Source organism: Equus asinus, chromosome 10 (genome assembly GCF_041296235.1).
Source record: "Equus asinus isolate D_3611 breed Donkey chromosome 10, EquAss-T2T_v2, whole genome shotgun sequence".
Lineage (NCBI taxonomy): Eukaryota > Metazoa > Chordata > Mammalia > Perissodactyla > Equidae > Equus > Equus asinus.
Genome location: NC_091799.1, coordinates 105,977,850 through 106,049,030, shown reverse-complemented (window position 1 = coordinate 106,049,030; position 71,181 = coordinate 105,977,850). Strand labels below are relative to the sequence as shown.

The 71,181-nt window shown below is 51.0% G+C and overlaps 1 protein-coding gene across 1 annotated transcript; it reads left to right on the top strand.

The window, feature by feature from the left end:
• Window positions 1-43,692: 43,692 nt before the first annotated feature.
• Window positions 43,693-49,103, top strand: IRX1 (iroquois homeobox 1). The gene is made up of 4 exons (XM_044779504.2): window positions 43,693-44,107; window positions 46,911-47,949; window positions 48,310-48,382; window positions 48,660-49,103. Exons 1-4 carry the CDS (start codon window positions 43,829-43,831, stop codon window positions 48,715-48,717), a joined length of 1,449 nt encoding a protein of 482 aa, XP_044635439.1. The 5' UTR covers window positions 43,693-43,828; the 3' UTR covers window positions 48,718-49,103.
• Window positions 49,104-71,181: the final 22,078 nt, after the last annotated feature.

Here is a 71,181-nt window from a genome sequence, read left to right as displayed (position 1 = left end):
GAGTGGTCACTAATTAACTTCGGAGCCAAACTGTGTCAAGATTTTAGAAGCTGGATGGATCTTAGATCTTCTCCTCCAACTTCCTCGTTTTACCAATGAGGAGAGGAAGCCCCAGGGGGATTTACTCTTGTTTTGGGATCACAAATGTGGTAATCACTACACTAAGGAGTGCCCACACACTCAAAGGCCCACTCTGCTTCCTCCCTCAGCTTTTCATTGCTTTTGTGTGTATGTGTGAGGAAGACTGGCCCTGAGCTAACGTCTGTGCCCATCTTCCTCTACTTTATATATGGGACGCCTGCCACAGCATGGCTTGATAAGTGGGACGTAGGTCCATGCCTGGGATCCAAACTGGTGAACCCCAGGCCGCCAAAGCAGAATGCTGGAACTCAACCACTACACCACTGGACCAGCCCCATTCATTATTATTTTTAACAGGAACAGATATAACACTCCTTCCAAATTAGGTCTTTTGAGTTGGGACTAGAATTGTATCCGATCTACAGCAAATTTGCATTTCATTTGAAAATATTTGTCTCATGTCTGCTGCAATATGGATGTCTTAGAGAGACTTATATCTGTTTCCATGATCAGTAAGACAAAATTCTGACCAGTTTCCCCCAAACGAAACCAAAAATACTTCACAAAACTAGTGAGAGGTGGTGGGTTGGATGAACCCTCATCTAATTATCTCACTAGGCTGTATGTAAGATTCTCCACGAAGATTACTTCATGTGTTTGCTCTCGATCCCGCTCACCAACGGTTTTCAGCGAGGCTGGGCACTCCAGAGCTTGAAATCAATAACAGCTCGCCTTCCGCCTGGCAAATCTGCGTTATCTCCAGCCAGATCAAAGTATTATAACACAGTGTGGCCCAGCTCAGTTCCAAAGAAAACTGAACTGAGTTAGTTATAGACTGCCGGAGTCAAATTCTGCATGTGACAAAAATTAACCAAAAGAAGTTCTGTCTAAAAGAAAACAGTGGTAAAGTTTTTCAAAACACAGGTTTCCTAGCACCAGAGAGGTTAAGTGAAATTGAGCCCTCGTGCAGAAGCCTTATCTTCTGTGTGATGGTGTGACGACTGAGTTTGGGTCCTGGTGGGAACTTGGTATCTACAGCCCATTGTGTTCGTCAGGAGACCAGATCTGCTCCGTGAAGACACGTGGCATGCTTCCATGAACATGATGAATTTCTGTCTCATCCGACCATTCCCCCTCCTAGTAGCTTCCTGGATGTACTCAAGAACATTCCTGGGCTGAGAAGGAATCTGGACGAGACAACATGCAGGCACTGTCTTCTTCCTTTTTTAATAGGATACTGAGAGAACAGACACTTCCTGGTCTGGGCACCCAGTGTCCCCATCCCTATCCGCACAGATCTAACCAGGAAGGATGGGCAAACTAACTCTACCCCAGAAGTGACAGAGCAGAAAATGCTGTTACAGTATCTCTGGGTTGGATCTTTCTACAAAAATCTTGTTCAGATGGGGAGTGCATTTTGCCACACACTTTATCCACAATACTAAGGTAGAGAATATAATGAGATTTTTTTAAAAATGTGCAGTAAACAAATGTACACATATTCCTCTTTTAGTCCAGGAGCAGAGATCTCACTGAGTCTGAGCTCATAGTGAAAGCTTCTGTCCAGCTCACACAGGCATCTCCGTGTGGGACTGGAGCAGGATGAGGGTAACAGAGAGGCGTGTGTACCCCATGAGAAGCCAAAATCCGGAGCATTCCTTTCCTAACCCAGCCTTGTACTTCTCAGGCTTCCTCCTGCTGACCTGCTTTTCAGTGTGGGCTTGAGAGAGAAATATTTCAAAGTTCTTTAAGAAGCAAGTGTTCTGCAGACTGACTGGTGTGCAGGGGCCTCTGTTCATACGTTCAACTTGCCTCATTGAGTTCCTATTACAGGCCCATTACATTAATAAGTCCACCGCTTTCTACTAAATACATGTTGCTAATGCGAAAGATGGCATGAGGAGGGGCAAGCCCGTGGTGCAGGGGTTAAGTGCCAACGTTCCGCTTCAACAGCTTGGCGTTCGCTGGTTCGGATCTCGGGTGCAGACATGGCACTGCTTGGCAATCCATGCTGTGGTAGGCAGGCCACATAGAAAGTGGAGGAAGATGGGCATGGATGTTAGCTCAGGGCCAGTCTTCCTCAGCAAAAAGAGGAGGATTGGCAGCAGATGCTAGGCCAGTGCTAATCTTCCTCAAAAAAAAAAAGAAAAAGAAAAAGAAAAAGATGGCACGAGAAGTTTGGAAAAGTGGATTCTGGAGTCTGGTGCTGCCCATCTCTGCAGCTGGCTGCCCAGAAAGCAGATACTGTCAAGCACGAGAGGGTAGATTTGAGGCAAGCTGAAACACAGACCCAGACTCCCCTCCTGTGGTCCACAGCCAGCAAGCAAGCAGCACGGGAGCGCCAACATCAGAGTATTTCAGGGTTGGGTGGAGGGGGCCTCCCTGCAGAAGGCAGCAGGTGCAGGCGTCCCTCTGAGAACTCGCGTGGCATCAACCGCTGCCAGCACCAGCGGCTTCAGCCCTCCAGTCCCACGGCCGCCCACCCTGCGAGAGCTCCACTCGCTATCCCGCAGTCGGCTGTCGCCAGCATCATCACTGAGGACACCCCAAATTCTCCTCCGCTTCAGGAGCTCGCGTCTTTGCCAAGAACTAGCCTTGAGGTGTTAAAATTCCCGTGTCGAACTAGGGGTGAATTTTTATGGGAATTTCAAGCAAAATGCCCTTTGTTGTTGGTTCTGGTCTGAAGATGCATGCACAAATCTTCCTGGGCCATGAAGAAGATGCCACAATTTACACTTCTCTGTGGGTTTGACTGTTGGACAAGAAATTCATGGTTAACATAGCAGGAAAAAATTAAAAAAAAAAAAAAAATTAGCGATTTGATCATTTGTGACTGGAGAGCACTCTCAAAACAGAACGCTGTGTAGGACAAGAGCTCCCAGGTGGGAATAAATTGCTTCTCCCAACCTGGACTCATCTTTCCTTGCAAAACCCAAACACCAACTCTGTCCCCACTGGGAATTTTTAAAGTAAGTGTGGAAAATAAGTAACATCTGGGCAAGAGTGGGTGTGTGTCCAGGGAGGGGATGGGCTGGAGGTCTGGGGCGGGGTGGTGGGGGGGCCTCCTCAGCAGACAAGCTGCTTGTTAGAGTGAAAGTGGCTTCTCTGATAAGCAAAGTAGAAACCTTCACCAGATATAAAATGAATATATATATTTTTTAGTTTATTGCAGTAACATTGGATTATAACCTTATAGAGCTTTCAGATATACATCGTAATACATTTCGAATTCTGTGTAGATGACATCATGTTCACCACCCAAAAACTAATTATAGACCATCCACTCACATGTGAGCCTAATCACCCCTTTTGCCCTCCCCACTTCCCCTATGGTAACCACCAATCCAACTCCAATGCTATGTGTTTGTTTGTTGTTGTTTTTATCTTCTACTTACGAGTGAGATCATACGGTATTTGACTTTCTCCCTCTGACTGATTTCACTCAGCATAATACCCTCAGGGACAATCCATGTTGTCGCAAATGGCCGGATTTCATCATTTCTTATGTCTGAGTAGTATTCCATCGTGTATATATACCACATCTTCTTTATCCATTCTAAAATGAATATATTTTTAACTTTCATCTCATACTGTATTTGACTGTGCTCAGCAGTGTGACTTTCAAGGGAAAATCCCCAACTCGACAAGCCCTTCCCTTCCCATCTTTTTCCTTTGCTTCCAGAAGTTCCATCTCGGGACCCCACCGTGGAATGCTTGCCCCACCAGCATGAGCCCACCGCTTCTCAGGAAGCCTCCTCCCCAACCTTTCCGAGCGACTTCAGATGCAGTGAATGCTCAGAGCTACTGAGTGAGCAAGACAGAGGTGTTACTGGGTGTGTTACTAAGAGTCCTGCAATGTTACGATCAGAAGGGGCCTTCATATCAATTGAACCCAAACCTCGCTTTCTACAAGTGACTAAAATGGGATGTGGACAATTTCAGTGACTGTCCCGACCCTGGATCTCAGTCAACACCACCGGGTCTTATTGATTTGTGGCCCCGTGGGTTTTTTCTCTCCTTTTACAACATGATACCCATCCCGAGGGACAGCGGACAACATCCATCGATATCTCTAATGTATCAAAGTGTTTGGCTATTAATAGTGGGGCAGTGCTCCGAGTAATGGACCACACTTAACTTGATATGAAATCAGATGCTGGAGGAGCTCATGCATGTTCAACGGGGCAGTGGGGGAAATGGAGGGAGCATTTCATAGGAATCTGACTAATTGCATCATCTCTTTCCCATCATCTACGGCTCATTATGCGATTATGAGGTTAAAGGGAAAAGATGATTCCCTGGTAACCCATTGCATATATTTTGGCCTATTCTTGTAAATTCCTTATAGTCCATATGAATGCCCTGAAGTGCATAGTACATGAAGGTGCTACTCGCAGACATAGCCTTCCCAGTATCCTGCATCCATCCCGTGCCCACAATGCTGGGCGGCCACGGCCTCCACATGGTCAGACACATGCAGGCACCAGCTCTCAAGACCCAGTTCCCTCACCCTGATTTTTCTGTGGCAGCCATCAGACTTCAAGCATCTCTGCTCTCCGCGCTGGGTAGTATTTCTCTGCTAGAATTTGCCATGTAGCCACTTCAGCAATGTGACATCAGCTCCAAGGATAGAGTGCTCAAGAACCTGAGAGGGGCCCCACTCGCCATGAGGGCAGGAAGTCAACAGGACAGCGGCTGAGCCCTCCGAGCAATCTGATGCCACACCGCTGCCAGTCCTTCCCATGCTAGGAACCCTCTCTGGGCAACCCTCAGAAACCCAGCCGAGGGTGGCCATGAGCAAGCTTGTCATGCCTGAGCTCTCTGAGCTGGCATGACCAAGGCCCCCTGCTCCCCAACCCGTGTGACCAGCTCCAAGAGCAGCCTGCACTTGTTCAAAGGGAGGTCCAGCCCGGGGCTGGGCACAAGCCAGCGGGGCAAAGGCAGGGGCTCTGGGGCTGTCTGACCCATGGTGTGGGTGTGGGGACAACAGAGAGCCCCTGCTGGGCCACTGCTGTGCTGCCTCCAGAGTGGCCCTGTTTCCTCTCATCTTCCATCTCCCCGGGTAAGGATGAGGATGGAGATGGAGGGCACAGAGCACAGGTGAAGAAAGCCATGGCCCTGGGCGCTCACCACACGCAACACCGTGCCCGGGCACCACATGTCCTAAAAGACAGATGCCTCGAAGGCAGACCTGGGGTCCCTTTAGCTCCACGCTCTGGCTTAGTCGGGCCTATGGCACACAGTGGGGCTCCGTTATGGCTGCTGTGGAGCCAGTGCCGGAGGAGGGTGGGGGGAGGTGGCGCAGGAACGAGGTGATGAGCCTCACGTCTGCTGATAAATGCCAATAAATATGCAAATAATGAATCTTGAAATGCTCTCCTTACTTTCCAACTCAATTCCAGTAACCCAGGGGGTAAATCTCTATAAATTATAGTGGAGTGTGACTGGTAAATAACATTTTTCTGACATCCCTAAAGCATTGCCATGTCTTTGGAGTTTATAAACTGTTGATGCAAATGAGTTTATATAACCATTTCGTAGTTAATAAAAATAATACTCAGAACGGTATTGGGATTCGGGTATACTTCCAGGTTCACTAACGTGGTGGTTTTGGATATCGAAGCGCTGGGGTGTAATTTGGCTGCGCCCACACCCTGAGAGCCAGGCGGGGAGGTCTGCAGGCAGGATGGATCGGACCAAGAGCGGCACGTTTGTTGGCATCACCTTCATCTGCTTCCCTATGCGGACTCCTCAGGGCTGTCTTGGGCAGAACCTCAGGCCCTGCTATTGCTCTCTGATTAAATGTGGGTCCAGAGTTATCCCGCCAAGCGCCAGGCACTGTGCTAAGGGTTAGGAATAGTAAAACACTCAAGAACCCCCATGTGCTCAGAGAAGACAGAGTCCGATGGAGTGAGCCGGCCTGCACGAGCACGGTGAAACCACGGTGCGTGGTGGGGTGTGCGCTGCCTCCGAGACGGAGCGAGCTCCCCATCCAGGGCCACCGACGGGCAAGAAGGGAGGCTAAGGACGCGAGGGCTCATGGCAGGGGGTGTCGGCTAGACAGAGATTAACTTCGTGGAGTGATGCTCGGGCGATGGCCGGACGCTGAGCGTGGACCCAGGCTAGATGTAACAGTGGCCGTGCTGCAGGGCGGCTGGGAGGAAAGCCTTTGCTTCCATGCCCACCTGGGTTGGCTCCACATCCACAAAAGTGGGGAGGGGTCTCCTGCAAGAGCGGAAGTTAAAGCATGGGCCTTCTCCCCTGTGCAGACGTCCCATGTCTTTGCTACTGAAACACATGTGACCCTCGTCATGTGTACACTGAGGAGACCTGGAGGAGGGGGTACCAAACAAGTGACATTGTTGGCCACAGCGACCTGTGAACTGGGCTTCCCTCCTCGTGCACAGCTCCTTCAGAAACCACAGAAGCAGGCGCTGCTCTGAACAACCTTCCCGAAAAGTCCTGCATAGACATGGGACAGTCGATTCCTAAGAATGCCCATGGGTTGAAATTTACGGCCTCAGCTTAGATAGTTTGAGCCCTGGGTCACCTCACCTGAGCCATGTTGTCTCCACAACCCATCGTACTGTTGCATCGCATCCGGAGACAAAGCAGGCTCAGGCGAGAAACTGGCTTCCAAACTCACTCTCGACACTCCCGAGTTCCATTCCTGCAGCTGCAGAACTGAAGCCCCCACTTCCTCACTGGTTGTCCCTGGGGGCCACTCTCAGCTCCTTTCCACGCAGGCCCTCCATTTCAGCAGCAGAATCTTCCTGAGGCCAAATCCTTCTTGCATGGGGAATCTCTGACTTCCTGGCCTGGCACCAGCTGGAGAAATTTCTCAGATTTTAAAGGGTTCCTGGCATGAGGTCAGACCTACCCTGACAATCCACCTCTCTTCAAGTCTGTGGTGCCATAAAACACTGCAGTCCTGGGAGGAAAACCCAACAAATGCGTGGTACCGGGGATCCCGCAGGGGCAGGGAGAGAAATCTTGGAGTGTGGTGGGAAGTCTTGGGGGCCATCTGGGAACTCTGCCTGCCACACACACAAGGGGATAATGTCCTAAATAAATAAAGATCATGCAATTATTACTGTGTTATCTTAGAAATGACATATATTAAAAAGAGAAAGTGGAGTCAACCATGGGTTTTAAAAGTGTCTCATCAGGATGCAGAGTCTGTAGCGGATGCCCCGGGCTGTTCACCTAGGTGTCAAAGGAACTGCCACACCCAAAAACCTCCCCGCTTCCAAGCCTGTGGACAAAAAGAGTGGATCATGGACCCCACTCCCTGGATTGGATTCGCTGACCCAGGACTGGTGCTGGAAAGTAGTCTGGAGGATCTGTCCTGTGATGAAGTGGAAGACAGGAGGAGGGGAGAATGGCCATGGTGCCCCAGAGCCCCCCCTACAGAGCGGACTTTGATGGCACACCAGTGTCAGTCAGGCAGAAGATTGGAGAACTCACAAGGGTGGTTGGAGGCGGTGGGGCCCAGGCAGGGCAGGCTGTCCCGAGATGGGTGCCTCACATGGAACAGAGGCGAGGCCCCCCGCCCGCTGCCCGCCCCACTCCTCCCTGAGGCAGCCTCCTAATAATTCCATGTTATATGCCACTGACACGCCCACGCTCCCCTCCCAGCTCTGCCTTGCCCCAGAGGCATGCTGCTGCCCTGGCTAGTCTCTCCTCACCTCCCGTAGGGAGAGGACCCGAAACCCAGCCACTGGAGAGGACGGTGGGAGCCTGCTGCTGAGGAAGTGCCCACAGAGTGGACCCTAGCAAGCCTGGCCCACGCTGGACGCTCGCTGTCTCATGGCATAGGCATCTTCGCCTCCACCACGTGAAGTCAGGACACATGGTACCACCTGGCATTGGATGCAAAATGGATAGTGTGTAACTGGGTAAGTTTTCTGTGGAAAATCTTTAACTTTCATTGGGACTTCTTTAAGAAACTATGACCATCCCTTCCACCACCCAGCAGGAAAAATACATATATATATATATGTACATATGTAATTTATTAATTTAAAGAAATAAATCATTGCTCTAAAGCTGCTGTTTTCCATAAGAGTAGATGCTATCAAAGCGCCTCCTTCAAATCCATCACCATCCCTCCCTTCTCTGGCCCAAACTCCAGGCTCCTCTGACACCCACATTCTAGGCTAATAGACGACAGATGGCAGGAGGCAGTGGTCAGACCTGAACCCGAATCTTTCTATGCCGCACCCTAGAGGGCTCCCCTGCATAAGGGCAGTCATTTCCAGGAGCATCCTCTATGGAAGGAAGGAGAGTTGAGTCACCAGGAGGCCAAGAAGAAGACGACTTGCAGTCTGGACCCTTAGGAAGCACAGAGTGTCTGCTCTCTGTGTGAACTGCCTGGGGGAACAGTTCGCTTAACCCCAGGCCAAATTTAGGAGACTGTCTTCTCCCGCCTCTTAGAAGACCTGCCTTTGGTTTGCAAACCACACTGTGAAAATTGGCTTGGCCTGGATGCAGAATAACTTTCGATCAAAATTAATTAAAGTAAGACCAGTCGTATTTATCTTGCGTTTTCTCTCAGGCAGTGTTTTTCTTCTAATTGGGACTTGAGGGCACCCCCTAGCCGAGGAGCCTTGGGCTACAGAGAGTGGCCGCTCCGGGCTTCCTGACAGGCGGCTGGCTCTCCCGGGAGGAGACGCAGGCCCGCCCGCGGGTTCATCCAAAGGAGCTCCACTAAATCATTTCCATCCCAGCCTAGGAGATAATCTTCAGCTTGAGGTTTATCTGCAGAAGGACTCTGACATTTTCAAACACCCCAACGGCCACAGCTCTGGGAAGGGGGGGTCTACGTGCACCCAGTCTTGCAAAACTCTTTAGGACCGCATCACTGGCCATCTGGATCCCCCAGCAAAACTCTACCAACTTGTCCACTGGTGAACCCAAAACTGGGTCGGATGAGAAAGACGGGCCTGCCCAAATGAGGAGGCCGTGGTTCCTGGAAGACGCAGAGGAAATGGAGGTTTTGGAATTTCTGTCTGATCGCAGTGTATTTTAGAGGCAGGAGGGACTTGTGCTGATAAATTCATCATTCTAACTAAACGTTTCAGAGGCTGTGAAGTTATTGGAGCTGCCAGCCGTCAGAGCTCGTCATATGCACTGGGACCGCACAGAAGTCCAAGCGAGGCACTTCAGTCACGTGATATGCGATGTTTGGGTCCCCCATTTCTTCTACTGTGGCAAAGCTTTCCTGCAAAGTCCCCAAATGCTCACATTTGATTTCTACTTTCTGGGATCACCTGACCTCACCCTTCAGTAATCCATGGCATTTCAAGTGACCAACAATTCAGTGACTGGAGAAGGGTTTGTACCCTTCCCAAACGCACACGAGTCAATATGGCAGGTAATTCCTTCCTTGACTTTCCAAGATAAATGGCCTTCCACTGTCCAAACGGGGTTTTGTATCCACAGCTGTTTTCATTTTATTTTGTGTCTGAGATTTCACCAATGTCATGTAATTTTCACATTTTCCCAAATTGAGCTGTTTTATTTTCTACTCCTGCTTTACCGCGACATCACAGGAATAGTTTGAGCTCTCTTAAAAGGGCAGTGTTTTAGAGTTTTGAAAGACAGCTTTACTTGAAAAGGAGTTCTGTAACTCATTTTCAGGTTCTTGCACTTTTTGGATCTTTAGGCATGCTCTTCATCATTCACGTCTAGCATTTTCCGTGTGACTTGAGGATAAATGGCCTTAATAAATCCCATTATTTTGAAGAACAATAAAAATAACAGGTTGGTGACACTGGAGCCATGATAAATAACATTTTTTATTTTGCCGTGTCATTATTATCTCTTTCCTCCCGCCTAGCTGCTGATAGACTGTCTCTCTGTAAACCCAGCCGGGGACTCTGGGCCGGCTGGGGGAGAAGGACATCCCGGGAGTCTGTCCTCAGGAATTCAGAAAGTGTAGAGTCAGACGTCATCTGAAATCACAGACAGTGCACAAAACAGGCAGAGCACAGGAGCCCCTAAAATTCCAACCTCACAGCAACCACAGCCCCGCCTTTCTCCCCAGTGCACTGGTCGGGAACCCTGGATGACTGCATCCACGCTCTCACCTACTTAATTTCCAGAAAGCCAAGCCTGAAGACCAAGAGTCGGCCAAACTTGAGCTGAAAGGCCCACGAGAAGGATACAGGAGCGATTTGATAAGCTTTGAGGCTCTCACAGAAGTCTTGGTGGGCACAATCGGATGACAGCTTATTAAACTTGCATAGCCAAAGATGAGTGAGTTGAGTTAAACAAATATGCCTATAAATTCCCATAGTTTATATTTATGTGGCTATCAGAGTAGAATGATATTTCTGAAAACAAATCAAAAGGACCCAAGACATGAGAAGGTGTTAGGAAAGGTCCTATGAGGGACTCCATTATCTTCATCCGCCCAAGTCCTTGAGGGCCCAAGGACAGGGACCTGTGTGGTTTGGGTAGAAAACCTGCAAAATTGAATTACAGGCCCCAGAGCAGGGCCAGCCTGCCCTGGCTCAGCCACAGGCAGTGGGTGATGCAGGGGCCGGGCGCCCCCAGCGTCTAACACCTGTGGTCCCTTCCTTTCTCTGAAAGCGTCCATCTGGATTGTCTTGTGGAATCTGCATTTCCTCCCACCTCTCTCATTTCCAAAGGAGGCTTGCTGTTCGTCGTCACATCCTGATTTGAACAGCTCCGATTTTAGTCTTCCTATAAGAAGTCTCGCCTTTCCATTTGTACCAACACTTACAGATACCCCCCCCCCCCCACCAGGCCTCGGAACACATGGCATCCACTGGGTCATCATAACAAAACCGACAACCTCCTTGGCCCTCGCCGTGGGCAGGCCTTGTTCTGAGTGCTCTGAGGGTTAGCACGGTCACGGCCACTTCTCACGCCAACCCAACAGAGCAGGACTCTGCAGGGAGCCTGTTCCCCAGGTGGGGCAGCTGAGGCAGGGAGACGGAGATGACCCAGCAGAGACCACAGTTCACATGGAGCAGAGCCAGGTGGGGCTGGCTCCAGAGGCCATCCGCTCACCACTGGGCAGCGTTCCCTTTGGGTCCCAGCAAGTGGTCAGAGTGAGGGGTTGGGACATCAGGTTTCAGACTTAAGGGGACTGTTGACTCTTTCAGGGATGCTGAGCAAATCCTGCAGCTCCTCTGGGTGCCTGGGTTATTTGTCAGGGGCAGGCAAATCCCTCCTGAGGTGGCACATGCACCCGGGGAGGAAGCAGGACAGGGATGGGGTCTAGGGTCTTCTTGTGGACTTCTCGTCACCTCTCCACACCCAGCCCTCCACTCCACATCTCTAGCGCTGTGCTCTCCTCCTGAATACCCAGCTCCCTCTGGTCTCCTTCTCTAGAAGCATCCGTGGCCTCTGAAACTCACCGCAGCCACCCGGCCCTGGGCCTACGCCTGCCTCTCTCTGCCGTCTCAGTCGGCTGGGCTGCTGTCACAACATGCCACAGACTGGACGGCTGAAACAGCAGACATCTATTCCTCACAGCTCTGCGGCTGGGAGTGTAAGATCAAGGTGTTGGCGGATTCGGTTCCCGCTCAGAGCCTTCCTCCAGACAGCGGCCCTGGCCGTGTCCTCACAGGGTGGGTAGAGGGGCTCTGTCCCATCCCCCTCTTAGAAGAGCACTAGTTCCATCATGGGGGCTCCACCCCCATGACCTAATTTTCTCCCAAAGGCCTCCCTCCAGACACCCTGACACCGGCTTTAGGGCTTCTGTGAATTCAGAGGGAGTTCACTGTGGCTTCAACTAACTCACATGAACTCTGGGGGGACACAGACCTCCAGTCCACAGCACTCGCCTTCCTTCTTCCTGCTCAGGGCTCACAGCACCCCCGAGCAGCTTCATCTGGAGCTCCCATCAGCTCCCATGTCCCGACGGTCCTCGGGCTCCTCGTCCCCTCCCTGTCACCATCCCCCCGCATCTCCATTCTAGACCACCCTCCCTACTGCTGCAAGCAATTTTCCCCAAGTGTTCAAAGGCCTTACAAATTCCCAAGTTACTCCTAAATAGACCATGAAGCCTTCAGGTCACCACGCAGAGCCACTGGGACCAGCACATGACCTCCCACCTCACCCTGTCCACGCTGGACTCCTGCCCCATCACAGCTGCCTTTTCTCAGTGTCTGTCCCTCTGCCTGGAACATGCTCCAACCCACCCCAGACCACACTGCCCAGCCCTGGCTGTCTGGTGTTTTCCGTCTCTGTCTTTCTCTCCTGCAACTCTACAGTCTGCCACCTGCTCGCTCTCTGCGTATCAGACTTTACGAGAGGATTTTGGGGTCCTGGGTGTCTGAGTCACATGCAGACCTAACTAAACACGGAAAGGATGCCAATCACATAGATGCATCCCACCAGAGAGGAGCAGAGCGTAGCTCCAAACAAGCCTTCCCTTACCTGGGCCCCAAAATGCCCAGGGTCACCCTAACACCAGCTCGCATGAGGGGACAGGGTCAGAGGGATGCTACGGCGGGCACACTGTCGACCTAACCGACTGTGGTTAAAGATCTGGCTTTTGCTAATTTTTAAGAACGGGCAACCATGTGATCACACTGCTGGAACCCATTGCAGAGCTCGGAGGGGCTGTGTGTATGCGGGTCGCTGACCCAGCAGGTCTGCTGCAGGGTACATCTGCAGGAATTGTCAGTGTAGTTCAGTCGCCCCTACCAGACCTGGGGTTTCAGTAGCAGGGGACACCTGCTCATCCTCCCTGCATCCCCCCGATACAATAGCAACGCCCTCAGAGGTATCTCACCAAACAAGGAAATAACGATGCCGAGTCTTCCCTCCAGGGTAATAAAGGCCGCGTTACCTTGAGGGAAAAGAGCAAGTTCCGAGGCCAGCCCTCCTTCGTTCCTGGAGGCTGTGGTGCACTGGGCAGCTCGCTCAGCCCCTCTGGGGTCCTGCACCATCTGTAAAATGGGCTGGGCTTGGGCTGAAACAGGGCCACCATGCATGTGTCCAGTGCACAGCCTGCAGCCTCATGCACCTTCACCAGGATTTGCTCCCTGTCTCCATCCCTTATTCAGAAACTCATCAAATTCTAGCGTCTGTGCGAGGACAAATAGGCCCTCTGTGGATGAAAGAGCTAAAGGTTTTGCCAACAAAGTGCTCGTGGAGATATTGACTTGTCCAACCAAACCCCGGTATGGACTTGTCCCAAATTCTTCCTTGTCTGCACGTTTGGGCCCTCGTGCTTCATTTCCTTGGGTATACAGACAGCTATTATAACTGAAGAAGTTGTCTGAAATTATGAAGACGAAAAGCACGGTGTCCCTTGGGGCGTTAAAAATACTGGGAATGTGTGTCCTAATTTGGCATTTATTCTACTTGTAGCCATGGGGGTGAGGGCAGCAGGCTGGGCTTCAGAACTCGGGTCGAGGAGAGAGCAGGGAGACCCCTGGGTAAGGACGCGGCTTGTACTGTAGGAAACAACCAACAAACACTGGCGTTAGAACTGGGGAGCTGACAGGAGATGCTGGCCGGGAGTGATCCGTCGACTTTGCCCTGAATGGAGATGTCCACCTCCAGGGCCAGCTTCACGGATGTACAACTCTGTCCTTGTACATGATGGCAGCCTCAGAGGGCCTCAGGCTTGGTTTAATGCTAATCTGTTGCTATCTTGAAATTCTTCATACTTTTTGAACAAAGGTCCCTGGAATTTCATTTTGCACTGAGCCTGCAAATGACATAGCTGGTCCTGTCCACCACAAGCATGGTCCTTAAAGGATGAAGCGCTGGTTGTCAATGGCCACAGTGCACAATCACACGGGCCAAACAAAAGTCCCACAGGACTGTGGGCAGTGGTCCTCTCAGGAGCCCCGCTCAGCTGCTGAGCCGAGACCCGGGAGGCAGATGCCTCCACTGCAGCAGAGTCAAAGGACGTGGAGATCGTCTCAACAGCACGCTCAGTGGTGCTCCTCCAAGAAGTTCGAAATGACCTCAAAGCCATAACACTGCAGCAAAGGGCAGGTTAAGAGAAAGGTCTGGCAATAACTATTAGGCTTGAGATAAAGTATTGAATTATCAGAACCTGTGTGAGGTGACCTGCATTTCTCTTTGGAAATATAGATATATTGGCCATTTTCAGGAAGACTGACCATTTACAGCTACTCACCATATAATCTCAATGCCCCCCGCTCCCCTCCCCTGCCCCCTACACCCCTGTCGACAGGATATTTAAGTGAGGACTCTGAAGTCAATTCTCCTGGACTTCACTCCTGGCTTGTCCACTTGTCAGCCGCGCGACCCTTGGATTTTAAACTGGAGATGATAAAAACTCTCATAAGGTGCTGTGTACAACACAAAGATAAAACCAGGAGATGTACTTGGAAGTTTCTGGGGAAAGGAAGAGTTCAGTAAAGACATAGATTTAGTATTATTTTAAGAGCAGGTTTTACATCTACTGACAAGATACTCTCTTTGAACTACCCCCAAACCTCAGAGGTGACTCCCACGTGGTGTCACCCGGGAAAAACAGGCTGAGGATGCCAGAATGGCACACACAGAGACTGCAGGAGAGAAGACACGCAGTGGGAAGCAAGACTGTTTAAGGATCGACTCCCTGATGTACAAGCGGAAGGACCTGGAGCTGCTCACAGCGGTCATCCCAGCAGAGCTCAGCTGTAGCCGCTGCAGCAAAGTCCTTCGAGCAACTGTGTCCCACAGTTCCATTTTGAGCACATTACTCTTCCCAGCTCTCTTTAGATGGCATGTTGGTCATCCTCCAAACCAGATTCACGGCGCAACGCTAGTCCATGATCAGAAAAAAACACCCTCCTAGGTTATATTGAGAAAAAATAAACAGAAAACAACCTTAGTGGTTGGTAGTATCCTATTTCATTGATCCTTGTTCGTTCAGACTTAAGCACCTGCTGGTGTGCCCCAGAGCTGAGTCCTCCCGCCTGGTAGAGCAAGTAAGAGGAGAAGAAAAGACACTGCTGGCTGAGCGAACATCCTAAGGTACACCCACTAACCAGTTTATTTATGGCATCTCACTTATTTGGTAGAACTGGAAAGAAGTAGTTTTTTATTTCCATTTTAAAATTGAAGGCATGATTCGAAAGAGATGTAAGTAACCTTCTCAAGTTCACAGAGGTACAAAATGACAAAGAAAACTTTGGGTCTGGTCCCCTCTGGAATCTCCCATTAGAACAGCCGTTGGGGCCGGCCCGGTGGCACAGCAGTTAAGTTCGCACGTTCTGCTTCCACGGCCCAGGATTCGCCAGTTCGGATCCCGGGTGTGGACATGGCATTGTTAGCAAGCCATGCTGTGGCAGGCATCCCACACATAAAGTGGTGGAAGATGGATGCAGATGTTAGCTCAGGGCCAGTCTTCCTCAGCAAAAAGGGGAGGATTGGCAGCAGATGTTAGCTCAAGGCTAATCTTCCCTTCCCCCCCCCCCAAAAAAAGAACAGCCCTGGCCTCAGCCCTGCCTCTCCTGAACCATGCTCCACGTCACCGTGGCCATGATTGCTGGACACTTCATCACTTCACTCCCCACCTGAGACGGACTTGGGAGCTCCTGACAGCCCTCAGGATGAATTAAAGGGCTGCATTGTTTGGAAGGATTATTTTCTTGGCTCTACAAGGCTGAGGTGAACTACTCAGCCTGGCACATGTGCCCCATATGAAGGAGAGCCTTCCCCCCCAGCACACCGGGTCTTCCCTCCCAGCCCCAATCCTCACATTGTCTCCACTTCCAAGGTCCTCTGAGCCTCTGCACATGGCTTTCCAACCGGAAAGTCCTTCCTGGTCATGGGCATGGCTGGCCACTCACAGTCCCACCAGACCAGTTTATCAGCCCAGCTCCTGAGAGGCCCCAGATGAAGTGAGTCAGCTGAGCCCAGGAGCTGCCCACAGCAGCGGCACCCCTCCATCCCCACATCTCTACAGGGTACGGTCCTTGTGATCTGTGCTCTGACCTCCTGAGAGCGGGCTCCCGCCTCCTTCCGCATCCCCAGAACCTAGCCATGGCTGACTGCTGGTGGGCATCAGCGAGTGCTAATCGTGAATGATGGAAGGGAAACCATGTCCGGAGCCGGGGAAAGCCTGCACGGCCACTTCGACTCTTATACCCCTACTGACGGCAGCACAGAGATTGTCCATGCCCTACCGCGCCTTCCTGATGGAGGGACTGTCTGGGACATTGCAGTGGGGAGATCCTCGCTTACCCGTTGAACAAGTGCCAGTGTAGGCCCCTGGTCCCTACTAGTGATCTGTCATCTTGAGTCAGGAACGAGGAGGGCGAGTGTGTCTGAGTCTGGGAGGGAAAACACAGACACAACGTTGTGGGCAGGGGCTCCACTCCCAAGGCTGGCGTCACCTTGGTAGCAGCCACTGATGCAGGTGGCGCCCTTTGCTTTAGAAACAGGCATTTTATGTCCCAGTTGCTCCTAGAATGTTTCTGTTCACATAGTTTTACGGTTAGATGAGAATTTTTTCGGTGAAGCCTTGTTTGTCAGACTTGAAACTGAACTTGCCTTCGCCTGTTTCGTCTTTCCCTCTTAGGACACCACATCCCAAGAGAGGAGAAGTACCTGTGGAAGAAAATCTAGTGAAAACCTGGACGGCGGCTGCAGAACCTCTGTTATCAGATGCAGAAAGCTGGATTAAGAGCGAATTTCATTTGCCAGTCGTGGCAACAGTGTAACAGCAGAAGCTCTGCCTCTGCCCCGGCACCTGCTTGTACAGTTCAAATTAAAACCTGAAACCCAGCAAATCCCACTTTACAATGGCTTTCAGCGCTGGAGCCTGTGAATTAAAGGGCTGCATTGTTTGGAAGGATTATTTCCTTGCCTCTACCAGCTTCAAAGAAATGAGAATCTTCACTCACTTTTCTATTGATCCTTGTTGATCAGATTAACTTTGTTTTGGATTCCTATTGAAACAAAGACAAACAGATACACTTTAAGCACTTTCATGTATAGCTTTGTTTCAGTTCAGAATTCTTACTGCGCCCTCCTTCCTTGTTATAAAGATTACTAGGCAGTTGGGGAAAATCAGGGAATTATCATAAATTCTATTCACTAAATACCAACACTTTGAGGCAAATTATCTCAATTGTAAAATGCTTCGGCATACCAAGTAATTATATGCAATTAAAACCCCACTGTTCGTTTACTTTCTCTTGTTAATTTATAATAGAATACCTGTGCTCAGGAAAACGCAGAGATTAACAAGCACTAGAAATCAAAGACATCTCTCAACATTGCACAAATAAAGCCAAACCTTCATCCCACTCACTGGGTACTTTAGATTTCAGATGAAATTATTTAATACTCTCCCGCTCTTTAATGAACTACAAAAGAATCTGAAGAGTATTTCCTTGAAGACAGAATGTTCTAGGGCTCTTTGTAAACATGCTGAGGAGGTTTCTCCCAACCTGCCCTCCACTCGGGCGCATGACTCAGATACCTGGGGTGGGGATTAGGCAGTTCCACTCAGGGCCACACTGCATGGCTTTCTTTACCTGCTTTCGAGTTGTCCTCTCACAGGCTGCTGCTGAATCTGCATTTATGCCTCCGATCAGAGTCAACCCTGCAGCCGCCCCCAGTGCCAGCAAAGAGCCCAGGAGTAGACACTTAAACATTTCCTCAGGCCCGATCCATGGAGACCCTTCTTTTGGCAGGCACTTGTCCTGGGACCTGCAAAACCTCCCACTGGGCTGAGTCCCCGCTCCCACACCCAAAGCTAGAGTTCTGTGTAAGTGACATTAATTTATGGGAGATAAGACATTATTTATCTCATGAAGATTAGTTTGCAACCAAACGAACAAAAGAAAGGGAGATTTCTCTTGGAAAATTTGCAGAATGTGGTCCACGCTTGCCAGGATACAACGGACGACCAACAGCCCAGATTTTCCCAGGATGCAGAAGGTTCTGGGGACTCGAGACTTCCAGTGCAAAAAAGGGGACAGTCCCGGACAGATAGGACAAGCTGGTACCCCTCACATCCGTCATGGCCCAGTTGTCCATGTGAGTGTGTTTGACAGGGACCCGAGGGGGCATGTGCCCCTCAAACCATAACTCCTGCACCAATGGCAGTTTCCCCAAAACCCTGGCCCAACATCCTTTGTGCACAGATTGAAGTAGTCCACTCCACCAATCTGACCCTGAGCTCGAGCCCTCCTACAAACGAGGCCACATCTTGGAAAAGAGCCCCCAAATACGCCTGCGTGCGCCACACAGCACTTTATAAATAAATTAATAGGATTTTCCTTGTTAGCCTCTTCATCACCAACTCCGGTGTCAAATTTCGCTGAAGAGGCATTATTAGACAATTCTCCAAGTGGCAGAGGAGAGAAACTAATCTGTCGGCTGAGCCCACATTTCTAAGAAATCTATTTCCCTAAATACCCCTTACGGCAGCATTTGGGGTTTCCGATGAGGCAGGAAGAGAGCCCGGTGGATGACTGCTGCCTTTCTCTGCCTTGTGCAATGGGAGGTCAGGATGCACAAGGGCGCTGCCCCCACATTCTGCCCAGTCCCAACAGTCACTCCAGCCCAGGACATCAATTACTATTCTTTATGTGTTGTCTCTGAGCCCTACGGCCACCCATCTCTGAGGGGAACCTGCCCTTGCTCCTCTAAGGAACAACCCAGGGAGGTCTCCTTCGGGACAGTGAGAACACTCACGGCAAGGGGCACTGGGCACTGTGGATAAGGGGGAGGCACACAAGAGTGAGCGCTTACCAAGGGCTGAGGACACACACTGCAAACATAAGGACGGGATTATGAATCCTACTCGACGTTTTTATAATGGTTGATTGCAATATCAAATCATCAGCTCTCCAAAAGCTTAAACGAAGCATTTTCTCATCGCAAGCCAAATCTGATGGTTAATTTTTGAGAGAGCCTTCACGTTACAGTTTATGAAACTTCTCAAATCTAAGTTGTAATAAAAAAATTAAAACTAAAAGCAAAACAACCTGAACACGAGCCTCTACCTAACCGTTTGCCCACTGTCCATCTGCAGAGCGACTTTGCAGTTCAGAGAGAACGTCGCTGTCCTCACCTGTTCAGCTGACACTGTTCTGTGCCCCTCCCACTGTGGCTGGGACTAACCAAATGAGGCAGAAAATTTCAAAAAGAGTAAAGCACTGATAATATTATATCATCATAATAAATAGCAGCTTTTCCCATTGTTATTTTCGCTGTGTCTCAATGTCTAGAGAAAACAGAATCACCAGAAGTGTTTTCAGTGAAACTAAGTGGGAGGACCCTTCAAAAATGGTATGTTCCGTTAAATATTCTCCTGTTAACATGGCCTGTGGCTTAATTTATAAAAGAGATCTGAGCATTTCTTGAAGTTTTCAAGATGCAGGACAAACCTAGTTAAGGCAGATGGGAGCCAAGCCCACTGAGTGACGTCCGCTTCCTTAGATTGCAGACGCGACATGGTTCTCAACCTGAAGAAGCGCAGCTTTTGAGATAGTCCCTGGAGGAAAGGAAGGCTGCAAGGTGAATATTTAGGGCCACTGACAAGCCAGTTAGAGAAGAGCATTACCAATTGCTGCCCGGCGTCCTGAAAGAGCCAGTGCCATGTCTGTTTACTCCAGGCAGTCCTTCCAAGCCCACCTCCTGGGGTGATTCTAGAACACTGCCCAGTACAACTTTCTGTAATGGTGACAATGTCCTATATCTACACTGCCCACTACACCAGCCACTAATCTCATGTGGCTGTAGGGCACTTAAAATGTGCCCAGTGAAACTGAGGAACTGCATTTAAACTTTTATTTTACTGTATTTACTTTTAGATTTAACGACACCTATGGCAAGTGGCTGCCATTTTAGACAGTGCAGTTTCTGAATTTTGAATAAGCAGTTGGAGCAAAAGTAAGAAACGACACTTTGTAGTTAAAGAAATGACAATGAAACCAGTAACTATTTTTTAACCTATCTAGTATATGTTTGCAATATTTCTTTTCCTTTTTTTCCATTAAAATACTCAATGTTCATGAGAATATGAGAACTAGAACTCTCATAAACCAATAGAGCAAGTATATATTGACATAATTTTGGGGGAATAGAATTGGCAATATTTATCAAAGAGCCTTTTAAAAAAGAGTATATTCATTGTTCCAGGAATTTCATTTCTAGAGATCTATCCTAAAGAACTAACTGAGGTCCCAGACAAAGATTACGGTACAAGATTATCAGTAATGTTGCTATTTAGAATTATTAAAAAACCCTCAACCAACTCAGTGCCCAAGAATAGAGGAATGGTTAAATGGATTCAGTTTTTCCAAAAGGATTGCATACTTCTAAGAATATTAAATGACAGTGGGTAATGTTTATGATATAATTTTAATTGAAAAAGTCTGGATACAAAATAGTATATAAAATATGATCCTTGGTTTATTTATGCTTGCATTTATGTGCAAAAAGATGGAAAGAAAATACATAAAAATATTGCCTATGGTCATAGCTGAGTGGAAGGATGATTTCTCTTTTATAATCTTCTATATTTTCTTAAATGTGCCTAAATTATTCTTACCAAAAGAAAACAATCAATGGCATCAATTCACTTAGTCCACCAGTGTTCAGCAAATGGGCATTTAGAATTTAAATGGTACCCAGGGAGTTGGGGAGACAGCTCTGGGCACTCACTCTCCCAAACCATTAGGGTACCACTGAGGTGCATTCTTAGCTGAATAAATTAATTGGCTATTGGCTTACCAGTGAGCATCCCTTCGGATATTCTGTCCCTTTCTTTGCTGTGTACGGCTCTGGAGTGTGTCCCATGAAAACTCCTTGGTTCCAAGAGAGAAAGGACTAGACCCTGACACTGTGGAACACTCATCTATTTAAAATAATGGTTGCTCCAAAATAATCAAATGCACAAGGCAATGACAGGAGTTGACAGACTTTGAGAAGTAACTACCTTCCCCCTTGCAGCCAGGCACACATTTGGAAGCTCTGGGAAGTGGAGGGAGAAGCTCCCTCCTCGTGGGTCCCTATCCTTTCAGCCCTGGGGTCTGATTCCTCCTGCAGTTTGCAATGAGCCGTGGCTGGGAGCAACGCTGTGCTTCCCGGAGTGCACAGCCTCATGCCTTCCCCCCGGGGGGGCCGGGCCGTGGCTTGGAAACCGAATTCTGTGCAAACCTGTGATGACTAACTTAGTGAATCATGTCAAATTTTAAACTTTTTTATTTTATTTTTTATCAGCTGCTGGATAATTGAAGGGGAGAAGATGCCCAATTGACATCCCGCCCCAGGCGTCAGCCTGTCTTGCCACAGCCTTGCCTCCCAAGACAGGTGTCAAGAAGGAGTGTGGCTTCACACAGAAGTGGTACCCTCCACCCTGTCAAAACTTCCCAGCACCCTCCTGCTGTCAGACTGTGCTCTCTGCTCCATTAGCCTCTCCTTCCAGGAGAAAGTAAACATCCTCAAATCAGCAACTGATGAAAACGAATGTTTAAGAGAAGCAGAGACCCTCAAATCTCACGTAGAGATCCTTGTTTGGACACACAACATTTGCCAAACTGTCACCTGTTATTTTAAGACAGCCAATAAAGTCTAAATTAGAAGCAAAACAAGGTTTAAATCACAGATGACATTTTTTTCCCTATGTAACTACCTTTGGAGGAAGGTGCCAATTTTCAAAATAAATAAATGAATGATGAATCATCCAGTACATTCTACCGATGGACAAAGTTCTGCTGTCAGTCAGCAATGAACCCTTGGCTGCCCTGAGCCAGGAGGCGTCTCTGCTGACACACCATCCACACGCGGACGGCAAGCTCAGTGCTGCTAGTCTGTATTTGGAAATGGATTTCACGCCAGAATTCATACAACCGCGTTACTGCAAAGTTCAGCTTGAAAAGCCAAACATCCAAAAAGTCTGTTGTGCCCCCAAATGTAAGATCCTCCCAGAACGGTAATGAGTTTCATTGACATCCTCTATCTTAAGCTGGAAGAAAAAGAATAAAAAATACCACATATGTGGAAAGGAGTGAAGTTGGCCCGAAGAACATTTCCTTGGGATTTTCCTTTTTTTAAAATTCCAACCTCAAAAATACACTTCTTAACACCAAGAGGATAATTCCAAAAGAAACTAAAAGGACAACAAAAACTGGCTACAGCGAGTGGGCTTTCATGTTCTGACATACTGACTGTGAGCAGAGCGGTCCCAGACGACAGGAAGCCCAGACCGTGAACGCCGGGGTTTGGGGGACTGTGGTGTCTTCCCCTGGTACCAATGCTGATGACACCATGTCCTGCTTTAAGTAAATGTATTGCAGTTTTAAGGATAAGTTGTGGGTAATAATTTATTTTTCAAATATATTTGTGATTGCATTCATTTAAATACTAAGCTCCCAAATCTATTTTAGTTAATTCATTTACGTTACACAGGCATGTGTACGTTTTCTTTTCAAATTGAAACCTCTGTACCAGAGGGGTAGGCACACCCATAATATGGTACCCTCTGTGGATGGAATAAATGGGTCAAGGTGGGGAGGGGTAGATAGGAAACTCTCTGTCTTGTTTGGCGAATGGAATCCATTCCCCCGTGCTTAAATCAGTGCAGACGCTGCATCAGTCATGCCAGCTCTTTTGCACTTTTCTTTCTCCTCTGTTTCCACACCTTCTCCTTATGCACTTAAAACACAGTGATTGGTGAGGAAAAGAGCTAACTTTAAATGCAAAAACAACGTACGGGGCAGCTGTGGTGCACGAGGAGTTACATCAGATAAGGCAAGACAGCTGTGGGGCACGCTCTCTGCCTGGTGGCATGATGGTAGAGAGGACACTGGCAGACCCCTGAGATGCCCACGGACATCCTCTGCATTCCTTCCTCTTGCTAAAGGCATACTCACGTAGCCAGTCAAGGACGGTGGAGAATCGAGGGGTAACCGAAAGCCCCAGACTCACAGTGACCTCTCACAGCAGAGGTTTCTTTCTCGTTTGTACAACATGTCCATCAAGAGGACACGGGGCCTCCACTCGCCTTCCTCACTGAGGTCCCCAGGTCGGTGGAGGCTTCATCTCAGCATCTGGATCAAGTACCAGCCCTTAAAGCTGCTCTAGGGAGTGATATGTGTTCCTCTGCTCACGGGCCACTGCTCCCGAAGTCCCACAGCCACATCCAGGCTCAAGCGAGTGAGGAAGAGCCACCCACCATCTGCCTGGAAGGACAGGTTGAGAATGTGTGAGCAGACCTACGGACCACCACAGGCAGGAATGTGCGCAGCCTGGGCCAAGGCTGGGAACACCAAGTTGCTCAGGACAACCCATTTCCTTTGCCAAATTGTTCAGTGCCCCAACTTAATTTGCACGTGCCATGACCATCGACCTAGTTCTGCCCTTGGGACATAAGAACAGCTCTGCTGGGGGCCTCCTGAGAATAGTCATTCTTTCAGATATAAGTAAATCCCTTTTCTTCTGCCTACCTTTCTCCCTATTTTAATGTGTATGTGTAGGGATGTGACGCTTGGAGCTGTGGCAGCCTTATTGAAGCGATGAGACAACATCAACAAGCTATGCCTATCAGAGCAGGAAAAAAGACAGAGCCTGGGCATTGAGGATACGAGGGAGCTGCTGCCCCAAACTGTGAACTGCACCCCTCCAGCTTCTTATGTGGGACAACAGAGCAAATTTTCTGCTTAAGCCAGGACTAGTCAGAGATTTTATTGCTTAAGCCAGGACTAGTCAGATATTTTTTTGTTTACAGCTGAACGAACCCAAACTGATACATTCACACTTCTGCAAATAGCTAGCTGGAAAGTAGACTATCATCAACATTGCAACAGAGATCTTAGTATTTAATGAAGGGTCCCTGAAGGGGAATTAATTCCACTGGAGCAGTTGGAGACACTCTCTTGACCACTAAAGATGCTGACAAAAGGGTAAGAGTCTGGCATAAGGAGATGGGCTGCAGCCCCCCAGTGCAGGGGCAAGAAGGCCCTTCCATTCACCTTTCGTTTGACAATCGCACTGACTCAGCACCAGTCTCTGTGCCGGGTCCCCGGTGGTGGAGAGGTGGCTGACGGAGGCAGGTTGTCTGTTGCCAATGTGATAGGAGACCGCTCTCACTTCTCCAGCTGGGACACTGGTCCATTGAAAGCACAGAGAGGCCAGGTCTCTGGGCCACACATGTTCAGGGCCCTCCTGACAACAGGGCATGAGCAAAGGCGGAGCTGAGAGGTGGGAGGAGGGTGGTTACCAGCAGGATCACCACCACCGGATCCAGCACTGCCTGTGGCTTGCAGAAGGTAGCAGAGCACTTCCCCTCCGGACTTAGTTCCTGTATCAAAATCTACCCCGACGTGTGCCCTTTCAATACAGAGTTCTGTCCCCCAGGCTCTGCCTCCTTCTTTGCTCTAGCACAGTCGATAGCACCTGACTCAGGGGGAATTTGCAAGTAACTCAAGTGCAGAATCCTGGATGAAAGCGGCTCGAGAAACCCAGAGTGTGATTAACTTAGAAAAGTCAGGATGAAGTCTCTACTTGGCAGCCATCATTGAAGTCGCTTTAAAAGGGCTCCACTTTCCTCTTGTGTCCCTAATGAGGGTAGCTTTAATTAAATGACGTCAGGATCTGGCAGTTTCCTCCTCTTAATTTGAGCCATTGTGATTCAGACGGCATGGACGCCAGTTCTCAGAAGGTGTCTTTTTAGTCCGCCAGCCTGAGCACTGCAGTCTAGGATGATGTGCAAAGACGAAAACAAGCTGGTTTTTAGTTTGGAAGGAAAAGAGGAAATATGGTTAAACTCTGTGAGATCACGAAAGGTGTGTAAAGAGTCAAGAGAAAACTTCCATCCACATCCTCAGCAGGACTAGAATATTTGGGAAAACAAGAGCAGGTGCTAACTTAGGGGGAAGTGACAGTGACGGAACGGGACAGACGGAGGGGAGCTCAGCGTGCCAGTGGGCCTGTCCCACTGTTCTTGTCGGGAATGACCGAGGCTATTGTCATCTTCCTAAGGCGTCTCTCAGACTGTGTTCGTGTCGTCATGCAGAAACCCAGCGGCTGCGGGGTGTTCTCCCCACACCCCCCCAAGATGACCCCAGAGTGTGGCGTCCCTGGGTCACGGCAAACCTTCCTGTCCATGTGGATCCAGTCACTGTGAGTTTGTCCAACCCTCCGTCCACCAGGAGCTAGAAGAACCAGGTCTTCAGCCCTGTCATGGATTGAATGGTGCTCACCAAAAAATACGCCCCTTCCTAACCCCCAGAACCTGAGAACATGACTTCTTCTGGAAAAAGGGTCTTTTCAGATGTAACTAATTTAAGCATCTGCATATGAAGAGATCATTCTGCATTATCCAGATGGCCCCTAAATCCAACGGCAGATGTCCTTATGGGAGACAGAAGAGAGACCCAGACGCAGAAGAGGAGTCCACGTGAAGAGTGAAGACGGAGGCAGAGGCTGGAGTGATGCAGCCACAAGTCCAGGAGCACCTGGAGCCCTTGGAGCCGGAAGAGGCAAGAAGGGTTCTTCCCTAGAGCCCCTGGAGGGAGCGTGGCCCGAGGACACCTTGACGTCAGACTTCTGGCCTCCAGAGCTGCGAGGGAATAAATTTCTGTTCTGTTGAGCCTCCTGGTTTGCGGTGCTGTGTTAGGGCAGACCAGGACATCAACATGAGCCCCCCACACCCAGGGCCCTGGGAGCCCCAACTGCGCAGAAGCACCTGCTGAGCTGTTGTCAGGGCACCGCCTCCTCTGAGGGTGACGTGGAGTGTGGGGAGGACAGGGTGCCTCCCAGGCCCCTCGGCTCCAGATGCCCCACCTTCCTGGGCCTCTGGCAGAGGCAGAGCTGGGACTGGGCACTGGCCGTCCACACTGGGGCTGCTCAGCATGCTGGGGAAGGCCAGCTTCACTGGCTCTCTGAGACCCAGTCATTTCTCTAAGAATCTCCTGTTGAATGAGCGCTGTATAAGAAGCACCGGCCATGCAGCATCTCGCCTCAGGACATTCAGGGGGCCTCAGTCTCGGAAAACAGGCTGTTCCAGCCTCCCATCCAAGCCTATGAATCCCCCAGACGCTGAATCCACGGCCCAGCCCCACGCCTGGTCGTGACTCAATAAATATTTGTGCAACAGCAGTCTTTTCATCTGTTACGTAATCTACCTAAGAAAAACTGTGTGTGCCCTGGCACCTTACACATAAAACTGGGGCCAAAATTCCAAGTGGTAAGTCATTGAAGTTTTAAGTTTTCAACACACATAAAGGTAATTTAAAAAAAAAACATTCTTCACATTATTTTGAGTGTTTTATGAAGCATCTGGCTAGTTTTTTCAGTGATCTGCTGACAACAAGGTTTCTGTTCCAGTTTCCAACAGGGTCAGGACAAGCTGTGTGTGGGTCCTGCCACCTAACTTTCTGAATTCGAGGCTGGAGGAAGCTGTCCCTCTGGCCTGGATGGGACACTTCCTTACTCTATCATCACCTGTTCCAAACACTGAGCTCACAGCAAGTGGAAGAACGCTGAACAGAAACCATTTCACCCTCTTGCTGTGCCATATATTGATGGCGTTCAGTAAACAGAGAAAATAAAAATAATAGGTAGCTACAATTCTCAAAGAAGAATTCTAGAATATACCATGAATCTCCAGATAGGATTCAAGAGGACAATGTGCCAACCACAAAGAAACTTGGATTAAAGTACTAAGTATTTCTGCTTCTTCAGGGTTTTACTATTAAGGTGTATTTCCCATGATGTCTACATGCCATATAGACATAACTACATTTTCTAAAGTCAGTTGCATTGGTGTAATAATGTTTTGCCCCAAAATTGACCCTTTAAAGGTGTGTCATTAAGGCAATTAGACCTCCCCCAAGCCTTCCCCGCACATGCTGGTCGCTCGGCAGGTGCAGAAAGACAGGCCGCAGAGGACGCTGTCCTGAGAACAAGAGCAGGATTCTTGCCGAATGGCTTTTGTGAATTTATCATCAGAATACACCCCTCACCCACAGATACCCAGGTCCATTTCTGAGAGAAAAGTAGATCTGCTCATTTGAGAATAAACACCAGGGCAGAAGGAATTATAACAACTCTGAGAAATTGGAACAAAGAAATCGTGAGGCAGAAGCTCAATGCAAATCATGCCATTTGTATTTTAGACAACGACTCCAGCAAAAATCTACGAAGAATTTTAAAGTTGGAATTAGACTTTAAAATACATTAGCCACTTTGGAAGTGAATAATAATCATAAAAAAGGAGCTTTTCTAAAACAACGTGCTGGTAATGGACCCACTCTAAAAAGTGACTTATTTGTTCTTTCTGTGCACACAGGCTCCCAGAGCACCCATCAGGTGGCAGATGCGGTGCTGGCTGCAGGGATGTGGAGATGGGGACCCTGGCTCTTCCTGCCCTCCTCTGCTCTCAGAGTCCTGGGTGATGCCCCTCCCTGGATCCTCCAGTCTGAGCACGCCGTGGTGGGTGCTGGTCACGGGCCACTGTCCCTCTGTGCTGTGCACAGCCCCTTCCCTACCTCCATCCTTCTGAACTCCATGGGCTCAGCCCTTTGCCCATCCTCAGGTGGCCCTGAGGCACAGGAGTCACTCTCTTCAACAATTTCCTCCTCACTGCCTCCGCCTCCCCCAGAGGGCCCCAAAGCAGAGGGGCCTGTGGGGCAGCCCTTCAATGCCTTGCAGGGTGCCCACTATGTACGCTCAGTCCTGTGCTCCTCTGTGTTCAGCCCTGACCCCATGGGCACTGGCCCAGGAGACCAATGCCACTGAAGGCATCCTGCCATCTCCAGGTACACCCCCATCTGCAAGCACATTCTGCCTGTCCCCTTCTTGCCCTGGAGGGAGTGGCTGCCCAGAGGTGCCCCTGTCCCTGGAATCCTTCACATTTCTGCCTCACCTGACCCACGAGTGTGACAGACACCATCAGGGGTGATCAAACCCCAGCCAAGGATGTGGCTGAGGTTCCTGTCTCAACAGAGCCCCTGGCTCCCATACAAGGAGTCGCCCCCAGGGGGCTCACCCACCAATTCTCAGGCAGGCTCCCTGTCACAGTCTAGGAGGAGACACTGACACTGTCCTCAGCAGAAGCCTTTGCAGACAGATGTGCAAGTGCGTCTTCCCTGGAGAAACCCTTAGCCGGGGACACAAAGATGCAAGGGCGAGATTGCCCCCACAGCACCACGTGGACTAATAACTAATTAGAAGCCATTGAAATGCACTGTAATTGGGCACTAATTAAATAAACTACAGCACAGTCACGCTCTGGGATTCCGGACAACACCTTTAAAACACGGTGAGGATCTATATGTGCTGACATGAAAAAATAGGCAGGACAACGTTAAGGGGAAACACTGAGTTGCAAACAAACTGCAAAGTGGGGTGATGTCACGTGTGCAAACATGCGCAAAGCTACACACACACATGTGTGCACACACATCTATTTGTGAGTGTGCAGAGCAATGTAGGCTAATGCATGGAAAAGGAGCAGAAAGAATGCCTACACAGTTGAATAATGGTTACTTCCGGGAATGGAATCGCGGTTTGACAGAGGAAGGAAGGGGATAAGGATGTCAAGGAGTATTTTTATTTTATATGAAGTTTTTAATGACAAAAGTATATTTGTGTTACTTCTATCATTAAAAATTAAAAACCCATTAAGATGCATAATAGTCATAGAGTGTGGTGTGTCTTGCTGTGCTCTCTGCAGTGGCATGATGAACTCCCCCCAGACACTCAGGGGAGGCGCTAAAGGAGGAAGTCCTGGTGATGGATGAGACCAATGGGCAAGCTCCTCCACCTGGGAGGGGAAATGACCCTGGACAAGAGGAGAAGGTGAGCTCTGGATAGAACGAGGTGTTGGAAGCTCGCATGATGACAACACAGCTGGAAAAGGAAGGGCTTGCCTGAGATAGACTGGAGATGGGTCAGGAAGGTGGACTAGAACCAAAGGATGTAGATGGAACCCTCTATGCCTTTCACAGGATGTGGGACTTTGCTCTCTAAGCAATGGGGAAAGCTCAACCATTGTTAACTAGATGAGAATAACTGGGTTGGTTTGGGATGGAGCAAGACTACTCTTGAAGCAGAAGGGAACCAGACTGAATGTAGGCAGATCTTTTAGGAAACTATGACAATAATACAGTCTGTTGATGACGTTAGTCGAAGTAAAAGAATGTTGATAGGTAAGGTGATCATATGATTTATTGTCCAACCTGGGGCCCTCTAGAAAATGAATATGGTAGCCAGAGAGACATTGGGATTGTCCCAGGAACACTGGAATGTATGGATTCCTCACTCACAGAAGTGACGAAGAAGAGATGTGTTGGAGACATTTCTGCAAAGTCAAATATTACCAATATCTCCAAGAGGGCAGGGCCATATCTACCCTTCCTGTTCTCCATTTACCATTGTATCCCCAGAGCTGGCCCACTGCTGGGAACATCCTGGGTGCTTAATATATAATCCTTGAATAAATGGATGTTGGACAAGACAGAATTGAAGATGGACAACTGAAGGAGGTGTCAGGCTGGCTGCCAGGATTTTTGCTGCTTCATGCATGATTTACTGGGATCACAGAGACAGGAAGAGGTGCATGGGCATCTGCAGGTTGTCAGCTGGAGACGAGTTAAATGCCGCTGAATATTTGGGTCTGTGCTCTCGGAGGAGATTTGGGTGGAGACGGAGATTTGGGTGGAGACAGAGATTTGGGAGTCCACGGGTAAAAGCCCAGGGCATGGCTCAGGTTTGCCAGGGCAGGTGCCTCGATTGAGAGGAGGGGCAGAACAGAACTCTGAGGTTAACAAGTGGACAAAAGAAGAAAGTAAAAAACAGGTAGACAGAGAAGGAGCAAACAGAGAGAATGAACTTGTAGACGGCGGTATCAGTGGAGGTGGGTGTACAGAGTCAGGCATTAAATTTCAAGTGTGGGGTCTGTGGCACAATGCAGTGAAGTTCACTGGGGTTGAAGGATCAACCTGTGTGTCTAGGACTTTTTTTCATGAAATGTGTTTTTTCAACCAAGTCTCAATCACCTCTGTGCTTATTTAAAATTCAAATGTTGGACCCAATCCCACACCTAATGATTCAGAAGATCTCTAGGCAAGGTCCATGAATTTCAACACGCTTTCCAAGGGATTCTAAAGTCTCAGAATTCTAAATTAACATATGGGCGTTCCAACTGGATTTGGAAGACCAAGGAATAAAAGATGGGCTTGGAAAGGAGTAGACAGTTTTGGGCTGAGACTGTGGTTGGAAAGTAGAAGCAATATGGAGCAATTAATGACCAACCCAGACAAAAGCCAAATGCATCATTTCACCAAGAACAGTCTCTCTTCTAAAGAAGACACTAAATTGCATTAAAAGAGACTTTCTAGGAGATGAGAAGATAGACTCCCAGCTGCTCAATTCTCTCCAGCTTCAGCAGATACATTTCAACCACGAAGGCTGACGGATGACGTGCTAAGGAGGCGGAACTCCTCACTCTGTAGGCAAGATAGAACCAAGTAGGTTTCAGCAGGGGAATACAACAAATGTACCTCTGTGGCAAAATGACTCCATGCACCAGAGAACAAAGGCTGATGGACAGATGACTCAGGAGGCCCTTGTAACAATCCAGACATGCAACCAAGGGCTTTAACTGGGGAGGGATCGGGCTAGATCTGAAAGATTTTTTGAGACAGAAGTGACAGGTCACAGTAAATGGATGTAGGCAGCCATGTAAAGGAGGGATTAAAAATAAATGCCTGGGTGAATGACAACTTGGGTACCGGAGAAGGAAACATGTTCAGATGGTGCGGGAAGGGGAGGAGTAAAGGATGACCCTTCTGGGCAGGAAATTCAATATCTACTTTAACAAGGCTTTGGGAAATTTCACAGATTTGCATTTCAGGTGGGAGGTAGTAAGGCTTGGAGAGGCAGTTCCTCCTCAGACGGTTTGACTTGACGATAAAAGGAAACAGGGAATTCAAGGGGCAGCAAAGAATTTACAGCAAGTCAACAACAGTCAAATTCTTGAAATAATTACGTGCCCTGGCCTTGCAAGTGTTCCAGCAAACCACAGAACTCACCTGGAAAGTCGAGGTTCTTGTCCTGTGCCGTGACAGAGATCTCCATGCATGGACAGATAGATTTACACATGGGCACTGCTCTACAAAATCCCGTCTCTTCTGATAAGAGTCTAAATCTTCCTGAAGGGATAAGCGTTAATGCCAGGGTTTTAATGGGGCTTTGTTTAACTTCCTATAACCTGGTTATGGAGTGATATAATCAAGTTAGGTGCGAGCTGCCCAGAAATTGACTACAGACTTGATGAGCCTTTCAACCACCCAACTGGTAACAAAACTACAGCACAAGCATATTTCCCTCCTTCCCGTGCACAGAGAAAACCGAGCTAACTACTGGAAGCATGACAGAGTTTATTCCCAAGTGAAGGTACCAAAGGGTGCTGATAAAATGTATTAATTGACATTGAGTCTGCTGTGTGGTAGATGAGAATCAATGACATGTTTTGCATATATTATGCATTATGGAATTAGTGAGGAAACTATCTAGATAGAAGCATCATCTTTTCCCTGTGATATTGAACTATTTCTCCTTCACATGTCAATCAGGAATTCTGTGATATAACACAGAAGGATTGTTATTCTACTTTATAACCACTGGCTTTGTCTTCCCTCGTGATGAAACTATTAACTTGGTCTTTGTGTTATGACCTGAATGTTTTGATGCCAAGGGAAGCCTTGCAAGTAAATTATTTTATCCATATTAATAATATTAATTGCTTTTATTTGATAGCATTATTCTTCCCTACATTTCTGTCATTCCAGATTTCTGTTTAACATTTTACACCTCATAAAGAATCAACCAAATACTGAAATTTTCTGTCATAAGAGATATGACTGTATATTCTGGACATGTATAAAAACCCATCTCATCTGACCAGAGAAAGGGGATGTGTTAATATGCCCCATTTCACAAACGATTGGAGGTTTACACATCATCAAATCACTTGAAGATGACAGAAGCAGAACCCTGACAATCACGGACGTCAATGATGCTTCAAGTTCATATTTAGGCACAAAACCCTTTGTTGAAACAAAACCTTGTCTGGAAATTCAAGATGTAAAATGAGGGAAGTTGAACTATTCTGCCTAAAGGACAAGGAGAAGGGCCCCAGGGTCCTCCCGAGTTGGGCTACCCTTATGCTCCTGGTGCTCCCGAGCAGGACCCCAAGGAACAGGAAGGTGGCGGGAGGCTGACAATCCTCCTCATCTACCCACAGAAGCACTCAAGTGCCAGGAGAAGTCCCGGGGTGCAGAGGCTCATCACTCCCACCACACCAGGACTTGAGCACACACTCAAAGTCACCTTTGCTGAGATGATTCTGGTCCCACAGCTCTGACCTCAATCAGTTTTTGACAGTCTATAGACACATCTCGTCTTGTCTGCTCCTCCTCACATGCCTACGATATCTCCTCATTGCCCAGAGAATAAAGCCCAAACTCATCTTCTGCTACTGAAATCCACTCTGATTGAGCCCCAGCATCCCGCTGCGTCCCTCATGAATGCTCGCCAGCATGCTCACGGTTTCTGGAGACTGGTTGTGCTGATTTCAGAGCGCCCTTTGCTCATGTTCTCTATCTACCCCAACTCAAGTCATCTTTCCAAGCCTGGTCCCAGTGACAGGTCACCCTTTCCTCATTGATAGAAGGAATGGCTTCCTCCTTTGGTTCCTAAAGGCGGGGTCCCTGGTATCAGTCCAGGTCAAGTGTGAGGGTAGAAACTACACAGTTATATGAACAGATAAAAATTAATATGCAGAAGTCTTAGTAAGATTTTGTTATGGATTGAATTGTGTCCCCCACAAGATTCGTATGCTTATTAAGATGAGGTCCTACTAGAGTAGGTAGATGCCAATCCAATATGGCTAGTGTCCTTGTAAAAAAGGGGAAACGTGGACACAGAAACACGCACTGAGAGAACACCGCAGGAAGGTGAAGGCAGAGATCAAGGTGATGCGCGTACAAGACAAAGAAAGCCAAAAATGGCCAGAAACCTCTGGAAGGTAGAAGAGAGGCACAGAGCTGACTCTCTTCATAGCCTCAGTGGGAACTGGCCCTGCTAACACCTGGACACCTCGATCTTGGACTTCCATCCTCCAGAACTGTGAGACAATAAATTTCTGGGTGCTCTGTAACAGTCGCCCTAGCAAATAAGTGCAGTTTAAAGAATTTTCAACTAGTTAACTGAAAAGGCAAAAAGAGAATCAGAAGGCACCTCAGAGGCATCCTGGGAGGCACCGGGTGAAGTGTGCGCTGGGCAGATGATGAGTCGCAGGGAGCGATCCCGACAGGGTGGGCAGGGCCACCTCCCTCCTCCCACCCGGCAGGCTCCCCCTGGTACCCACTTTTGGTGGATTCTAAGGAACAGAAGTGGCAATGCAGACTCAGGGTTTGCAGCCCGAGGAAGGAGGGGGGATTCGAAGCTGAGAAAGAACAGCTGAATCTCGGGCATGTCCCTGTCTGTACTGCAGAATAATCAGGTGTTTGTGTACGTTTCACCTAACTGTCTAATTTACCTTAGACACTTAGATCTTAGATATTTATGTAGACATCTTTCCAATTTATCTTAGCTTCCCCCATGGCACAAGACATTGCCCATTTCTTACAATGGTCCTCCACAAATGTTTGCTTAGAGAATAAGTGAAAAGAGAGGAAAAAAGAAAAGGCAGGAGGGAGGCGGGGCAGGACTGGGGAGCTCCTAACAGCTGCAGGCCAGGCAGGAGGTGCCAGCCCTGTAACAGGATGAGCTGGACCCAGGGGCTCAGGGCAGAGGCTGCACAGGGTTAAGGAGGAGAGGGTAAGAAGGAGGTTACATCACGAAATCAGCAAGTCTGTCTGTCCCCAGCCCAGCATAAAGACTGCCAACTAGGTGCCAAGGTTCTAATCCTGGATTTACTACACACTTGCTAAGTGACCTTAGACAAACCGCTTAACTCAGCGTTAGAGATAATGTCACCCTGTCTTCAGCTTGCACAATGACCATGGGTGCTTTCCTACTCCCTCACTGCCGTGGGTGATGATGCTTTTGCTGGCCGTGTGGCGCAGTCGCTGATGAAAGACAAGATCAGACTCAAATTTTCCATTTTTATGGCAATTCTCCTGTGGCCAAAGCCGAATGCACATATACTAAACCTCCACCTTGGGGCCCAGGCACATCTGCCTCATAGACATGACTACTGCAGCTTTTCTCTTCTGTGAAACCAGGGAAATGGGGCTTAACTGACACCTGTGAAACTTTCCTGCGATAAACGACGTCGAGGGTGCCATGGTGCATCTATTGCGTGGAGCGGGAGCAACACACCTGTCTCCTTGGAGGAAGACGTCCTCTGGGCCTGCTGATGGCCTGGGAGGCAGCAGGAATGGAGTGGAAGAAGTCACTTGGGGCTCAGGACAACATTCCTTTTCTCAAATGTGCTTGCCTCATATCTAAGGGTCTTTTTGCCTAGAGAGCTTACAGACCAGGCCAGGTTGAAAGTCCTTTTACAGTTGAATCAACCGTATCAGAGTGGCCAAATTGAACCTTTGATCATAACCAACACTGAAAAGTGTTAACGGAGGGAATATAATGCCCTACTAAACATTAGGTATTTTTTTTTTTTGGCTTGAATGAAGCTGCCCTCATTTTTGTTAACAATGAGGGAAAATCTAGAGCTTCTTCCAAGATCTTCTGTCCCCAAACTAAAGGATATATTGCAGTGTCAGAAACGAATGTGGTTCCAGCTAATGAACCCTAGTGCTACTCAAGGTGGGATGGGCGCAGATGGCCATGGATGGTGTTATGGGCTGAACTGTGCCCCTCTAAAATGCATATGTTGAAGGTCTTACCCTCAGTACATCAAAATGTGACTCCATTTGGAGACGGGGCCATTAAAGATGTGATTAAGCTAACGTGAGATCAGATATTAGGGTGGCCCTTAATCCAATCTGACTGGTATACTTTTAAGAGGAAATTTTCAATACAGAGATACCAGGGACGTACACGCACAGAGCCAAGGCCATCTGTGAGGCAAGGAGAGAGGCCTCAGGAGAAACCAAATCTTTGGATACCTGGATCTTGGACTTCCAGCCTCCAGCACAGTGAGAAATAAATTTCCCGTGTTGAAACCACCCAGTGTGTAATGTTTGGGGATGGCAGCCCAAGAAGCCTAACACCGATGGAAGGATGCTGAAGGCCTTGCTAAACTTAGTTCTGCCACTGGCTGCATCTGACAAGGAGCAGGGATGTTGAACCTTCCTTCCTTCAAAGTGATTGAGATGTAAGCTTCCCCTGGACAACTTCCACACCCCATCCTCTACCGAGTGTGGAGCTCTCCTAGGAGCTTTGGGTTAATGCACTGATGGTCCCTTATTAAGGGTAAATACTCCCTATGGAACAGATTAAGTTCACCTATCCTGTCAATTAGCAACCATCCTAGGTCAAATTAGGAGCTATGATTAGCCCAGCAGTCACTCAGTTATTCCCGAGAGTGGACCACAGGCCATGTGGGTTCCCACTGGACCTGGACACAGAGGGAGCCCCAGAACATGGACTAGGTGGCATGGAAGATACCTCTTGGAAGCCTTCATCAGCATGAGGGCATCGGGAGGTGCTCTGAAATGGGGGGGGGGGTGACTAGGGAATGGTACCTAGGAACAGAGGTTCAGGAAGGGAAGCTCCACACGTGGGGGTTTGGCCTCCTTCTTGGTCATAGGTGTGTCCCGTTCTTTGTGTCAAAGTATCCTCTGCAAGTGTGTCTCGGGGAAGCAGACATCCCCTCCTCTTTCTCTTCTCTTCTTTCCCAAGCCCTTCCCACCTACCCCCCCAAAGCATGAACACTCACACCCCCAAAAGATGGTATACAACTGGGGGGCCAGGAGGCCTGAGGCCTCTCTGTGCAGTCTTTCTTGCACAAGAAAAGGAAGGATGGAGCTGGTGGAGCCCCAGCCATGAAGTGCACACTCTGAAGCAGCTCTGGAGACAACCTGGGGGACAATAAAGTGCCAGCCAAGCTCCGAGCCAGAGCAGACCAGGCCCGCTTGGTCCAGGAACATTTTAAGTTTCCCCCTTTGACCCATTTCATACCCCAAATTTTGTTTTTCTATAAGAATCGTCCTGGAAAATGCTGGTAGACCCTAAATATCTTCATAACTTTGAGAAACTTTCCCCTGAACTCCCCAAGTGTCCTCTCTTGGGCATTTTTGTTGAGATGATGTCCCTTAAATGACCAGCTTTTAACCTATCCACCAGTGACTTCCAGTGTCCACGTTATTAGAAACCCTGAACGCATGAAACTTCCTACCTAGGAGGTCATCTGGGATGATATATGTAATTAATATTTTTAAAGGTATTTCTAGTAGGGAGGTTTTATCTTTAATAGTATAAGCATTGGAAGGCTGGTAGGAAGTCATGGGAGATAGAATACTGTTTCGTCTAAATTTCAAACATTTTTGGAAGAGTCAAACATAAATATGCTATTAAGTATTTTCACCTTCTTCTATCCCACACACATCACGTCCTTTGAGGGTTTTACTAGCAAATCGTCTTTGGATTTGCTCAGATCTGAGAAATGTATTATCATTCCTAAGCTATTATCTCATGTTCTTTCTGGTTGTTACTGTCAGCTGTTATTTGGAAGAGTATGTGAAGTAAATTCATAAATAAGTTTAAAATATGTATTCATGAAGATCTGTTTCTTTGGAAGAAAGATGCCACTGTAACCATAATTGAATGTGATTAAGTTTATATTATAATTTAACCACTATTGGTTATTAGAGCATCAATTTCAAAAAGCACAGCTATGATAAAAATCAGGGATTCTAAAAAGAAACTAAAAATAATAATTCTCATCAAAGTGTATTTTTCTTGTATGACTGTTCCTATTTAGTTGAACACTGTATTAAGAATATTTAATATTTATGTGACAATAGTGCCCAACTTGCAATTAATGTAAATTATTTGATTAATAAAATATTAATGAAAATGACAGTGGAATCCAACCAACTGGATCTGAGGTGTTCTTATTTCCTATTCTCTCTTCAGTGAGAGGATGAGCCACTCTCCGCCCCCTCCCTCACCGTATACATGCATTTCTCTGCTAAATTCCATCAGGCAGGGATAGAAAATTCTATCACACATGATAGAGGAGGAAAGGAGGCAGTCTGCCTCTGCAGCAACTTGACCACAGAAAATACAGAAATTATGTTAGATTTCCTGCAGGTCCCACTCCTCCCTTAATGAGCCCAGGGATGAACTTTGCATCAGTGGCACCAATTGTCAGCGTTACCTAGACACAAGTCAACTTCAGAGCCCCTCAGAAAGGTTGGGATTATTCACTCCTGCCTTTGGAAAAAAGGGGAAATGAAATTCTTCCATAGTTTAGGAGTTAAGGGTTAAGGTCAAAGTCTGGGCTGTGATAGCTTCCATTCCCACAAAGGTTGATGGCACCCACCCGGGAAAGTCCTCCTGCTGCTGGTGTGGATGCCTCAGGGCCCCGGAGGGGCTGGGCTGGAGTGTTCCTGAAGGATGTGCCACTTCATTGCAAATACAAATCATAAAATGAGTCCTCTAATAGACAGCTGTCATCTCACACTAGGAAAAAAAGACCTGTTACTGAAACAGAAATGAAGTAAGTTTAAAAATAGACCTATATGACAAAAAGTTAAAGAACATTAATTCCCAAAGGGACATGCGCACATAACAGAACAGACCTCTGCCTGGCTAGAATGATGCGGGCGCCCTCCAACATCCTTCCGATGAGCACGGGGTTTCTGTTTGATTAGTACAGTAACAGTTACTGACACAAAGAGTTAAAATGTAAACCTTAATACGGGACTGCTTTTCAACCATAATGTCCTCATAACAGAAGTTCTTATCAGAGGTCTACACTGTACTCTGCAAACAAGACATTCTACCTTTTAAACAAATAATTCATTAGGTAATTAAATTCAAGTGAGATTGCTCTAATTAAATACACACTGCTGTTGAATCATAATTTCTATGTGGTCTAGTTGAAGATGAACACTCTCTTATTCCTGACAAAAAAGGAAAGCTTTAAAAGAATTCCTTGGTGGCTGGCAGGATAGATTTACAGGCACTCCACAGAGGTCATTTCAAGAAGGAAGAGGCAGCCAACACAACACAGGGGTGGGCGGGAGCGGGGAGTGGGGCTGGGAGGGTTCTCCTGTCTGGAGATTCCAGAAGTTCTGGCTGTCTGCTCTGGGTTCTATTGAAAGACATTGCGGAACCCGGCAGGAAGTCCCAATGATCTTTCTCAGACCCTAGGTTCTGGGCACCCACGGGCGCACAGCCAGGCGTCAGGGCTGAGGCTCGCGCAGTGTCACCCCGAGTCCACTAGGCCCCAAGCCCAAGGCGCTGGGGAGGCAAGCACTGGTCCAAGGACCACAGGACTTGAGAAAAATAAAAACTCACTTTGTCCCCCGCTCCGTGCTCGGCCGGCTCCCTCTAATGGCATTAGGAGCCTCCGCCCCGACAGCGCTCAGGGGGCGCAGGAGTCCCCGCTGGCTTTGATCTGCGCCTCTCGGCTGCGGAGAGCTGACAGTCAGCTGCGTGGCGCCCGGCTTTCATTTGTCAGACACGCGTTTCCCAGTGTTCCGGAGCAGGCAGCGACACCTGTACTGCGAGAATTTACATCGCCTTGCTCCGGGATGGGGTTGATTTGGGACGGGTGAAATACAAACACAAACTAATTAAAAACTGCATAATGGAACCCTACAGGAACACGGTAGAAAAACAAATAAATACAAGTGCAGCTGGCGCGGCGATTGTACCTCTGCCCCCGAGCAACCGTCTAGTGACATCAAATTATAAACCCTGAAAACCCTCACAACGTTGCTGTTGATCATATTGGAGGCATAATGGAAATGATCTGGTTAATTAAGGGAGGTTTATAAAATATTTACGTGTGTGCACACGCATGTAATTCACTTCCTCCGACCCTGGGGAAACGGATGGCCACATCGCTGCACTCCACGCCGGGTCACTGCGGTCTATTTCTCGACCCCGCGATCTTGGGAAACTCAGGCCGGTTAGGAAAGCTCTGGGCGGCCCCGCACTTCACCCCCAGGCCGCGTTCCGGGAAGCCAAGCCCGCCCTCCGTCCGGGCACTCGCTTTGCATTGTCCGCCCTGAGGACACTGCCCTGAGCATCTGACCGCCCGCCTCCCTCGCTCCTGGCCTTTTCCTCCCCGGGTTTTCCTGGAGTCTCTCCGTGCCTTCTCCCTCGGCAGGCTCAACGCGGCTCCTTCCGCCAAGGCGCGCCCATCTCGCTGCGGGGTGCCACGCAGTCGCGTGCTCTCAGGGCGCTCCCTGGTCCTCACTCTCGGCCGGGAGGCACTAGGGGCGTCCCCACGTGGACCCGGACTTGGCGAGGCAGGAGAGGGCCCTGGCCTGGCGCCCATGGGCGTCCACGTTACAGCTGGGCGCTCCCCGGCGCGGGTCTCGGCCGGCCGCCAGGGAGTGTTTGACTCCCGCCTCGCTGTCGCCGAGCGGGCCTGCTGGAGAAAGGCGCAAGGTCCTAATGAGTATTTAACAAGACCCAGAATCAAGGCGCACGTCGGACTGGAAGGCCCGGCCGCGGTCGGGGGGCGCATGGGTCAGGCCGCTCAGTCCAGTCCCGGAGCTGCGGCCCCGCGCAGCAACCCCGTCATCTGCATAGCAAATAATGGCCATTTTGAAAGGCTGGCGACCAGGCCTCAGGGCGCCGCCCGCAGCATCCCCGAGAAGGATCTGGTCCTTGGCGCCAAAGCAGGTCCCCGGGAAGGCTCCACGTTGGGGGGCGGGTCTGCCATGAGCTTCCTCCTCTTCAGAGACGTAGGTAGCGAGCTTCAAAATCAGCGGAGAATTATTTCAGAAGAAATAAAATTGTAAATGAGGGTGGTGTTTGGTTTGTTTAATATCATCCTTATGTAAATATGCTGGGAGGAGGGGGCTAGGGAGGGAAGCGGGACCAACCGTTACCGAGGGGCTGGTTAGAGAAAAAGGACAAGATCTTTTTCAGAGCGGTGAGAGCAATTCCCTCGTATTTACAAAACTACTCCCCCCCATGCAATAATGATAAGGAGCGAGTAAACTTTCCGTCAGGCCTGGAAACCTGTTTAAAAGTAAATGGGTTCAAATGCGCAATGTTCACCCCCCCTCTCCAGCAGAGCCTGGGGCCTTTCTCCCTCCTCGCTACCGTCCCCTCCATCCCTCCGAGCAGCGTCCGAACCCGTGTGCCCTGCACGCCCACGGTGTCCCCAGAGGCCCGGGTCGCAGGCGGGACGCGCTGAGGATCCGAGCTTTCCAGCCGGAGGGCCCCTGCCAACTGCCCGCGGGAGCTCCGCGGAGTCGCGCAGGCGACCTGGGCCAACTGCTGCGGGGCCATGAGTGGGGGTCCTTACGGAGCACCGGGGCTCCCAGACCCGAGCCAGGTCGCCGAACAGGCGGAGCTGCGGTTCGGCCGCGCAGCGACCCCTAGGTCTGGCATCGCAGGGCTCCGCGGCCCTGCCTCTGGCTCAGCGACGCCCGGGCGGTGACAGGGAGCGGACCGCTGTAGCCAGGCGCGGTCTCTAGACCAGGGGTAGGGCCTGCCGGAGCCACCTCCTCTCGAGGCGCGGACGGTGGCTGCGTGTGCAGGAAGCGGATGTCTCTGGGCTCTCCAATTCGGGGCAACACAGCGGGGGCCGTCGGTTTTCGACGTCAGAGCCGGTGGAGACCCACAGTCCGTCCCCCTATGGTGTCTGTGGGCCCGCGCAGGACCCGGCTTGTCCCTCCTACTTGCCATCAGAGGACAGTCCCGGGCCCCAGAAGGGCTCAGATAGTTAGCTAGGCCGGCCTCTTTGGGGAAACTTCCGGACCCGAATTAAGCACCATCCAAGTGGGTCCCAAGGACCCGGGAGCAGAGCTCAGGCGCTTTGTGTCTTCCTCAGCCATGCTTAACCGTTTGATGCTAAACATGAGTAGTGGGCTGGTGGAAGGACCCCCTCCACAGGCACACTGAGCCACGGAGTTCTGGATCCTTCTCTGCCCCGCCCCCCCCCCCCCCCATTGGGGATGCTCTGGAGGCACTTTTCTCATTTTGTCTACATTGCTTCCTAGTCTTCTGTGTACAAGTTTTTGGGTAAAGAGCCATGGAGACGGGGGGTTGGGGGTTGGGGGGTGGGGGGGTCGCCAGGGGTTCGCCAGGCTCCATCAGGATCCCAGCCCCTGCTCTGGGCAGAGGTCGGCCACAGCTGCTGCTCTGCACCTTTCCATGGCTCCCTGGGGGCCAGTCCCCAGGCCTTTCTGGTGCCCATCCCTCATAACTGCCTGATCCTCAGGCATCTTTCCAGGCAGGCCCTTCCCACTCACCTCCTTGGTGGCTTCTGGAACCTACAATCATTTCATGACGCGAATGGAGGTGATCCAGGCAGGGCGCAGTGGAGTGGCATTGCGGGGCTGAATGAGGATCAGGACAAAGCCTGCTGCCCCTATTCCACTCCCCCTTTCTGATAGCTACAGTGTGAGGGAAGTCAAGGCAGACTGTTGCAGGTAGGGAGTGAGAAGGAGGCCATCAATCCGTGTGGCTGAATCCTGACACTAAGTTTCTCTGGGCTTACATTCCACTTCTCTCTCCAGGTCACATGAGAGTGCTTATCTCACCGGTGTTTACCTGTCACCCTGAAATGTGACACTGGAGTTTGCTGAACAGGACAGTGGTGGGGCTGGCCCATTGGTTTGTTTTGGGTGTAGGGGAGAGGGGGTTGGGGGTACGGGGTGGTGGGCTGGGGAGCAGGAGGAAGCTGCGGTTAGGGACTTACCAGGAGCAGGAGTGCCAAGGGCCCACCTCCAGCCCCCAGAATCTGTCAAAGCATGGAGGGAATCCAGGCTTGCTGGGGAGTTCTGGAGTGAGCAGGGGCTGCTTGGGGAGGGGGTGTGAAGGGGGAGGACAGCATGAACAGGAAGAAACCCTGACTCTGAGCAGAGAAATTAAAGCCTGATTACGGAGCTAGTAATTAGTAATTACTGTTATGGGCGTTATTGTTGCTAATTATAGGCAGTGGCTCCGTGTCTGTCCTCAGGCCCCAAAATGAGGAAATGGGAGCCTTCCTGAGCTTGCAGGAGTTCTTGGGCCTCCATGGTCCAGGGGACTGGAGGGGGACCGAGGGGATGGGGACACCGTCGATGTCCAAGGTAAAGGTGGGGACCTGACCCAAAGGTCAGCCTTAATCCTGCGGCCCAGAACGGGCCCGAACCGAGGCCAACACCAGCGTCGTCGGATGAAACTCCTGCGGGGTCCAGAGTTCCAGAACGCGAGAGCAGGAGTGCGCGCCGAGCTCTGCCTGCCCTGTAGGGGATGGGGCGCAAGGTAGCCCCAGGAGCCCGAGCGGATAACCTTGAGCGCGCTCCGCACCCGGGTCCCCAGGACTAAGCCGGCGAGCACAGCGCAGAAGCAGCCTGCCTGAGCTGTCCCTGGCACAGGGAGGCGACGAGGACCGTGCACCCGGCCTCTGCGCCCTGCCGCAGCCAGGTCCCCAGCGACCCGCAGCCGCTCCGGAGCATACCGCGCCAGGCTGCGTCTGCTCGCTCTTCTGGCCGGGCGAGGATGGAGACAGGAGATGGAAGGAGAAGAGAGACGCCTGGCCCCTAGCCTGGTCGCGGCGCCGCCTCGGGCCGGCGTGCTCCACACAAGTTTACTTCCTGCCTCTGAACACCTAGTGAACCAACGAGGGGCGTCCAGGCCACGTTGGCTTCTCCCAACTCCAGGACGGCGGAGGGATGTTTCTCTCCCGCTGCAACGCTGCTTTCTGCGCAAAGAAAAGGTCCCTCCACCCCCAAGAACCCGCCAGCGGAGACTGCATCTGCTTCTTCCCAGCCAGTGGCCTCTCAGCTGGTTTGCCCTTTCCCAAAGTTTTCACAGTTGGAAAAACATGCAGCGTTCAGCCGCTTCCCGCTTCTCCAAGTGCAGCGAGGTCGGCCATTGCCAGACGACCTGTTAGTACCTAGTGTGGGCCACCGGGACGCCACGACCGCGTTGGGGTGTCACGCCACGGCAGCTTAGTGGCGCACCCAGGGCACCGGGGTGCACTTCTGCCAAAAACGTCCGGTGGAGGCAAAGGCAGCTCCGGCCTCGGAGGGGAGGCCGCTCCCCGCCGGCTGTCACCGAGCCCGGGCCAGCCCCTTCCCCGCAGCCCCGACGGTGGAAAAGCAGGCGCCAAGATGTTTTTGTGAAAAAGCAGATACACCTCAGCTGCGAAACAGCAAACCCCGGTGTCGGACAGCTGTAAACCGGTGTCGACAGGTTGTCACACAGCCGCGGGGGCCGGTCGGGAAGGAGCCTTTGGCCGCCGGGCCCGCACTCGCCGCCCGGCCGCTCGCGCGCCCATCGCGGGCGGAGGTGGCCCGGCCGGCGCGGGGCACCACGTGCTCACCGGGAGGGGCGGGAGCGGCCGGCGAGGGCGGGCGGGAGGCAGGGAGGGGGCGGAAGGGGAGCCGGGGGCGGGGCCAGCGCTCAAGGGGATGCCAATCAAAGCATCAACTTCAAATTGTGTCTGAAAGCCGCGCCGCCGAGCGGAGAGCGGCCGCCGCAGTCGGCGCGCGATCGCGGGTCCGGGCGCAGCCGGGAGCCGGGCGCCAGCGAGCACCGGGCCGCGGAGCAGCCACCGGCCCCCGCCTCCGGGCCGGCCCGAGCGCGCCCGGCCCGCCGCCCGCCCCCCGCGCCTCCCCACCCCCGCCTCCGCCTCCCTTCGCCGCCCCTTTAATACTTGCCCGCCGCCGCCGCCGCGGAGTCCGCGGACATGTCCTTCCCGCAGTTGGGTTACCCGCAGTACCTGAGCGCCGCGGGGCCCGGCGCCTACGGCGGCGAGCGCCCGGGAGTGCTGGCCGCGGCCGCCGCCGCCGCCGCCGCCGCCGCCTCGTCGGGCCGGCCTGGGGCGGCGGAGCTGGGCGCGGGCGCGGGCGCGGCCGCCGTCACCTCTGTCCTGGGCATGTACGCGGCGGCCGGCCCGTACGCGGGCGCGCCCAACTACAGCGCCTTCCTGCCCTACGCCGCCGACCTCAGCCTCTTCTCGCAGATGGTGAGTGCGCCCGGCCGCCCCGCGCCCTCGGCGCCTCGGGCGGCCTCTCCCGCGCCCGGCAGGCGCCCTGGGCGAGGGTGGCCGGGTGGCGCGGCGCGCGGCTGGGAGAGCGGGCGGCGGAGCCGGCGGGGCGAGGAGCGGGAGCGGCCGTGCTGGCGGGTTCGAGGCGGCGGGGGCGAAAGCAGCGCGAAGAGGCCGGCCGGGAATGGCCCTGCCGTCTCGACCCGGGGAGGCGGGAGGCCCGGCCCCGTATGGGGTCTCGGCGAGAGTCAGGAGGCCGCAGGAGCAGGCCCAGGGCGCGCGGCTCGCACTGGAGGTCGGGGCCAAACTCTCCCGGCGCCCCCAGCTCGGTCGGGGCGGCTGGGCAGGCGGGTGGGGTTCAGGCAGCTGGGCCCAGTTGACCAGGACTCCCCTTCCCGGCCCGCGGGCCCTGCTTGCGCGACCTCTTCAGCTTTTGGGCTGGGCCGGGAACACTCGGTTTCCTCCCGCCTTGATAGAGCGCAGATAGTTGTCTCCGAGTTTGCCAGAGGGAACCCTTGAAACCCTGGTAGAGTCGGTTAAAATAAACCTAACAATGGAGATCGGACGGGCTGGAGGGGTCTCTTAATGGCGTGTATGCAAATTTGAGATTAAAAAAAAATTAAGTCAAATAATTTTTGGCGTCTGAAACGATGTTTGCTTTGACTTTTCTAAGTTACCAAAGTTTTCATTTCATTTGCACCTAAAGAAAAGCACTCTTCGTCCCGCGTTACATAATGGAGGATTAAGGAAAACTGTCCCTGGGCTTAAAATAAATGGTGTCCTCTTGGTCTCCCGTCCCGGTGGATGCCAGATGGGGGGAGGGGGCTGCAAATTTAATTCCCCACGGGACATTGGCCAGTCTGTTGGTCTAAAGGATGCATTTTCCTTGGTCTGATCGCAAGTTCGGGCTTAAACTTCGGGCTGCTGGTGAATTGCGCGCCCGGCGCGGGGCTCGGGGAGGCAGCCCCCTCCTGTGCTGCTGCCGGCGGGATAACGCAATTTGCAGGCACCCCCACTTCCCGAAGAAGAGACAGGAAATAAATACCCACCAGCTGTACACCAGCAAAGCAGCCGGTGCATTTTCCTGTAACTTTTCTTGTAGTTTTGAAAAGAAAGCCTATTTCTCTGAAAGCGGCCGCGGCTGCCTTTCAGATCGCTCGCTATCGAAAAAGATCGGCTCCCATTTTGTTCCGGCGGCCGGAATGCCGAGGAAGCGATGAGAGATTTACAAGGTATCCTTTCAAAAAGAATTCCCAGCAGAGACGAGGCCGAAATGTCTGCCCTGCGATTACAACCAAAATAATTGGAAAAGTGCAAAGTACATTTTGCAAAACGAAATCTGGCCAGGAAATCCTTTTCTCTGTGGCCTCGACCACCGAACTAATTAGTCCAAGAAATCTACTCTTTACCAACTTTCTCAGAGTCGGGAGTCACCCTCAGCTAACACGACAACTCGACAATTTTTATATGGAGGATTACAATTTTTTACAGAAATTTAGAATACAGATGTGTGTCTTTGGGGAAACCGGTGTGTGTTTACAGGGGGAGGAAAGGAGCTATATGGTAAGGGTCTGCCCTCATTGTAGTGAGGTGGGGAGGGCAGATGTTGTATTTTTTACTAAGGGGAAACTATACAGTATGGAAATCCCCCCCAAAAGTGTGTGTGTTTTCTCGTGGTCTCCTGTCGGCTTATGACAAATAAGTCTGAACCCAAACTCAGATTCTAGGCCTAAGGTTTCCAAGCCGTTATGATTGGGGATTTGGAAATCAAAAGATAAAATTGTGAGTGACTGTCTATCTGGGCAATTTATGATAATAATGAGGCCTAATGAGGTTGTTAGAAAGATAAAATGTTATTTACCAAAAAACCTGATGGGATAATTTGACTTGCTGTGTTTTACTACCCATGATAAAAAGAATATTGATTGCAAATAAATCAGAGGCTCTGAATGCCTGCAAACAGTTTGTGCTTGTTCGCTCCAGATCAAAGTCAAACTTAAGTGATAAAGTAAGGAGAAGAGGCCTAGGAAACCGGTTCCGCTCCTCAGGGCCAGCCGCTCCAGGCCCTCGCGTTAATATTTTACCGGATAAGCCTTCCTTTTGTATTAAAAAAAAAAATGGTGTTTTGTTATTGTTGCCGATGATGGCCAGGATTAAAATTTTAAATTATCTGTCACCACTACAGACCTTTAAGTGTGGGCAACCCATTATATGCAGATTTGGGAGCTAAAAGAAGTGTGCTTTCATTTTAAATTGCTGTAGGATTTGGGCTAAGGAAAACCCGGGATGGTTTATTTTGTTTGACCCCCTCAGGGTCGAAGGGAGGGGGCGTGCGGCTCTGGGTTCTTCACGTTTGGAGAAACTGTTTTATCAGCCTAGTTAGAAAGCTTTCCCCTCCAGCTAGTGTGAGATAAACCTGGAAATCCGGGCTTCTGGAGTTGTCGTCGGTGGTGGGGTAGGGGGACTGAAGGCGGCCTAGGGAAATGCTGGGGAGCCGCGGCTCCCGCTGTGGTCTTCTAGGGTTGTACAGATTCTGGAACTTTTCTCGAGTAACAAGAAGGCTCTCCGTGATCGGTAGAAGCACAGTTCCTAGAGGCGGCTGCCGGTTCTGAACCCCCAACAGTGGTGCACTGGGGGCCTTTCTGCTCTGGAGCGAACGGGAGTGGCTGCCCCCGACATTCCCAGTTTTGGGGACTCATCTCTCTCTCTCTTTCTCTTTCTCTCTGTCTCTTTCCCTCCCCCTACTCTCGCTCTCCTGCCTTGCTGGGCCGTGTTGCTGCAGGGCTCACAGTATGAACTCAAGGACAACCCCGGGGTGCACCCTGCCACCTTCGCAGCCCACACGGCGCCAGCCTACTATCCTTACGGCCAGTTCCAGTACGGGGATCCCGGGCGGCCCAAGAACGCCACGCGCGAGAGCACCAGCACGCTCAAGGCCTGGCTCAACGAGCACCGCAAGAACCCCTACCCCACCAAGGGCGAGAAGATCATGCTGGCCATCATCACCAAGATGACCCTCACGCAGGTCTCCACCTGGTTCGCCAACGCGCGCCGGCGCCTCAAGAAGGAGAACAAGGTGACGTGGGGCGCGCGCAGCAAAGACCAGGAGGACGGCGCCCTCTTCGGAAGCGACACCGAGGGCGACCCCGAGAAGACGGAGGACGACGAGGAGATCGATCTGGAGAGCATCGACATCGACAAGATCGACGAGCACGATGGCGACCAGAGCAACGAGGACGACGAGGACAAGGCGGAGGCGCCGCGCGCGCCTGCGGCGCCCACAGCCCTCGCCCTGGACCAAGGCTCACCGCTGGCGGCCGCCGACGCGCTCAAGCCCCAAGACTCACCCCTCGGCCTGACCAAGGAGGTCCCGGAGCCTGGTAGCACGCGTCTGCTGAGTCCCGGCGCCGCGGCCGGCGGCCTGCAGGGCGCGCCGCACAGCAAGCCCAAGATCTGGTCACTGGCCGAGACGGCCACGAGCCCCGACGGCGCGCCTAAGACCTCGCCGCCGCCACCGCCCTCCAGCCATCCCGGCGCGCACGGGCCCCCAGCGGGCGCGCCGCTGCAACACCCCGCCTTCCTGCCCAGCCACGGACTGTACACCTGCCACATCGGCAAGTTCTCCAACTGGACCAACGGCGCGTTCCTGGCGCAGGGCTCGCTGCTCAACATGCGCTCCTTCCTGGGCGTTGGCGCGCCCCACGCCGCGCCCCATGGCCCGCACCTGCCCGCGCCTCCACCGCCGCAGCCGCCCGTCACCGTAGCCACGGGGGTGCTCCAAGGCGACAAGGCCTCGGCCCGCAGCAGCCCCGCGCTCCCAGGTACCGCGCCCAGGGACATCTGCCCCGCCCTGGGCCAGGAATCCGGAGCCCGGGCGTAGAGTGGGGTGGGGAGGGCACCGGCCCGGGAGGGTGAAAATACTGTGGCCACCACTGAGCCAAGGGCTGAACAGTAGTTCCTGCCTGAATTCAGGGAGTGAGGCCAGGGCTCTTGGGCTCTCCCGGGAGAGCTTTGCTCTATGGGTGGCCAGCCCCTGGAAAGGGGGTTGTTTCTCCTGGAGACCCTGCGCCAGGGGTGGGAGGGAATGCGGTGGGCGTGGGGAGGAGGCCTGCGCACCTCCGCCCTCCCCCCACCAGCCTGTCTCCCAGTCCTGACGCTCTGCCTCTTCCCCTCCCTCGCAGAGAGAGACCTCGTCCCCAGGCCAGACTCGCCGGCACAGCAGTTAAAGTCGCCCTTCCAGCCGGTGCGCGACAAGTGAGTGCCATTTGCTTTTACCCTGGGGTTGGGGGTAGGATTTTCGGGTGGGAGGCTGAGCAGGCCCGGGCGGCGGTGGGGTCTCGCAGTCACTTTTGAAGGGGCGCTATCCACCAGCCCTGCTGTGTCCACACGGTTTCTCCGGAGCCGGGGAGCCGCCCGGGGCAGGCGACCCCGCCCCCAGGGCGCTCGGCCGGCAGAAGCGGTGACGCCGGGTCCCAGCGTCCATCCACTGACGGTGCTTGTGCCTTCTTGTCTCGCTGTGTTTCCCCTGCAGCTCGCTGGCCCCGCAGGAGGGAACGCCGCGGATCCTAGCAGCCCTCCCTTCCGCCTGATCCAGGGTCATCTTTTACTTTTGCGGGGGGAGGGGGGAGGAGTTCGGGAGGGAGGGGATGAGGGAGAAATTAAGACAAATTCAGACTGGTGTAAAGGACAAATACGGCAACGACATCAACGACTCCCATCCATCGCTTTCTGCAGAAAGGGGCTCATCCCGGCCCGAGCTCGAGTCCCAGCAGCCTGGCCTCAGCCCGCGGCTCAGCGCAGGTGGCTGTCACCGTGCTCCGGTTGATTATCGGTTCGGTAAATGCCCCCACGTGCTTGTGTCTTTTTTTTTTTTCTTTCTGTATATAGAGTGATTTCAGATTGTAAATAGCGCGTCAGCGAACTTGTCTAAATCATATATTTTTGTCTAATAAACTAAATGAAATGATGCCCACTGCTCTTGCCGCTGTGTGTGGCTGGGCGTCCGCTGGGGTGTCCGGAATCCTGGAATCCTGGCCGGGCCCACGTGCTGCGGCTTGGGGAGAGAGGCTCCTGGGGGAGTTTCCAACCAGCAGGCTGGTGTTTCTCACCGTCTTTTGGTTGCTGCTGAATTTGTTAACGTCGTCAGGAGGGCAGTTTCTTGTTAGCATTTTAATTCTTTCCAACTCTTATGCGTTTATCTGGGGCACGCCTTTCTTCAGGACAAAAATGAGTTCGATTTTCGGCAGTTTATGAAACGATTTCTTAAGGTGGGCAATAATGGGAAAAAAGGAAAAGAATTTCCAATCGTGTCCCCTAAAAGAGAAGTTAGGATTTGAAGTCCCTTTATAACTAGTCTCAGCAGTGTGTCTGTCGTGTCGGGTCGTCTCGGAGCTACAGTGAGAACATAATGGAGTATGCAATTTTGCTTTGAGTGTAGTTTTAGTTATTTGGTTAAGTCAAACGTGGAGAAATTGGAAAGATCTTTCAAATTGTCCTGCTGGGCGGGCAGGGCAGGGATGCAGCTCCGGAGTTCTCTGTGCGTGAGAGCCGGGGGGCTGCGGTAGCAGTGTGGGGTGACAGAGAGGGGAGGGGCTTTGGTCCCCCGGGTCGTCTTTAACCTCACGCGCTAAGCACTGGGCGCACCGAGTGAGCCCAGGAGCATATAAACTCCTAGATGGCCGCCACCGGGCCTGGGAGGCAGCTGGGAGCGACTGCAGGAAACAATGCGGGACAGAGCCAGCCTCGGGGGCGCGCGGGTGGGAAAGGGCCCAGGAGCCCCAGGAATCGCGGCGGTCGGGGCTGCGGGGCCTTTCGGAGCGGGATGCACCGCAGCAGCCTGCACTTCCACCAGGGCGCCGACAACTTTATGTTGAATTCGTGAAAACAGAGAAGGCAAACATTTCCGAAACTGACAGTGAAGCCGTGGGCTGCAGGGGAACCAGCCCACCGGGGAAGCAGCAGGGCCCCCGATGCCGAACAGGACCTCCGCCACACGTTCTACCCAGGCCAGACAGTCGCCCTCCAGCCCTTTAGGGACCCCTGGTCCCGGGGCTGCTAGTTCTGGCGAGGGGCGCGGCTGTCTTTTCCCTGGGTCTCCGCTGCGGCGGGGAAAGGAGGCGGCTTTCGCTGAGGACGAGGGGGCGCCACCCCAAGGCGGCTACCTTCCTCCCGGCGGGCGGGGCGCCGCGTCCTTCTCTAGCTACCACCCCCTTGTCTGTCGGTTTAGCGGAGAGAGTCCCCTCCCCGAGGCTGGAGGAAAAGCGGCGGGAAGGAGGCGCGAAGGGCGCGGCGGAGGGCGCGCGTGGACAGACGGCACGTGGGGGGCGCGGCGGGGCTGCGGGAGCCGCGGGAGCCGCGGGAGGAGCGAGGCGCGGAGCCGAGCGCAGGGCCGGCTGGCCGGCGGCTGGGGCCGCGCTGGAGCCGCGTCCGTCGTCCGAATGGATGTGCTGGAGGCGCCCTCTATGGGCCGAGAACGGAATGGGGTCCTGATGGCGGCGCGGATCTCGCTCTTGGGGCGTGGCGCAAAATCTGGGGCGGCTGAGCCTTGGGGGTGCCGTTGGCACGAGCCTCGATTGGTGGTGGTGAACCCTTCTCTGTGTTCTTGGGTGCCACCCACTCGTTTGAACTTGGGGCAGGGAGTGCCGGGCCTCTAGAGTGGGCATTTTGGAGGAAGGGGTGGGGGCCAGGCTCCATGCGGGGCGAATTCAGAGAGGAGTTCCTCGTCTATGCTTCACGCTGGGGCTTCAGGGGTTACCACAGCCCTGGAACCCCTCATTCTGGAGTTCCTGGAATCGAGTCTCACGCCTCAATCCTCACGTCTGGGGCCAGATGGATTCCGTGTGTGGCGAGAGCTCATCTGGAGAGCTTTGACCCGTGGTGTCCTGCTCCTCGGATAAGGAATCACGTTCTCGGCCCATAGACATGCTGCTCTGGCATCCAAAATGTGCTGGGAGAGCCTTCTGGGTGCCTGCTGGAGGCGGCAGGTGTGATTCAGGTGGGCGGTAGAGTTTTCTGCCTTGCCGCACCCACTCTTTTATTTCCCAGAATCAAATCGGATGGTCCAGCAGGCATCGCTGCTGGCACACCCCCTATTTCCATTCTTTTTTCTTTTTTATCCAGTAGATTTGGGACCCCTGGAAGCTGCTGCCCAGGTGTCGGGGTCAGCACTTTTTGTCACCAGCGGGGTTCCAGGCCTCAGACCCCAGTGGCCTAGAAGTCGTGAAGGGTCGATCTGTGCGCCCTCCTGGAGACCAAAGCTTTCCATTCAAAGAAATAGGATCACCAGCCTCATAGCTATTTTTCTCGAATGAAAAGCTAGAAATGAATTTTTAATGGAATGTTGGAAAGCATTTCTGTTCTTTGTGCACTATTTTTTACATCTTTCCCAACCAGGGCAGTCACACCCAGGGATGAGCAGCGCCCATGGGGAACGCCTGCTTTGCACAGCATTTCAGCTCCTAAAATATCTGGGAGTAGACTAGGAACCCCCTTTTCTTCTAAAGCCAAAGGGGAAGTTCTCTGGAATTTTCTGCACGTGCAAAGGTGGTCTCCCACCCTCCCCCTACCTAGGACAGTTTCAGGGAGTGGCAGTAGTTCAGTGACCAGCAGGGAAGAGACAGAAGTTGAAAAGCTGTAGGGGTGAGAGGTGTCCACAGAATTAATGTTTTCACTTTGGCACCCCCTGCTCCGCAGGTGACAGGTTCCCTATAGAAAGGACACCCCGTGTCCCAGACAGTATCTCCTCCTCTATCAGATCTTTTTAGGGGGAAGGGTAAGAAATCTGGTGCAGAGACTCTGTTCTCTCTGCTGCAGTCCATTTCGGCGCCAAGGTGACAGGGAGATGGTGGGAGGCGCAGGCTTTCTGGATCAGGCCCCCCATGCCTGGCATGAGGACTTGGGGAGTGGGCGCAGGCCCCATCCCAGTCGTCGACCTGCTGGAGTCTCTGACATCTCTTCTGCCACCACCATCCTTCCCTCCCTCCTCTGATCAATTATATCCACCAGCACATTTATCTCTCTTGCAATATGGAGAATTCATATTCATATCTTGGTTTTAGCGGTCTGACACTGATTAATGTAATACTTGCCGTGGCTCGGAGGGGCGTGCCACCCGATGAATCATGCCCTATAAAGTTTCAGTTGTCCTTGTAGATGGGACTCTGCCAGAGAGTGAGGAAGCAGGAGAGGGAGGGAAGGAGGGAGGAGGACTGAGAAAGAGGGCAGGGTGAGCCATGGCGCCGGGGTGCCCTAGGGCTGGCAGTGCCCTGGGCCCTGACGTGGAGGGCTCGGCCGGCCCTGCCCCCTCTGCCCAAGCCCCTCTCCTGAGCCCAGGACTGTGTTCCAGTCTTCTCCAGCCTTCTGGATGGCACGAGGAGCCCTGAAGCTGCCTGGCTGCCCTGAGGAGGCAGAGTTAGGGTAGGGCTGGGGCTGCCTGATGGAGACTGTGGATGTATGGACACTGATTTGGGGAGATTGGATGCTGGAAAGCTCTCCAGAGAGAGTGACAGGGCCCAGTTTACCAGTGGGAATGAGGTTTTGACCCTGGGGCACCCAAGTTAAAGGTGGGAAAAGAGGGAAAGAAGCCAAACCCACGGAGGGTTACTGGGTGGGGAGCTGGGGGTTGGCTCCTTGTAAGTTTGGGGTGCAAGGAGGTAGAGACTTGGAAGGCCCATCCAGCCTCCACTGGTCTCTGCCCACCGCCTGTGCTGCATGGGCCACATCATAGGACCAAACAGTGTGCCGTGAGGCAGCCCGGCTCTCAGGCCTCCCGGGACCCAAGAAGGGGAGGCTTTGGGGTACCTGACACTGAGTGTACCTTCTGGCCCTGTGTCTTGCCAAGTCCCGGGGAGGTGGCAGGGGGCAGCTAAGGGATGTGGGGAGAGACCTGCTAGCATCTTGCTAGCCCCAACTGCAGGTGGTGGCTCCAGGTGGGAAGGGCAAGTGGGGGAGGGTGTGGTCCCAGAATAGAAATCCAGGGTGGGTGGCCTGGAGCATAGCTGGGAGGTCTGCGGTGTCCTCTGGGGGTGGTGGCAGAGCCCAATAGCCGGAGGGGTCCCCCGAGCCTGTGTGGAGAAAGCCAGGCCCCCCAGAAAGCTTTCTTTCCTGGGCTCTAGCAGCCCTCCCTGGGGCGTGGGACGAGTGTCTCCCAGTAAAAGTGGCACAGCAACCAGCAACTGCCCGCCCTGCTCTTTTCCAGCACCCCACTGCGCCAGCGGCTCTAATTATAGCTCCAGAGCTGAAAGGCCTCGAAGGTCATCCCTTGGGGACTGCTGGAGGCCTTTTGTGCCCCAGCTACTGAAGCTGGATGCAGACCCCCTTCCCCCTCCTCATAAGGACTTCTGGAAATGGGCCCGCTTAGGGCGGCCACAGAGGGGGACAAAAGGAGCCCACTGACCTCTCAGCACAGCCAGCACGAGGCCTGGGGCCCACAATACTTTGAGAGGCCCACGAAAATGTTTTAATGTCTTTTCAAGTGAAAAGAAAATAGTAACTTTTAGGTCGAAGCAAGTGTGTTCATAGATATCAGTGTATTCATCTTTATACCAACGCCGTTGGAACCTGCTTGGACGCTTGTTTTCAATGGAGCCAGAGGCTCACTGCGCAGGAAAGTCACTATGCTGCCCCGGCGGAGGACGCCCTGGAGCGGCCTCAAATTCTGGCATGTCCTAAAGGAGAAAGCAGAGAATTGAGGTGGTCTAAACCCGAGAGAGGAGCAAGGGATGGAGCCGCACGCCTCGGTGGCCTCTCCATCTCACATGCCCGGAAGCAGGGACCCAGGGGCACTCAGGCATGGGTTCTGGGGCGAGGGGGTGGGGGCGCCCAGGCCCGTAACCGCAAAGGTGTCCGCACTCCGAGTCAGCGCAGAAAGCACCGCGCAGCCCCCACTGCGCCAGGCGCCCCGGGAAGGAAAGGCGGCGAGGGGGCAGTGGCCCCGGAGTGGGCAGAGGCCGCGCGGCCCCCATCCCCTGCGGCGGGGCGCCGGTGGCAGCCCTTTCTGCGCGCTGCTGTTTGGCTCCTGAAGACGCCGCGGGGGTCTCTGATCCCCTAATCCATTTACCCAGCGTCCCGAGCGCCCTGGCTGAATGCGGGGACACAATGGCGAGGCGGCACCGGGGGCCCGGTTGGGGGAAGCCGGCGCACCCAGCTAGTCCCCCGCCTCCGCGTCTGGTCGCCGACCTCATCGGCCCACTGCCCCCGCGGCCCGCACCGCCGCTGCGCCCTGGGCTCGGTGGCAGAACGAAGTGGTGGGACTAACCGAGTTGAAGTCGTCTGAACCGAAGGGCTGTTTTTTTTAATTCCCCCTACTTCAGACTGCCCTTTCGCCTGGGGAAGAACTCGCCGCCTTTCTCCGCTGCGTATTCAGGTCTGAGCGCAGGCGCTCCAGGAGGGGCTCCCGCGCGCTGGGAAGGTCACGCAGGCGGCTGGCGCCCCTGACACCCGGGCGACAATCCGAGCTGGTCACTTGCAGTCTCGGCGCGTCTTCCCTCTGTGTCTTTTCCTGTTTGCTTGTTTGTCGCTGCTGTCGCTTTGTTATTGAATTTTAAACGTATGCTTAATTGCCAGGTCCTCGGATAGCTGCAGCAACGTCTGAAAATATTAAATACATCTGCGAGACGGTGGGCAAGAGAAATTAAAAAGGTGCTCGCTGCACTGAATGCTAAAAAGATCGCACAATGAAGTGATTAACATTTTTATGAATAAAATTAATCACGCATTAACTCTTCAGCACACTACATCTGAAAGCCAAATGTGGCCGCGCAGCCCCCCTTCTGACACCCAAGAACTTCGGAGGCCCCTTGGCCCAGAGCAAACAGCCAGCCATTAGGAATTTCAGAATATTTATGAGAGGATGAGTCACTAAAAGATATCTAAATCTGAGGCCAGGAAAATAAAACCTCCAAAAATACCACCACCGTCAACACACATAGGGCAAAATTAAAAAGCAACCATCCTTTTTTTCCCCTTCAGCAAACTCTCAATCCGAGGGGCCATTTCCATTCTCAGATATGCACATGGGCTTCTGTGGAGCGGGTCAAGGAGGGCATCAGGAGGCAATGTGGCAGGCCGACAGAGGCCCAGGCGGGGCCCTCATCCTGGGCCCACTGCTCTGGCAACCCCAGATCAGATTGGAGGGCAGAACTTCCGCATTATTAAAATTTCCAGTCTTCCAGATAATAAAGTGCGATTTCTCCTCTCCTGGCCTCCCCCCTCCCTCCCTTCTAATCTCTTGCCGCTGTGGTTTTGGGATTATTCCAGCAGGCTGTACAAAGGGAAGCGAAGGCATCTGAAGTGTCATTCTACGGCTGTGGCAAAGGAACAGCATTGCCATTTTGTGATGCTCCCAGCTCATGTGTGCAGCAGAAGGTGAAATCAAAGGAGCGCCCTTCCTCAGTTCTACACATTAGTTTTCACCGCTGTGGCGAATTTCTCTGAGCTCCGTGAACCAATAAGACAACGGTCCCTGTTTGAGTTGATATATTAATATTTACTGAGGATTTGCAAGGTCGGGGCTAAATGTCAGCAGATTGCTGGGGCAGTCCTGTGGGGGATAATTACACAAATCTCACAGCAGTGCAGTCTCCTAACATCTTTATTAATCTTTCTTTTCCCCCTACCCTCCTGAAAGAGTACATTGAAATATTGCTTTTGAAACCTTAGAGAAGATTCCGGAGGAGGGTCACAATAAAATACCGTGTGCTGGCGACGTTTGCTTTGGGAGGGTCTCATGGACCCCATCCTGGCAGATGCTGGTGAGGAGGGAAGGCTCTGGTGTGTGAATTATCACCACGGGGTTGCGATTCTCACCTGCCCCACCATCAAATTTATCCTGACCAATTTGCCAAACGCAGTCACTCTTTCTGAGATTTGATCCACGCCCTGGCTGAGCCCGCGTGGTCCCCTCTGCCGAGCGAGGCGACTGCCGGCTGCGTGTTCTGGAGGCCTGCCGTCTTTAACGTGATTACAGCGCGCGCTTTAGTACAAGTTGGACAATTCTCTTTAATAAGCTTCATAATTAGTGTTGGGAGGCCTCATTACAAGTCATAGCCTGTAGCAGTCCTAGGCCAAACCGTCCCCCGCAATCTGATTTATTTTTTATCAGGCAGCAGAAGCTGGCTGGAGTTGTTGTTTGTATAATGGGGACCTGCATCAGGCTCCCAGTGTAAAAATACCACCAGGAAATTAATTGCTTCTGTGTGGATTCACCGCAGATGTGTCCTGTTGATCAGAATGGTATATTTTTGACTTTGCTATCCTGCGGTGAGTTGTAAAAAAATAGAATGAAAGCCAGCAATGCAAACATATTAGCATCACTATAGATTCAGTATGGCATAATTGAAAACATGGGGTTCAGAGGAGGATGGGCAGGGAAAGTTCAAGTTTCTGGTAAGACGTTTTCCTTCCTGTCCTCTTTCATGCAGTTCTTATTTATTTGTTTATGTATGTATGTATTTATTTATTGCTTCAAAGTGGAACCATCTCATGGCAGGCACGTGGCTGGAATTTCAGTCGGTTTCTGGCTGAAGGATCCACTTGTAATAACATGCACCCTAAGGGGGGTGGCTGATCCCCCTGCCCCCCTGCGCCCCAGCCTGACGCCAGGCCCCTGGTTGAGTTCAGTGGTTTGAGACTCACAACCACGCAAGGTCACCAAGAGGAGGGCGAATCTCAGTGGCTTATCCAGGCTCCACCCCAATGGTGCCTCAGGCGGCGCTGGGTGGGTAGGCCTTGTGTGTGCTCTGTGTCTGCACGTGTGTGTGTTTCACGTGTGACTAAGCCGTGTGACAGATCTTTGTCATATTCTGTCTGTGTTGCTCCCCGGGCTCAGATGTAGATGAGTGCAGGAGGTGCCCTTCCTTCTCTTCCCTCCTTCATCAGACCATTTGATCCCTAAGAAATCTGATTAGGTTGTGATTACTCCTTCAACATAGAATATTTTAAGGATATTTTCAGACTGATTAGTCCCTGAATTAGAACTGTCACTTGTATGTTCTATCCTGGCATGGACAGCCCACTGCTGGCGCTTCTATAGGGCTCACCATCCACAGTTTACCTCTGGGCCCCATGTCCCCTTGTCGTTTGTTTTCCTAGAGGGGTTTCATGAGCTTCGCTCTCCTGCTCCTTCTTTGTGAGGCCATCTGAGGTCAGCAGCCTGGTTTCCTGGCTCAGCAGTGTGCTGGGATGGAGACTGTGAGTTTATCCTCAGATGCCTCAGCGGACAACACCTCATTTATCCAAACAGCAACAACAGCAAATGCTAAATGCAATGTCATGATAAGCACAGTGAAGCATTTAGAATGGTGCAAGAAAATAAATGCATTTCCTACACAGAGGAGTGTCGCTCTGACTTTAAGTGCTCCTACAGGTGTTTTTGCAGCAGCAGTGAGAATAATCAGAGGCTGGGACCTATTGGGTGCAGTATGGGGGAATTCTAGTGGTCCCTCTCGGAACCCCATAACGCACCACATTACAAAGGTCTCATGGCCAGTGAATGCCGGTGCCCGAGCTTACAGGTGGGCGTGGGCTCCCAGGAGGAGAGGCACGTGGGTCCCTTGCTTGTTCTGCTGAGAACACAGCGGGCGAGGTGGGGTGGGCACCCCCTCCCTGTGTCCACACAGAAAGCCTCAGGTGACCTTCCTGCTCTGATGGATGAGCTCAGGGAGCTGCCCAAGTTGGTGCATGTGCACACACGTGTGTGTGTGCTTACATGAGAAAGAGAGACAGGGAGAGGGAGAGAATGAGGCCCAGAGCTGTGTGTCTCCTGTGCGGTGCTCTACTCTCCCTCTGTCCTCCCTCCAGACACCTCTCCCCCGCTCACTATGAGAAGGTACAGTGGGACCCTTAGGGAATCCTGTGGGAAATGCATATTCCCCAGAACTCCCTCCCCAATTCCTGTTTCAGCAGGTGTGGGGTGGGGCCCAGTAATCTGCATTTTCAGTCAGGCTAATTCTGAAGTTGATGGTGGACCCTCACTTGGAGAAACACCACATGGCTCCAAAGATGCATTAGACAACTTCCCGCTGAAGAATCAGCTGATAAAATGCTCTGGCGTCCCGCTTCCTGGTTCATTAACCCTCATCTGGGCCCAGAACTGGAAGGTTCTAAAGCACTGCAGAACCAGACAAATTCATCTTTAATGATGACAATTATTCGTGCTCACCAGAGGGAAGAGACCCTCTGGGGCACCCTGCACTGCACAGCCTCCACCCAGGCCCTCTGGGGCCACACTGGTCACTGCAAACATGTCCACAGCCGTGTGTAGCTGCACGAGGACAGCACATCTTCAGTGGCATCCAACTGTGTCCGTGGCCAGCAGGCCCATTTATCAACTCCTGGCAGTGAAAAAGGAAATGCTACAATGTGACCTGCCCCCCACGAATGGCAGGAACTTAAGTGTGTGGCGGTTCCTACATTTGTCACGCAGCAGCAAGACTTCTGGCCTCTCGGGTCTCCAGATGGTCCACCCCGAGGATCTCCCCTCCATCTGAGGGTAGCTGACTGTTTGCGCATATAGTTAATCTTTACTCATGCATAACATTTTCCTTTTTTACTATTCATGCTGTTGAGAATTCAAAAGGTAGATGGCAATTACCCAAGACATAGCTAAATGAGTGCATGAGTGACAGTTTTTTATCCTGTGAACAACCAAGTCGAGGATGTCTGATGGAAAGATGTTGTGTGGGGCACCTCCGGTTACAGGGGTGATAAACTCCTGTCGGCAGCATCATCTGAGTCCAACAGGAGAGCTGGGGCGCTGACCACAGCTGGTCTCCACGAGAGGGATGAGGGAAGCTCACTGAAGGACAGCCTTCCAGGGAGAGCAGAGACGCAGAAGAGCATTAAAGCGCCTGCACCCACTTTCCTCTTCACTTCCTCTCCCCACTGCACTTGAATTTAAAAATAAAGATGGAAAAGAATTTCTTAGCCAAGTTTGAAACCAGGCTAATCTTTAGGGACTGAAGTTCATTTTCTCTTGGGAAATATTTCTTATTGTTTCCAAGAAGGAAGGTTTTTTTTTTTTTTTTTTTTTTTTTTTAACTATAAGAAAGACCCCAAGCCTTCTTGGACATGAAATGTCTGTTAAAAACAAACAACATTTTGATAAGCTAAGTATAAATGAATCAGAAACATATGGCTTTGATGTTCCCTAGAAGGCTTACTTTGAACCCCAAATATTTTTAGAAAGTTTGAGGTGTTTAAACGCTGCACAGTTGGGTACACCCAGCCATAATTTTAAGGGGATGAACTCAATGCACATGTTTCTGATATATTTACAATTATCAGAGTCAACTGTTCATTTTGAACAGCTTTTGATGTGCAAGAATCCCTCTGAGGCTTTAAAAGTCATTCTGCAGCCTCTTTTCTCTCTGGCAGCAGAAGGGGGGTTTGTTTCCCAGTGTCCCACAACCTCCTTCCCCAACGCGGCATATGGCTTCAAGGCTTTAACTTGTGCGTTTCAGGGAGAACCAAACTTGTAAAAATGCCTTTTCCGTGTTAATAACTTGCTAATCTTGGAAGGAGAGGCGAGAAAACATCGGGCAGATGGTCATCCCTGCTGACCTCTGTGTAGCAGGTGACGAGCATCCATCGCTCAGCTAGGGGAAAACACTCTCTGAAAATTCTGTGGGGGGATGGAATTTCACTAATGTAATTTTCATTTTGGTGAGCCAGAGATCAGTGCTGGGGCCATGTGTTATGGTAAAAGCAATTCATTTTATGGGTAGTTAAAACCTATCCTACCATTATGAAGCCTTGAGGAGATGCCTTCAAATTGCCTTCCTGTGGGAGCATGTTAACCACACGTATGCACCTATGTAGGCAGACCAAGGAGAACGTGGTGAATTTGATATTAGAATAAGGAATAGAAACATTATTATCTTGGACCTTAATTATGATCATCATAATTCCTGACATTTGATGAGCAGTTGCTGAGTGCCTGGCACTATTTGTATTTTATGTGTGGCTGGATTCCATCCTCCAACCAGGTGGTGAGGTTGGGGCTAGTATTTGCTTAATTTTAGGGGTGGAGGGGCTGGGATACGGAATCCCCTTGGAAGCCCAGAGCTCTAATGGCTCCTCTGTGCTGCCTGGATACCACCCCTCCGGGAGAATGGGAGAAGGGGAGGCGCTCCTGCTGCACGTTCCCCGTGCACAAATTGTCTTTCAGAGGTTTTAGGGTTGTGGGAGCTCCTTTACTTTGGGAACTGTCACATGATGTGCTCCACCCTCCAGTAAAACTTCCCAGTTCCAAGATGGACCTCTGTCAGCCTCAGACCCTCCACTAACCCCTGGGGACAGAGCTGGCCCATTCCAAAGGCAATGTCTTAAAATTCTGGTTGTAATTTTTATGTCATCAGTAGGCAATGCTATTTTTTTTTCTTGATGTCTTTTTATGCCCAACTAGGATAAGCTGGCATGTCATTTCCCACATTCTGTGGGAAGAATCCATTTGTTTTCCATGGACACAATCATTTGTCCTAAACCAGGGTGTCCACAGTTCTAAAACTTGCAGTCTGTTCTATCTTCTCGGTTCTCCAGGTCTGCCTTCCACCAAGGCAAAGATCCTTTTCTCCTCTGGGCTCCTCACTCCTTGCGGCTTCACCTGTCCCCTCACACTTCCTGTGGCTCCTCACACACCACTGAGGATGTCCCTGAAAGTGCCACTGATCAGTTACAGGGCTTTCTGGGAGCCAGGGAGGTAGAGAAAGGCTGGAGGAGTGAGAGCCGCCTTTTGCTGGGAGGAGGTGATGGTCTGCCCATCCTGGGACGTCATCCACTCTCGTGACTGTAAGGTTGGTCTAAGATATGAGGGGTCTAGTGAACTCTCTAAATGGTACCTCAATATCAGGTGCTTCAAGTTCAGTAAATGAAGTGTTGTGCAGTGTTTGTGTGTGGGGGTGTGTGTGTGCATGCGTTGAGGGGTGGTGTGGGAAGGTGCAGATTAGGAGACACAGGTCAGTGTTGCTAATGTGGGCAGTGTAGCTTCCAGACCGTCGGCCCTCCTTTTCCCTCCTTCATCCTGGGTGGAGCTGTATTTACCTGGAGAAGGTTTCATTTCCCAAACTTTCTTTATCTCATTTTCATAGACTCATGGGCTCTGTGAGGCATGCAAAGCCTCAGTGTACAGGTAGAAGATAGAATCCCATGTGGTAAAGTGAGCTTTCTAAGGACCCGCCAGTCTCTGTCCACAGATGGGGAGGAGGACCAAAATCCCATCATGGAACTACAGTGGCCAGTGTGAGCACACGATGAGCAGGTGTGAGGAAGTGTGAGGCCCTGTGTTAGCACACCTCGTGGGACTTTAGGAGGGTGAAGAAACCTGCATGGATACAGAGAGGCAGGGAGCAGGGACAGACAGTCAGTGAACTGGGTACAGTGCCTTTGGGTTGACTGGGCTTGGCGCACTCAGGCCAGGTGCAACTTCTGCCCCAAAGGGACCCGTCTACTCCTCCTTTCCTGGGGTCGGCCTTCATCCCCCGTGACTCTGGCATGACCCGGCAGGTGGTCTTCATTGTAGTTAGAATTGGGCCAGAGCAGCTGCCACGTGTGTCATCCTCGTCCCCTAGCCTCCCGGCACCTCCTGGCCTGGCCATGATGTTTGTTGTTACGATGCTGACTCCACCATCGCCGCGGTCCCGATCCAGGCAACAAGATCTTTGTGCCCTCTGCATATGCACAGCGCCACTTTCCTGAAATACTGAGACTCAAGGACTGTCACTCAGAAAGACTTTACTAGGACCTGCTGAAATTCATTCAGCTACTAGCAATTCATTTCTGGATCAATACTGGGCCAAATATCTAAATAGATTCAAAGTGCTCCGTTCTGCAAGAGAAGTCCTGTGCCCTGGCCCTCAGCTGCTCTGCTTTCCCTCTGAGACTGAGACCTTCTCAAGGGTGGGGCCCTTTTGCAAATCAGGCAGTCAGTGTCCTTTAAAAGGTGGATCCTGAGTGAAGAGTAGCTGGTGATGACGCCTGTATCTTCCTCATCACACAGTGTACGTTACACTGAGTGACTCAGAGATGGTTTTGTATACTCCTGTGTTCAAGAGCTACAACGACTTTAGCTATTTTACTTAAACACTTAATTCTGGTGGCAAGGGTAGGCGGTCATGACGGCCAGTGGAATGTTAAAGCAGCTGGTTCCCCATTACTGAAATTATAGCTGGCAAGTCACTCCCGCGGGTGCCCACGTGACTGAGAGGCAGAGCCGAAGGAGAAGCCTGTGGAGCCGGCGGGGTAAGGACCTCCTTCCTCAGGACGTTTCCCCATCTGCAGTGTTTATCTTTCAAACATCCCGTGGACCATGCGCGTGAGTGAGGCTCCCACTTCGCGTGCTTCCTTATCTCAGTGCTTTGCTTTCTGGGCCCATCGCAAAGGCATTCTAAGGGGTTTTCTCCTAATTTTAATTACAAACACATGGCTCTGGAGACAAGGCAGCCTGGTTTCCTTCCAGCAGGGCCGAGTCCTCCCAGTTTTCAACAGATGGGGCACATTCTATGATAACTTTCCAAGAGCCTGTGGTGGCCGGTCCTTCTTCCACCTGTGGGGAAACCCCTGAAATATGATTTGTTACCAGCCCTTGGCCCTTACTCTGTCCATCATGAGAGCATTAGCCGGCTGAGTGCCTGCGACCCCCAGGGCCTGGGACAAGGGGTCTCGGGGGAGCCCACGGTGACACAGCATTCCTGTTGGTTGTAGGCTTGGTCCCTCCTTGTATCAGATGAGAAACTTTAAAAATAGGAACAACTGGGGATTCTGTTCTTCCAAGTTTGGTTTCAGATCCCTCTGGTTAATGCCATTGGTGGAACAATTAGCTTCTGTATATTTCAGGATACAGGAAGGACCTTGTAGGGATCTTACTTAATTGTGTGCTATATTAATGTTATATTGATTATGTTATTGCCTGTAAATTCAGTCGCTTAATAAAGCTGCAGTTGTTTTGCAATAAAGTTGTGTTAGCAGTCAATTAATGGGTGTCTGGGGGCTGACAGCTATGCACAGGGGGCATTGGCGCTAAGAAAAATCATCCTAGGGCTGAAAAGCATGGGACCCAACAGAGAAAATCGGTAACTTATGCATATGCAGGAATGTATGGATGTATATGTATATAGTGGGATTAAGGAAAAAGGAAAAGCACCTACCCCCGGCACTTATTTTTAGCACCTGGGTCTGGATATTTATGAACGGCTGCCTGTATGGCCAAGCTCTAAGAGGCACTGAGGCAGCATCTGTACACGGGCAGATGACTCTTGATTTAAAAAATACAAGTTAACGATAACTGCCAATATTGAGACCATGTGAAGGCCAGGGAACAAAGCATACTTTCATTGCTCATCATGTCAACATCCAAGTTGGAGGAGCACATGCACCATCCAGAGGAAATGCCGTCGCCCTCTGAAGCTCACATCTGCCACTAATCTCGTTCAGCATGTGGTCCGACTTTTATCTCTCCACCAAAATTTCGTGTCCTGATTTTCATATCTGATGCTAAATTCAGGTCACTACAAAATAAGTGCAACTCTTTATTTCTTTCCTGTCTTTCATGATATGTCCAAGATGTGTGTCCTAACAGCAGAACATGAAATAAATATTAAAGTTTTATGAGTGTATTTTTAATAATACACCATAAGCAAATGGAAAATCAGCCATTCCCCAGTTTGGATAGTTTATCCTTCCCATAAATGAGAGTGAGTTGTCAATCATATGATGCTGCTTATGTAATTTTGTTTGGGGGCAGGCCAGCGCCTATCTATCATGACTATGTGTCTTTGACCATAGGGGTGATGCCTAAGAATATATAATCTAGTGATCAAAAATGCAACTTATTACCATGGGGAGCATGTCAGTCACCAACCTTCTGCCACAGGAGGATTCCCCAAAGGCCCTAAGCCTTGGGTGGCTAAGGGTTACCTGATTCCAGTGTCAGCTCTTGTCGGTGACAAATAACATCAAACCACAAAGTAAACCACGATATTTCCTCCAAAGTTCCAACTGGGCCTTTCAAGAATGCATCTTGCTGTTATCTTCTGTGCCCTGCAAGCTAGTTTTTCCTATGGTCCCTAACTCTACAAGCTTGGTCCGCACCAGCCTTTAACTGCACACAGCTAGTCATTCCCCAGACTCCATGTGGGTGTCCAGGTTTGATGGCTTCCCAGTCTCTGAATTTCCTTTCTTCATCACTGTCTGTAGTCTAGATATCAGTTCACTACAGAGCTTTGAAATGTCATTATTGGAGAATGCGTGCTCCATGATAAGCCAGATTCGTGTCCCCTAGGCTACTGTCCTTTTGATTCTGAGGACCAACCCCTTTGGTGACGGCTGGTGGGCATTTTGAGGTATAACAAAGATAGAAGGAACAGGCCCTCTTGGCACTAGCAGTGCCCATCGATGGCAGTGCAGTGCCTGCAGGCGTCTGCGTTGGCTTCACTTAGTGGCAGGAGTGAGGTGGTATCTGAACATTACCCTTGGGATCATCTCCGGTGATGATGTTCAGCTCACAGGACATCCGATGCCCCTGACTTCCACTTGGTCCCTTATTACTCTGTCCCCTTCCTATTACTGTTGCCAAATCCAGTCATCATAAAGAGGTGGTGATACGAATTTCCTTACAACTGGGATGTCGGTCAGACAGAAACGTAACCAAATTAACGTGAATTTATCCTGACGTCATGTTTTCTGGACAGGGCCTGCAAGGAGTGAAATGGGGCAGTTCAGGAGAAGGGGACCAGGGTGAGAGGTAGCTTCTGGAACCCTCTCGGGCTCTTGTGGGGACCTGGCTGTTCAGAGAGCAGCTCCTGCCTCACACTGTAATAACACTTGATGAAGTTTTGTCATGTTCAACAATCTCTGAGCAGGAGAAGGAAAGCAGATAACAAAGCTCATGCATAAATCATGTGTGTGTGTCTGATCACCGCCCAGGATGGGAGAGAGCGACTCCACCCACCGTGGGTTTTCTGAAAGCCTGAGGCACCGGCAGAGGCAGGGACGTAGACCACGGTGGCCACTGCTCTGTGGCAAGGGGCTGCGTGGTCGGCCCAGGTGAGGAGGGGACAAGGAAGCCACAACCACCCCCCCCACTCGTGATGTGCCACAGGCCAGCAGACACATTGTGAACGGGGCACACCAACGCTGAGGCCTCTCACTGGCCTTGTGTCAACCCACGGACGTCACTTAAGCGGATGACATGTCAGGCACTGTGAAGCAAAGAATCAAAAGGACTGTTGATTTTGCTTAAAAAAAGCTGCCTTTTGGGGTCTGCTTTCCTTTTCAGGTCTCTCTTGGCATAATTCTTTCCCTCACGTTTTCTTCTCAAACAAATTTTTGCCTAATTTGTCACTGAGGAGCTGGCTGTAGCTGGTGTCTTTTGAATCAGCTGCAAGAAAATATGGGGTCAATGTGGTGAATCAAGTCAGGGCTGGTATAGCCTTTACCCTGGGGCCATAAAGAGGTACTAAGTGGGCCGCTGTCCACTGTGGCACGAGAGGAACCGGCGGGGCGCACAGACGCCCTGAGAATAAAGCGTGGTAAGGGCTCCCAAGAGGGACGCATGCCCTCCAGGTGACAGAGGAAAGTCAGGAAGTCAACCTGACGTCAATTTATGTTGTGTCTGAATAGCACAACTTGTATCTTAAGGTGCATTTCTGGAGAAACCTCAGCAAGGAATAGTTTGAACTTGAGGTGCACCTGTCTCGTTGATATTAAACATGAATTTCTTTGTATCCCAGACACAATACCTAGTCCTCTACAGACTCAGTGTGTGCCCTTGGTTACATCACATCTGGGCCTCAGTTTACCTGGAGAGGAGCCACTACTCTCTTCCTGGCTCAGTCGAGGTGGTGTTTGCATTTACGAAAGTGTTGGTGACTGTTGTGCTCTTTGTGGCTCTGGTGAGAGAGACTGAGCCGGACACCACTGCTGTTGTCGTTTGAAAGAGAAAGACGTTAATCCTAAGTAAAGTGTGAGATCTGAATACAGGATGACACCCAGATGTTAGAAGTCAAAAAGGAGAGGACCTCCTAAATTAAAGTTTAGTAGACTGAGTCTTCTGATCAACGGCACACTCAGTGCCTTCAGTGTGTGCGTCGCAGGGGTCCTAGGAGGCCCTCTGTAGAGAGCCAGCTCTCAGCACCCCCTCCCTCCACTGGGAGGATGTTGGCTGCCATATTTATTTTAATGTGAATTAGAACCAACTCTGATGCTGTTACAGGTGCAACTGGGTTTTCATATCTTTGGAGGAAAAATTTAGGGAGAAGAAAATCAGCAAGCTGAGAGTGTGCGTGACAGGAGTCAGAGAGCAGGGGGTAGCGCCAGCCCCTCCCAGCACACGGAGCAAGGGTCTGCACTCAGAGCTGAGAGCACGGTCAGGCCAAGGGGCCACTGAGCACTGTGGTTCAGTTATCGTCAAGGTCAGAGACTTCTCACAAAATCATCTGCGTGTCTAAGACGGCAGAGGTGGGTGGCTTGCGTTTCCCTCCCTAGGAGGCCCGTTGAGAAGGCTTTGGTCCCCAAGCCGTGTAAAATACAGGGAGAAAATCCGATTTCCCAGCTGGGCTGGTGGGCCTAGCACCTGCCCCAGCTTCACTAAATGCAAACTGCTACATTGCAATCACAGGAAGGTAAAAAAAATGTCTACAATGAGCAACCCATCAAGAGAGGAAGCAAGTGGCAACAAATGAAAGTCTAAAACATTCAGAGAGCAAGGAAGTTCATCTCTTAGGGAAGTGATGTGGGATTGGTACATTGACCTGGACCAGCCTCAGGGTGTCTGGGGTCATTGGCAAGCAGCCTGAGCCACGTGCATCTTGGGGAGCTCACTGGGACCTATTTGTTTGAAATGGGGCGCCAGAAATGGGGCACAGAGTCCTGTGTCATGAGACCCTGAACCTCAGGGAACCTGGAGAATTGGATGACCCCACTTATAGGAGCAACCTGGCACCCCACCATTCAGGGACATGAGCCCATGGAAGCACAGCTTCAGAGAGGCACAGCCAGCACTTCTGAAACAGAACAGCATCACTTATTGGTTTCCATCTATGCAGGTAAAGCAAGCCCAGGATGGGGTCATGTAAAAGACCTAATCTCCACCATCCGTTTGTGCTCAGCCCCGTAGGCCGATGGATTGTGCACGCTCTGGATATTAGTCTTATGTAGTGGATTGACAGAATGCACATTACTTGGTGGGGATGTTTTTCATAATAGCCCAAATGACAGGCTCCCGGGAACATAGGGTCATTTTTGCTTTTTGCATTTCAGGAAAAAGAAATACTAAATTTGTTGGGTTGTTTTAAAAGCAAAATGCCTAATTTATAGATGCCTAATCCAGTAGATTGGTGATCATAACCATGGAGTTAACAGGATGGAGCTGAAATGCTCACTCGTCCTTAGAGAAGGGAAGCACCGAACCCTGTGTGGTAGCTGAGGCCACGGGTGTCCCCGGGACAGGTTCTGCACAGCGGATCCTGCGTTTCATCCCCACTGAGACCTGGGAAGCGAGTGGAGTCTGAAGAGGCAGCTCCATTGTCTCAAAGTAACTGGCCTTTCTAAATCCTGGTGGCCTCCCAGGTGTCCACCAAGGTATCTCCATGTTTGACCCCGCCCCTTGCCTCAGGCTCTGCGTGTGGCCTCTCTTCTTAATTCTGCAGAAGTGGCCTTTCTCCAAGGCAATTTTGACTTTTAACCCCAGAGCAATCCAGGGGCATTTTTCCTCTTTATATTTTTTCAAAAAGAAAAAGAAAATGAGAAAAGAGTAAGAAGTATAAGGAAGAAGAGTGTATGGAAGTGTGAGGAGTGACGAGAAGAGGACAAGGGAATTCTGGAGAGTTTCAGGGAATGATCTGTGCTCCCCACACAGTTCATGAGAGTGAGACGTGGGAGCAACTGAAAGGTCTCAAAGGAAAAGATGCCTTAAATCGGTTTTAATCCACCCAGTGGAAGCATGTGTAGGCACTAAAAAGCAAGTTTCAAAAGAATTTAATGGTATGAACATATTTATGTCTTAATGCTAAATGACAAAAGATGGCTACCGAGTTTATTTGTGATTTGACCCCAATCCTGAATAAATACACGTGTAGCCATTTGTTTCCTAGCGTATCACTGAAAAGAGCCTATAGAGAAATTTGCAAAAAATATTAACTGTGCTTTCCCTGCTAAATAGTGGGATATTGTTAATTTATATTTCTTCTTTACTCATGTGAATTTCTGACTTGTGTGTGTGTGTGTGTGTGTGTGTGTGTGTTTAAGATTGGCTCTGAGCTATCATCTGTGCCAGTCTTCCTCTATTTTGTATGTGGGATGCTGCCACAGCATGGCTTGATGAGTGGTATGTAGGTCCATGCCCTGGATCTGAACCTGTGAACCTGGGGGGCTGCCAAAGCAAAGCACACGAACATAACCACCGTGCCACTGGGCCAGCCCCTCTGACATTTTTTAATGAGAAAGAAAAGTTTTGTAGTCAGAAAAAAATGTAATAATGCAAATATTTTTGGAATAAATTCCACTTCAAGTTATAACATTAATTAAGCTCTCTCTTTATGAGATCGGGGCTTGTACTAGAATGTCTTTTAAAATCACTTGTGATCCTTGTGTGTGCGTCCCAGCCCATGAAGGCAGGTGCAGAATGAATGCAAGGCGATCACGTATAGATCCGCTCTCACACCGTGTGCTGGTGTGCATCAAGAATAGCTTGTGGGAAAGTGAAAATGAAGAACTTCACATTCCAAGTGCTGCTTGAAGATGAAAATCCATCTTGTATAGACACACTTGGACCTGAATATGTGCATTCTGGGGACCAGTATACATGGACCCCACCAGAGGCATGTGTAGGTGAACCACATGAGCGCCTTCATGCTCTCGTCCATCTGCAGTGAGATCCTTCTAGTAACGATGGCCAGGTCCTTACTGTCCCCAACCCCAAAACGCCAGTAAACAGGCTTATGTCTCAGATAAAAGCCCCAATGGCATTGCTCAGTTTCTAAAAATAAACTTAAGACATTGAAGTTTTGGCTATGAAATGAATTTTTAAAAAGAGGTCTAGCAAAAGAATAAGGGTTAAGAATAAGCTCCAGCAAAAAGGCAGCTTGGGGAAAGTCTTCTTGCCCATGTATGTATATAACAGGTGTCTTCCTTTATGCACAAACACCAGGAATCCCATTAACGCCTAGGAAACCGTCATGGGGGCACAGCAAGCACGCCAGAGGGTCCTGGGCTTTGCTATAAACCCACAGGGCAAAAAACCCCACCCCCTCTAATTACTTTAGATCATATTTGATGATAAATTAATTATAATTTGCTGTGTGTAAATTTATCTTTTTCACTACTCCGTCCTAGAGCTCATCCTGGAAGTCTTTCTCTGTGAGGGTCTTCTAATTATTGGCAGTTGTGATTATTTTACACTCAACAATAACAACAAAAAAATGAGCCATGTGGTACCCTAGGAAGTGCACTGACGCAGGGGTTTGGAGCCCAGGTTGGGTGCTGGTTTCTGTCTGTGCTGAGCTGGGCAGCCTGGGGTGATCACTGAAGCCCTCCATGGTGTCTTAGGTTAGGACAGACCACGGGTGTCATTTAGTATCATGGAGCCAAACTTATTTTTCCTTTTCCCAAGTATAAAACAGAATAATCCATGGCACATAAATCAAAATGCATGTAGCACACATGTCCATGTCTGTTCACACACACACACACATATAAGACTGAAAAAAGCCTTCAGGAAAATGTGCTTATCAGAGCCTGTGCCACACACTCTGGTATTTCTATTCTATCCCAATATTTATTGTCAGTTGTGACAAACTAAATTTGTGCCATGATCTGCATTCTGGCAAAGACTGATGCATTGACCCTTTAAGTAGGAGTCTTCTGGTGTGTAAAATGGGGTTAGATCTGATGCCGTGGGCATCACCCCAATTGGCATATTTTCTGCTACAGGAGGGAGAGGTTCGACCAAAAGCGGCCGAGATGCTGAGGACGTTTTCTCTCCTGAGGAGCAGGCCTCTAGAGGCAGGTGATCTGGGCTCGGTGAGCAGCTCAGTGGCGCTGCCAGAGATCTGAGCCCCTCCTTCCTTCTGCTCTTTCTCCTTGGTGGGTGGGAGGAGATGAAGTGTCCCTCAAGGTCACAGAAAGCCTGGACAGTTTCAGGGGTCACGTGCCTGCAACCTCACCCTTCAAGGAAGATGAGCATTTGCTCCCGACCTCTTGGTTTTTTACAAGAAAGAAAAATTTTTCCCACAAACCTAAGCACAGGCCGTTCCTTGGGTTATGCCAGCCACATATATGTTCCCATAGATGGACACCATGTCTTGTGGAGGTTGTCATGGAGACGAGGAAGGCAAGCATCTTGTTCTTTGAGATTCTGGGGTGGCCAGAGGGCTCTGTCTACAAGGAAGGAGCAAGTGTCATTGAGGTAGGTGGTATGGGAACAGGCGGAAGGGGAGAGGGAGAGGTCAGCGACAGTGTCTGCCCGTCATTCCCGTCATCTGTGGGATTCTATGAGTCTGGTTAGATTAAAAGTCCCCGGAGCTCTCGGCGAGAGTTCAAATCTGCTATGAAGCTACTTACATCTGGAAGTCTAGCCACCCTACCTGCAGAAGTGTGCAGAGCAAGAAAGGACGCACTTAAGAACACAGTGCTGCGTGCAGCCCCTCAAAGCCCAGGACCAGCCATGGGAGCCATTGATGAAATTGAAGGACAGTCCACTGTCTTTGTGCTTCTTGGATTCACTCTCTCATTAATGCAACCATTTCACACTTCTCCCACCTGAAGCCCTAACACCCTCACTCCCTGCCAACAACCCAAGTCAGACAGGAGCCCCCTCCACCTCCTGACACCAAGCCTGGGCCCCCGACCCGCCCTCTCCTGTGATGGGGAGGAAGCCCCCCTGCACAGAGACCCTAGGCTGCCTTCCTGCTGGGGTCCTTGTCCTCCCTTCTGTTTAGAGACTTGGCTTGTCCATGCACAGCCTTTCTTTTCCGAACCATCAGGTTTTATTTTTTCTTTCTCCTGGATCATTTTATCAGCATACAAGCATCTAAAATCTGCTTTCTAAAACAAACCAACAAATG

Coding starts and splice junctions, on each gene's coding strand:
- IRX1 (XM_044779504.2), top strand. CDS start 43,829: ATGTCCTTCCCGCAGTTGGGTTACCCGCAGTACCTGAGCGCCGCGGGG. Junction 44,108..46,910: donor TCAGCCTCTTCTCGCAGATG/GTGAGTGCGCCC, acceptor GTGTTGCTGCAG/GGCTCACAGTATGAACTCAA. Junction 47,950..48,309: donor CAGCAGCCCCGCGCTCCCAG/GTACCGCGCCCA, acceptor CCTCCCTCGCAG/AGAGAGACCTCGTCCCCAGG.